The sequence below is a fragment of the Archocentrus centrarchus genome, chromosome 24 (assembly GCF_007364275.1).
Source record: "Archocentrus centrarchus isolate MPI-CPG fArcCen1 chromosome 24, fArcCen1, whole genome shotgun sequence".
Taxonomy (NCBI): Eukaryota; Metazoa; Chordata; class Actinopteri; order Cichliformes; family Cichlidae; genus Archocentrus; species Archocentrus centrarchus.
Window position 1 is genome coordinate 12373786 of NC_044369.1, and position 69014 is coordinate 12442799.

At 40.3% G+C, this 69014-nt stretch overlaps 5 protein-coding genes across 6 annotated transcripts in view; 3 read left to right on the plus strand and 2 right to left on the minus strand.

Moving 5' to 3' along the window:
- The window catches only part of nek2 (NIMA-related kinase 2), a 5279-nt gene extending 765 nt beyond the window's left edge, over window positions 1–4514 (plus strand). The window contains exons 1-9 of one of the 2 annotated variants that reach the window (XM_030721735.1): window positions 689–807; window positions 952–1169; window positions 1279–1519; window positions 1650–1732; window positions 1828–1954; window positions 2394–2628; window positions 3347–3401; window positions 3559–3635; window positions 3941–4514. In XM_030721735.1, coding sequence (XP_030577595.1) covers window positions 985–1169; window positions 1279–1519; window positions 1650–1732; window positions 1828–1954; window positions 2394–2628; window positions 3347–3401; window positions 3559–3635; window positions 3941–4149 — 1212 coding nt within the window. In that variant the 5' untranslated portion in view covers window positions 689–807; window positions 952–984 and the 3' untranslated portion in view covers window positions 4150–4514. Of the gene's footprint in view, window positions 1–688; window positions 808–951; window positions 1170–1278; window positions 1520–1649; window positions 1733–1827; window positions 1955–2393; window positions 2629–3346; window positions 3402–3558; window positions 3636–3940 lie in introns of those variants that run through there. The other variant, XM_030721734.1, reaches the window with a different exon arrangement.
- Window positions 4515–6196: 1682 nt separating this feature from the next.
- slc30a1a (solute carrier family 30 member 1a) lies at window positions 6197–11648 on the plus strand. The gene is made up of 2 exons (XM_030722417.1): window positions 6197–7148; window positions 9068–11648. The coding sequence occupies exons 1-2, from the start codon at window positions 6575–6577 to the stop codon at window positions 9973–9975; spliced, it is 1482 nt and encodes a 493-aa protein (XP_030578277.1). The 5' UTR covers window positions 6197–6574; the 3' UTR covers window positions 9976–11648.
- A 21492-nt stretch (window positions 11649–33140) lies between these two features.
- On the plus strand, window positions 33141–40424 carry rd3 (retinal degeneration 3, GUCY2D regulator). The gene is made up of 3 exons (XM_030721533.1): window positions 33141–33520; window positions 35359–35672; window positions 39410–40424. The coding sequence occupies exons 2-3, from the start codon at window positions 35383–35385 to the stop codon at window positions 39774–39776; spliced, it is 657 nt and encodes a 218-aa protein (XP_030577393.1). The 5' UTR covers window positions 33141–33520; window positions 35359–35382; the 3' UTR covers window positions 39777–40424.
- Window positions 40425–40570: 146 nt separating this feature from the next.
- On the minus strand, window positions 40571–46394 carry LOC115774324 (pinin). Its single transcript, XM_030721534.1, has 7 exons — window positions 46238–46394; window positions 45883–45958; window positions 42446–42616; window positions 42273–42331; window positions 42093–42182; window positions 41624–41713; window positions 40571–41549 (listed from the first exon to the last, which is right to left on the minus strand). Exons 1-7 carry the CDS (start codon window positions 46238–46240, stop codon window positions 41499–41501), a joined length of 540 nt encoding a protein of 179 aa, XP_030577394.1. The 5' UTR covers window positions 46241–46394; the 3' UTR covers window positions 40571–41498.
- Window positions 46395–47448: 1054 nt separating this feature from the next.
- rhag (Rh associated glycoprotein) lies at window positions 47449–55692 on the minus strand. The gene is made up of 10 exons (XM_030721235.1): window positions 55441–55692; window positions 51272–51455; window positions 50849–50999; window positions 50561–50708; window positions 50191–50363; window positions 49962–50099; window positions 49538–49659; window positions 49290–49363; window positions 49099–49172; window positions 47449–48726 (listed from the first exon to the last, which is right to left on the minus strand). Exons 1-10 carry the CDS (start codon window positions 55640–55642, stop codon window positions 48652–48654), a joined length of 1341 nt encoding a protein of 446 aa, XP_030577095.1. The 5' UTR covers window positions 55643–55692; the 3' UTR covers window positions 47449–48651.
- Between the last annotated feature and the right edge of the window lie 13322 nt (window positions 55693–69014).

The following is a 69014-nucleotide window of genomic DNA, read 5'->3' on the forward strand; positions in this document are numbered from 1 at the left end:
GGCCCAGGCACCTCCCTCTCTCTCTGTGTGGAGTTTGCATGTTCTCCCCGTGTCTGCGTGGGTTTTCTCCGGGTATTCCGGTTTCCTCCCACAGTCCAAAGACATGCACTTACTGGGGTTAGGTTAATTGGAAACTCTAAATTGCCCATTGGTGTGAATGTCAGTGTGGAGGTTGTCTGTCTCTCTGTGTGTTGACCCTGCGACAGGCTGGCGACCTGTTCAGGGTGTACCCTGCCTCTTGCCCTATGTCAGCTGGGATAGGCTCCAGCCCCCCCGCGACGCTGGAGCTGGAAAAAAATCATGTTTGAGTGTAAATGCAGTTTTCAATAAATTCCCTGCTCAAAAGTTTTTGTCTCTTGCGCCGATTTCTTCTTTCAGCATTGTGAAGCTCTACTTGGAACCTTCTTAAGATCCAAAAGTGCAAAATACAAATTCTTGCAGTTTAACTGGTCTTAAGATTTTGATCAGGAGTGTATAAGGGTACCAATAATGCTTAGATGTGTTGTTACGCTCCAGAAGCCACCTTTTTTTTTTTTTTTTTTTTTTTTTTTTTTTTTTTTTTTTTTTTTTTTTTTTTTTTAGGCTTGAAAATCCCTGGAATTACACAATGCTCCTCTTGCTCTTCTGTAATCAATTATTGTTAGTGCTGTTTGTGTCTGAGAGTAAAGCCTGTTTTTCCTGTCTTGTAGCCACAGGCAACAGTCACCCATTGTCACTGACACATCTCCATTTTCAGTAGCTTCTGATGCACTGATCATGCTTTAAGGCATTTTTAGAGCACCAGAGTAAAGAGAGATTACCCAAAAGGTAAACGGTGCTTTTCTATAAATTTCACTTGTCTCTTGTCTTCTTACAGTGCTGGTCTTTGTTGAAGGACAGTCTCTGCTGTGTGATTTTAATTAACCACCTTTGTATATCCTTCTGGTGAATTAAAGCCTGTTTGTATTGTAGCTCCTGGTGTGGAAGGAGCTGGATTATGGCACCATGGCTGAGAGTGAGAAGCAGATGCTGGTGTCAGAGGTGAACCTGCTGAGGGAGCTCAAGCACCCAAATATAGTGAGGTACTATGACCGCATCATAGACCGAACTAACACCACCCTGTACATCGTCATGGAGTACTGCGAAGGCGGTGACCTGTCCAGTCTCATCAGCCGTTGTGTCAAGGAGAGGTGAGGTGGAAAACTAAATCCCACTGTTGACTGTGTGTTAGTGTGTCCATCCGTTTCACAGATGTGTGTTTTTGATCTTTTCTTTATATATTTTTTTTCCCCTGGGCAGGCGGTATGTGGAGGAGCAGTTCATTCTGCGAGTCATGGCCCAGCTCACGTTGGCCCTGAAGGAGTGCCACAGGCGGAGTGACGGCAGGGCGACGGTCCTTCATCGGGACCTGAAACCGGCCAATATCTTCCTCGACATCAGGCAGAATGTCAAACTGGGCGACTTTGGTCTGGCGAGGATCCTGAACCACGACACCAGCTTTGCAAAGACGTTTGTCGGGACGCCGTACTACATGTCTCCAGTGAGTGGCTTTCATGCTGTCAGTATTTAAAGTGTTTAACCTGAGCTTATGATCAGGTTTCGTCTCATGATTTAAAAAAAAAAAAAGTTTAATAAGCCACATTTGCTGCTATATTTGTCCCCTTTTTCAGGAACAAATAAACCGGATGTCGTACAACGAGAAGTCCGATATTTGGTCTCTGGGGTGTCTGCTTTATGAACTTTGCGCCTTATCGTAAGTTTTGTTTTAGGTGATTTCCCCATCAAACTGTTTGGCTGCAGATCCTGCAGTTTTCCATGTTTTTTTTTTTTTTTCTCTCTCCTCTTTAGGCCTCCTTTTACTGCTTACAACCAAAAAGAGCTGGCAGAAAAGATCAGAGAGGGGAAGTTCAGAAGAATCCCGTATCGGTACTCTGAGGAGCTGAACACCCTGCTCAGCAAAATGCTCAACTTAAAGGTTGGAAATCAATTATTTTAAAAATGATCTGATTTGGTACCTGAGCTATCAGATCATTTTAGAGTAAAAGATGGACATAAAAAGGAAAACCAGTGCAGAAGTACCTCAAAGGCTGCATTCTTTCTACTGGCCAGCAGAGGGAAACTCCTGGTTTTGTTGAAGTCTAGAGGGAAGACACTTCCCTCGTGACTTTATGGATTCAATGGCTAATCTCAGGTCATATTGAATAAAACTTGAAGTTAATTTTTGTAAATTATAGTCAAGTGAGGACTCAAAGCATGAATTGGCTGATGCAGTCAACAGATTCCTTCCACCATGACTTTTCTCCCTCTGCTGACATAATAATTGGTCCTCAAACTTGTGGAAATGTGAACTGCTTCTCAAAACAGAACCACTGGCACTGCGTTAAAAGGAAAAAATGGGCCCCTTCTCTTGGCAGGACTATCTCAGACCTTCTGTAGAGTCTATTCTCCAGAGCAGCCTGCTGTGCGAGGCGGTTGCTGAGGAGCAGAGGAAGGCACAGGCGCTCCCCCAAAGGAGATCGGCGGACTCTGACGTTCCCCTCCACAAACCCGCTGAGCCGGCAGCCGCCCCTGCTGCAGAGCTCAGACTGAAGGAACAGGCGCTGCGGGACCGAGAACAAGCGCTGAAGGAACGTGAGGAGAGGCTGGAGAGTAAGAATTCAACCCTCCTTTGTCCTACACAGACCTCAAGTCCATGTCTGTCAGTGTCACTGAACTATGGCATGGATTATTATTCAGTTCTACTTATGGTAAAAATAAGAAAAGCTGTGGTTTTTATTTTTGGTATAAATTTTTAATTTGCATTAGTCTAAAGAGGCGACTGAGGATTCGACTGAAACATCCTCGTCTACAAAATGTTGGAGGAATGATCAGCGTTATCTTCTGTTTATAGACTTGGTTTCAGATTAGTAGCAGTACATAAACTTGTGTAATACACTAGAAAGTACCAGTTACATCTTGCTAAGAGGGTGGAAGTGTAGCTGAAGAAATCTGTGTGGATGGAACAGGTTTGATCATGTTGCATGGAGTGTTGCAACCAAACGGTGACCTACGTCTACACCTACGGCTCCAGGTTGACAGAGGAGATTACACACTGCAGTGAGGGAAAAGTGTGTACATGCCTGAAAATATGTGCACATAAAAGATTGTTAGTCACACATAGTCATAGTAAAAATGAAATTCACCTTTTTTTTTTTTTTTTTTTTTTTTAATATCAAAATGTTTTACATATCAAGACATCATAAAAAATATGGACCGGATTGGGTCCTAATATGTAGAATTAAAAGGAGGTGTATTTTCTTTCTTTACCATAACTGTAAGTGATAAATTCCAAAACTAAAACGGTCTCATTTTGTCTTTTTAATGGCAGGAAGGGAGCAGGAGCTGTGTGCTCGTGAGCGACTTTCAAATGAGAAGCTTGCACGGTAAAAAGATCAAACGATTCATACATTTTCATTTTACCCATTTTTGCACAGTCTGCAGTTGCATTCTTTGGGAGTCTTTCTAGCTGATTAATGCCTTTTTAAAAAAAAAAAAAATTAAATGTTTTTTTCCCCCCTTTGTTCAAATCTATTGTTTTAGAGCGGAGAGGTTACTGAAAAATTACAGCCGCCTACAGCACCAGGGGGACCTGACACCGATCTGTGGCAGAGACATAGGTATGGGAATCCAGCAGAGACCTCTGGACTTACTGAGCCGAGACCAGAGCTGAGCAGAGTTATTTTTAAATGTGTTTTAACGCATGTATCTATGATGTGAATGACTTTGAATCAAGTGTATTTATTTATTTATTTTTGATATCATGTAAATATTTTTTCATACAACAATAAAGCAATGATTTTAAAAAGTGCATTTTGGAGGTTTCAAGTTCACACAACACACCTCAGACTGTAATCTGGTATACCCGGTGATAAAAGTCTGAGCTTCTAAATGAGTTACTTGACACTTTGCTGTTTGGCTCTAGATGTGGAGAACCTCTCTCCGGGTAAGAAGAAGGTCCATTTTGCCGGCGAGAGCAAAGAGAACCAGCGGCCCAATAATCGGCAGAGCGTGACATCACAGGAGCTGCTGCTGCTGAGGAGGCTGCAGGCGGCCCCCCAGCGCACCCAGACGCTGTGCGAAGTGGAGAAGATGTGTCAGCTCAAAAGCAGGCAGCTCCTCGGCCTCCGCTGATCACACAGATGTGACCGTGTGATTCGTGAACATGAAAATATTTGAAGGCCTTGAGTCGTGACATCTGGATGAGAATGTTTGTGTGTAGCTGTGTAGGGCCTGTGTGTGCGTTCCTGTTATATTTGAATTTAGTTTGATAAGTGAATGTGTTGATATTGCAGGCAGCTAATGTGATTATCAGTGTACTTTGTATATTTTTGCTATATTTATGGCTGTAGACATGAAAAAAGCTTGTTTATTTCTTTAATGACATGTCTATTAGAAGTGATAGTATATGAGGAATAATCTGTGATCCTATGATGCCAATAAATATGTAATCTTTCAAGAATGATTGTAAACACCACATGCAAAGTAGATATGTTGATGATAAACACTTGTTTTTTTTCCAATATTTGGGTTATTTTTTATTAATTATAGCATTTGAAATGATTATGACATAACTATAACAATATCAGGTAGATGCTTTTCTGCCAGAGAGATACAGGATGTTATATTATATAGGGTGATAATATGAGGTAAGATGCCCTGTATCTGTCCTTATGACAGTGGAACTGGAATCAGCCAGGATTATCCAGGATGGATAAGTTTGTTCAGTGGCCTCCTCCATGACAGCTTCAAAAGTGTCCAATCACAGAGCCAGCCTTCCTGATCAGTTTATTTACCAGCTCCAGTGCTGCTCCCCCAGCAGACCACAGAGAAGTACACTGCGCTTGCCACAGCTGGCTGAAAATCTCCATAATTTTGCTGCACACGTTGAAAGATCTTGGCTTCCTTAGGAACTAAAGCCTGCTCAACCCCTTCGTGTATACAGCCTCCGTGTTGGTCTTCCAGTTCAGCCTGTTGTCTATGTGTTTGCCCAGGTATTTGTACTCTTCTGCTACCTCAACATCCTATCCCAGGATAGACACAGGTCACATAACCGTCCTCCTTCTGAAGTTGATCACTCTCTCTGGTCCTATTCAGAAGTAGATGATTCCTCCCAGACCACTGCACAAAATCATCCACTAATGTTCTGTGCTCCTGTCCATCGCTAATGCATTCAACCACTTCAGAATTGTCAGAGTGCTGAGAACAAGGCCTGAAAGACGAAGTTCTGATGGAGTAGTTTGTGTTTATGTAAAGGATTGAATCATTCTTACTACTTATGGTGGAAATATGTACTCATACTGTAATATGTGCATGTGATACATCTACAAGCTGGTCCACTGGAAACGATTATTGAATGAGGAATTCTATAAAGGAGTGTGCACTCAGTCTTTGAGGACCTGTGGTTAATAGTGGTTGTTTGCTGCTTAGAGACATTATAGCATTTATAGAAATTATAGTTTAAAGCAGAGTCCCATGGCCAAAAGTACTACAGGTTGGGTTGCATTAAGAACAGAAATTCAGTTTGAATTCAGTGTGTGTGTGTGTGTTTCTCTCTCTCTCTTCATATATATATATATATATATATATATATATATTTTTTTTTTTTTAATTTTAATTTTTTTTTCATTTACACTAGTTCCCACAAGGGGTCATCACTTTCCCATGAAAAGAGATTAAACCCCACTTAGCTTTATCAGTTGCAGATTAGATGTAATGAAGATGTACATTATGTTTTTATTAAAGCTGACTAAGATACAACAAAGATGTTTCACTGGCTTAATACTGAAACTTATTTGATATCCAGTATCTCACAGTGTAAGTATTTGAATATTTAAAAAAATACATATATTATAGTGTTTAGGGCAGATGAAATGTCAGTAAATGTGGGTAAATTTGTCTTCCTTTATATTTACAGATATTTTGTGATTGCATTGACTTCCGAATGGAGGCTCGATGTTCGTCATTTCTCGTAGTTACACGGTGGTTTCACCTGAAACGCCAAGATTTACGAGTCAATTACAGACGTCATCGCGATACTAAGACGGCCGTTAGCGTGCGTAGCAACCACTGTCGTTTGGCTTCTTTGCACCGCCTACTTACAACAATTGCAGAACGCGACCAATCACATTACTCCTCTCAGCCCGGTGACCAATGGAAATAGATCTGGGTGTGTCCCCCTCGGCGCCGAGTTCCGTGTGGAAAGTTTACCGGCTCGGGTGCAAAGTTTCAGCCGTCTGCAAACCGGAGCTCGTCGGCAAAACGACCGATGAATGTGCTGGTATTTATACGGTTTCCGAATCTCTTGTCTCGGATTAATTCGGTGTGTGTTTGTGTTCAGATGTAGACAAGTGATGCTCCCGTCTCCGGATAAGAGTGGCGTACACGGACTATATTAGCAGTAATTGTATTGTCTCAGGGAGCCAGCTAGCTTAATCTAGGTCGGAGTTAAACGCGAGAGTCAGCTAGCGGGTGTCCTGGGGATCTCTTAAGGTTTTCTCAAACCTACTGATTTCGTCAACTCAAACTCAAAACTTGAATCAACTGTAAGGAAGGAAAAATGGCTTGCGAGCCCAACCGTGTCCGGCTGCTGTGCATGCTGTCATTGACTTTTGGGTTTTTCATCGTGGAGGTGGTGGTCAGCCGGATCACCTCGTCCCTGTCAATGCTGTCGGACTCCTTTCATATGCTGTCGGACGTCATTGCGCTCGTTGTGGCTCTTGTGGCGGTCCGGTTCGCCGAGAAAACCCAGGCGACCAACAAGAACACTTTCGGATGGATCCGGGCGGAGGTGATGGGGGCTCTGGTCAACGCCGTCTTCCTCACGGCGCTGTGCTTCACCATCGTCCTGGAGGCGATCGAGCGTTTCACCGAGCCCCACGAGATCGAGGCTCCCGTGGTGGTGGCCGGGGTCGGTGCCGCGGGGCTTCTGGTTAACCTGCTGGGCCTCTGTTTGTTCCACGGACACGCCGGCGGAGGCCACGGGCACTCCCACGGAGGTCACTCTCACGGGAGTAAGAACAAACGGGGCAAAACTTGTAAGACCCCGAAGGCTGGGAACGGGTCTTCGGTAGAAGAGACCAACAACTTGGTGGGAAATCATAACAGCCCAGGTGATGGGAGACTAAGAAATGGTGAGCACAGAAAGTTGGTGCTGTTTTAGTGTCTTGACTTCAGTCTGTATTGTTCTCCCCTTTGTTTAAATGAGCAGTACAAACTCTACAAATCCACCCTCACCGTGTCCCACCATTAATCTGGCTACATGTACAGTCTTTATCTTCATTGTTAGCAGTCCAGATTGCATAACAGTAGATCCATTTCTCTCCAGTCTGCCATGAGAACTGCCTAAGTGACTAATCCATATTGTTTTTTTTTGTTTTTTTTTCTTGGCAGCTGTGGTATTTAGGCATATGTGTTTGGTGTCACATGTTTGTCCTATCCTTGGAAACATGGTCTCAGTGTTGGTGACATACCAGGGAAAAGGTTCAGGTTTCACATTTTGTGAGGCTGAATGCTGGCTTCTATCAGCTGGCTTATAAATAAAGATATCCAGAAATTTCTGAAATTCCACACAGTGGCGCTTCCAGCCTCTGGGCCAGTAGTTGAGACTTTTACTGGCTTCTTTGTGTATTTTCCTTTATTTACCTTATTTGCTAAGTAATTAGTAACTAAAGCTTTTCAAATAAGTGCAGTGGAGTAGACCCCCCCCCCCCCCCCTTTCATTCTCCTTTTTTGAATTTAGTTGTTTTGTGTAAAGCCAGTGGTGGATTGGAGCAGCTAAAAAGGTGACTCTTCTTCATGCTTGATGGAAAAACTACAGGGTAGTGGGACAGCAGCTGGCCAATCAGCTTGCTCAGCATACTTTTTTATTTATTGTACTGGCCCCAAGCCTTTGTTATGTTCAACCCAGCTTACCAGACAAGCTGATTGTTTGTGAAGAGCTGATAACCTTATGTTGATGTGTGCAGCTCAGACAAAAATGTATTAACTGCCCCAAGAAGCTGGCCCCTCTGCTGATCAGTCTGTCCCTTCACTCACTCACTGAAGGGTTAAGCATACAGAAGGCCATTTATTCTCCCTCACACTGTTAGGCCCTGCCAGTTTCAATAAATTGGGGGCCAAATCCCCCTCCCCTCTGTACACTGATTGCTGTTACTGGGGCATACATCAGAGTAGCTGTGGAGCCGACAGCCCCAGACACACCATTAGCTGTTGATGAATGGGGCGGCGGTGTCCCTGGGATGAAAACGAGCCGCCATTGCTCAGGTGCCATTGCCCCATCTTAGAGTGTGTTGCCACACTGCCTGCTATTACTAATTGAATTTTCCTAATGTGAATTACTGGGCAGTGTTTTGCTGCATTTAGGTTCCTGCGTGCTGGTAGTTTTCTTTGCTCATCTGGTATGTTGTTTTCCTAAGTGTAGCCGTGGGCAGTTGTATAGCACAGACTCAGTCACAAGATTAAAAGTCTTCCACTTGGACCTAGATTGGCGTGTGTGTGTGTGTGTGTGTGTGTGGGGGGGGCTTCAGGGAGAGACCAGCTTATATTTTTCTCTTTTTTTTCCACTATTCTAATGATTAATATTGTACGTTAAGCTGTTAAAAATTCAATAAAGAAAGTTGGATTAAAAGCTTTCCACAGTGAAACCTGCACCACTATGTAGTTTCACATGGCTTTTTTTTTCTCTTTAATCCTAACTAATGCTACTGTATTTAACAGCTGGCTGCAGCTTTTTTCCTACAAAACAAACAAACAAAAAGAGGTTAACCAGGACTCTGATTTTTGATGAAGATTTGGAAAGTGGGGTTTAATTTATTCAAAGCTGAATAAATTTTCTCATCAAATAGCCAGAAATGGCAGGAAAATCCACAGACTTCTGTTGTCAGGTAACAGATATTTTTGGGGGGTGTGCAGAGCAAATATTTCTATATGTAGGATAAACCCTGGTTTGTATATCTTGTTAAAATGCTGTTAGTACCGCAGTGTCAAAGTCCATTTGAGTATGTAACTGTCCTGTTCCAAACTAACCTCTTATTTTTTTTTTAATCTTTAGAAATCAGCTGCAAAGACGGCACGGAGGTGCAGATGAACGGTAACACCCACTTTGAGGAGATGGATCCTGACCACGACGCATCGTCGCAGCTCAACATGCGCGGGGTCTTCCTGCATGTGTTGGGCGACGCCCTGGGCTCTGTCATTGTGGTGGTCAATGCTATAATATTCACCTTTGTGTGGCAGCCCTGCATAAAGGGTGAAAAGTGTGTGAATCCGTGCGTCAACAGTCACTCCTCTGACCACTACCATGACAACAACACTGTTGTCGATCTGCACGAAGGACCAACTGCACCGACCATGAAGTTCGCCGGCCCCTGCTGGGTTCTTTACCTCGATCCCACGCTGTGCATTATCATGGTGGGCATCCTGCTTTACACTACCTACCCTCTCCTCAAAGAGTCGGCCCTCATCCTGCTGCAGACTGTGCCCAAGCAGATCAACATCCACCGGCTCAACGAGCGGCTCCTGGGCCTGGATGGCGTGCTGGCTATCCACGAGCTGCACATCTGGCAACTGGCCGGAAGCCGCATCATCGCCACAGCGCACATCAAATGTCACGACCCCACATCTTACATGGAGGTGGCCAAACGCATCAAGGACTTCTTCCATGACGAGGGCATCCACGCCACCACCATCCAGCCCGAGTTTGTCACGTTCAGCTCGGAGTCTCGGGACTCCCTGTGCGAGCTCTCCTGTCGGACTCAGTGTGCTCCCAAGCTGTGCTGCGGCTCTGCGGACAAACAGAGCACGGGCTCTGACAAGAAAGTCGGCAGTGACTCCAAGGCTGCAGCCGCTTCAAACCTGGAGATGATCACTGAGACCCCAGAGGCTGCAGCAGCCATTCAGGTGTGCCCTCGGTCTGAGGCTGAGGTTGTCGTCACCAGAGAGGTGGAGTCGTCTCTTTGAGATGAAGGATACAGGGAGGAACAGAGGAGAAGCAGGAAAACCTCTACTTTGGGCAAAAATATCATCATTTGCAGGAAGCCGTAATTTTTGTGACTTTTTTTTTTTTTTTTGGATTATTGCCCATCTTAATGGCTGCACCCCTTCCACCCCCTCCCATGTTCATGCATTTAGTTTGCTTATAGTACTTTCCTTCTCCCCAGTATAAGTATTTCCATCCCCTCTGAGCCTCTCCTCTGCCACTGAGCCCCTCTCTTGTTGTCAGTAACTCTGGCAGTATGGCTGCAATGCATGTTGGGGCGTACTGACCTCATCTCCACCAGGACTGGATCAAGGCCTGCATGAGTGTCCCTCATTAGCACCATGATGTGATGTCTCATCTCGTCCCATGGTGTTTCTGTGCCAAAGCTTCTCAGTGGACTGAAGGGATCGGCGGGACATCCTCTTCTCCAAATGGGCACACAGCATACACATCACTGGGTTATTTATTTAGCCTATGGACCTGCTGGCAGAGAGTCTGCCTTTTTGTGTTTGTGTAGGCTTTGAGCAGATGTATTTTCTTTACCCTCTGGCCCCAGATGGAATAGTATTGTATTGCATAATAATTTATGTATCTAAGTTATTAGAAATGATCTATTCCTCTCTGTAGATGCTGTTTATAATATTTAGTTTTGATGATCGAAACTTTCTTTTTGCATTTTTCTCCTCTTGAAATCTTTTGACAGACCATCTATGCTGTAGTCAGTTTTTTCAGATGTGATGTTTTTATAATGATTTTGTTTCTCAGACTTTTGCTCTGACCTTGACTCAGATTTAATTGCAGTCATTGGTTGAATACAAAAGCCGTATCGACACCTCTCTCACCTTGCCTTTTAATGAAAGAAAACTGCTGTGATATAGCACTAAGCATAGTAGACTCAGTGTAACAGGACTTCTTGCAGTGGCGTGGTCACCTGATTAGTTAAATGTTTATTCATAAATTTGATGCCTTGCAAGCCAGAGGGTTGTTAAGAAGTGAGCACTGTACACCATTTAGTGAAACCTCCATCTGAATCTGTACTGGAAAGCTTTCTGATGATGCCTGTTGGTTGATTTTTTTTTTTTTTTTTTTTTTTTTTTTTTTTTTTTTAAATCCTCATGAATGTGTTCGGCACCTTCTTGTCACAATCCATGCCGAGGGAGTTTTCTAAAAAAAATATTTCCAGGACCTTCTGTGTTGTCTGCATGACCAAACTGAGACCTGGTGTTCGAGTTTTTAACAGCTCCACTAAGAGCTCTATTTGCTGCTTACCAGCGCCTGCTGGTATACTATATTACTCATGACTGTGTGGGGAATGACTCATCATATAGCTTTGTCTGTCCTCTGCTGCGGACAGCTGAGCCGTCTGTTTGCTGAATTGAAGTCCATATAGTGGCCTTTGAATTTGTTTAGATTTTTTCCCTCATCAGCACAGATACCGTGTAAAGTTGACCTGTTGATGAGTTTCTGATTTCCACTCTCGATTTATGTGTATGCAATATAGAAGTATGTGCTGGGAAATGTATTTTTCTCCATTTGTAATGTTCGGTCACTTTTACTCTTTTATGACTTGAGCTCTATGTGCAAATCGAAAACAAGTGTGTGTGTGTGTGTGTGTGTGTGTGTGTGTGTGTGTGTGTGTGTGTGTGTGTGTGTGTGTGTGTGTGTGTTTTTTTTTTTTTTCTTTATTTTTTTTTAAATTAATTTTGAAATGATGAATCAGCTGACGTGTTTTTGACATATATGGTGGCATGCAAAAGTTTGGCCACTGCTGGTCAAAATAATTTACTGTGAGTAGTTAATAAAAATTACCTTATTTCTAAAAGGCAAAAAATGGTTAAGGATGACTTATTTTGCTCATATATTTGTCTACAGAAAGAAGGAAAAAAAAAAAGGGCTCTGTGTTTTGTCACTTTTTTTTTTTATCCAGCTGTGTGATGAGTTTTCTTTTGTCAGTATTTGAGGGTCTTGGAAAACCTTCTGTAGTCTTCTCTTCATCTTCAGGTGTTTTTGTCCAGTATTTTCTGGTGTTTCATTGAATCCACTCTTCCTTCCACCAGTGACTGCACCACTGGCTGGAACAGAGGCCCACAGCATGGTCAAAGCCATCCCCATGCTTAACAGCTGGAGAAGTGTTGTTCTTGTCTTCATCCATTTTTTTTTTTTTTTTCCCCAAACATACCTTTGTTCACTTGGCCAAATGGTTTTCTTCTGCTGCTTTCTGCCAACCTTCCCATGGTCGTGCTTGTACAGGTTTCACTGCACAACTTCTCAAGAGTTTGATAAATCCTCCCGAAGGTCTTTAGCAGTCATAGTTTTCTTTGTCTTTCACACCTCAGCCGGACCTCCACTGTTCCTTAAATGCATCAGACTGCAGAAACGACTATCTGAAAATGCTTTGCCTTCTCCCCGTGTGTGGGCATTAGTTGTTTTAATCTTTAGAGTGCCGTGCAGCTCCTTAGAGGACCAATATCAGAGTTTATGAAGCTTTAAAATATGAAACTCAACCTTCCTTATGATTGCGAACAAGCCATAGACCTGATGAGTGAATTACAGTCTGAGACTAGTAAAATTATGTGGGAGGTCAAACCTTGCTTGAAATTTTGAAAATTGTTATCCATAACTTTATGCCTTTTGGAGATCAGTTCATTTTCTACTCACTTAGCTGTTCACAGTAACCCAGATGATTTTGCAGATTACCCAGACTTTTTCATGCCACTGTATCAACATATATATACCTACAGTACCTGTCCAGTGTGTCATTGTGAAATTAAAGCAACACATGAGTGTTAAAGTTGAAGAACTCAAGTTTGTCTTAGTTCTACTTTTTCCACCCTTTCAGATTTACATGGAGCACTTTTTTTTTTTTTTTTTTTTAATGTAGTGCATTACAGAAAGTGACAAGGGGGAAGTGGAAATTGCAAAAGCCAGAGAACCTTTCAGCCTCTCTGCTCCTGAGAAAGACCAGAGTGGCCAGGAGTACCTTTGCTGCCCCAGATGATCTTACCACAGTCAAGAAATAGTCCACTGACTCTGGGACAGAGCCTCCAAGTTGACTGTTAACATGTCAACCATAAAGGCAAAAAAAGCACTGAGTGATAAAAGCCTGCAAAAGAAGACTAAAATGACCACAAAAAACATTTCCGAGAACTTTCACAAACCCAAAACACCCACAAAGAGGCACAAGATGAAGCAAGATGTGCATGTGGGTTTGCTGCTGAGGTTAACTAACACTTAAGAAAAAAGGTAACAATTTGTCACTGAAAAAATAAAAAGTGTTTTAAGTAAAGATTAGAGAATTTCAAAACTTGTGGTTTGAAATCTAAATCTTCCTGTCTCGCAGATGTCCGGTTAAATCAAATTTTCACATTTACAAGCCTGCTGTGTGTAAAGATGCATACATGTTCACACAGCCTGTAAGGCCACATGGTTATTTGTAGCTTATGTCCACTATCCAGCTCCAAAAACCTCAACTACCTAAACAGTGATAATGGTTACCCATAAATCTCACTGAGTGACTTGTGGAGTGTCATGCAGCAGTTACATAAGTCCATAATTGCACCGTTTCACAACTCTGCTCTGTGGTGTGAAGAAGTGAATCCTGGCTTCCGTCTTCGGCTGTGTTTCTGTGGATGTCTGGAGAGGCCGCCGACTGAATGTGTGGCTGCCGCCGGCCTGAGGGGCCTTATGTAAGAGGGCCCTGGGGCATTCCAAGGGCAATGAGCATGAAGCTCTCACTCGCTCCTTTCACTGGGACAGAAAGCCTCGTGTGTGGAGTGTCTCTCATTATGTGCTCTTGGGTTAAGTCAGGTTTACTCCTGCAGCCCGTCATCCATGCAACAGTCATCCACTCTGTGGCTGCTGTGTGTTGGAAATCTGCAAATAACACAAACTCAGTTAACAGCACCTAAAGCTGTTATGAAATTTTTTCTTCAGGCTTCTTAAAAACTTTTAAACATGTAGATTTAAAGATTTTAAGCGCTGTTATAGTAAAGTCAGTGAAGAAGTGTGTGAAGTTTGATTGGTTTAGCTTGAACAGCATGCATCTATAGTGTGACTTTGAAGATCCTTGGTGAGATCGTTCTGGCATTATCGTGTTCACAAGCTTTTCAGATAGCTTGACCTTTGACCTTTAGCTTGAGGTCAAGGTTGTCAAGATTGGAACTCAGGATTTTTAGTAGATGCATGTGTGGCGTGAATTTGAACATCCTAGGTCACATCGTTCTGGAGTTATGGCCAATGTTAACGTTTTTGTGGCGCAGACGCTGACGGCACGGTCATGACAATAGCGCAACTTTTTCTTTGAAACAGATGCGCTAAAAATCTAAGCATCTTTAAACAAAGTTGTTTTTTTTAAAAGCACGTCCTAAGATGGGTACAGTTAATTTATTTCACAGCATAACACAATAAAGTCACCATTGTTTGACAAAAGTATAAAACACCTAATTGAGCAGAGTTAATTATAAGGGGCCCAAAAGCCAAAAATGTAAAACGTCCCCATGTGAAGATGCAGAGTCTCAGGAGGTTATAGGATCTGTTACACATTTTTAATTATGTAATTTAAGGCGAGAGTATGCAGGCAGTTCCTGGAGGATGAAGGAATTGATACCAGTGACTGACTCTCATGCTCACCTGACCTAAATCTAACAGAACACTTCTGGGACTGTCCAGAAGCTCGGTGATGCCTAGGTCCACATCTGGGAGGAGACCCCCCGGGACACCATCCATTGTCCCATTAGGAGCATGCCCTGATGTTGTCAGGCATCCATACAAGCACGGTGGGGGCCATGCAAACTACAGAGTACCATTTTGAGTAGCTGCAATAAAAGTTTGGCAAAATGGACTAATCTGTTGCATCACTTCTTCACTTTGATTTTTGGGGTGTCTTTCAATTCAGCTCCATGCACATTGATAATTTTAATTTCTATTTAATTTCTATCAAATAATGTGGCATTCTTTCATTCCCAACACATTACCCAGTCCATATCAGTATAGATATCCCCCATTCCCCCCCCCCCATTAAGATCTGATGCATTTTCAAAGTGTTATTTTCCTGAGCCGTGTAGCTTTCAAACATTTTTATGGATAAAAGTTAAAATGCTAGCCTCAAGGCTCTGCAGCAGTAAATCTCAGTACTCTAGGTCCATTAGCCATGGTTCATCTCAAAACATAACAATGGTGTGATTAGAAGCCAATTCCTTGGAAAAAAAAACAAAAAAAACCAAACTAAAACAACCATGGAAAGCTGTGTAAGAAGTAGATTGACACATTCATTGTGAGAACTGTTTTTTTCCATTAAAAATAAAATGGCACATACAGCTGTGGTGATAAATGACCCTGCTCAGTCACTGACAGGTGAGGTGACTAACATCTGGTTACAATAGCACCTGTTTAGGGGTGCAGCAAGTCAACAGTCAGGCCTTGTAGTTGATGTTTTACAAGCAGAAGAATGGGTGAGCATAAGGATCTGAGTGACTTTGACAGGGGTCAAATCCATGGAAAGTCCACAGTCAGAGCTGTTTGGTGACACAAGAGCTGTGCAGACAGGAAGTCATCATAGAGAAACTAACAGTGCTGGATATGAAGTCTCGTGTCAAGGCTTGTGTATGTGTTGTGTGTGGTCACACCAGGCCATCTGGCCCCTCAGCTTTGTCTGTGGGATTTACAGATGGGGTGAGTTCAGACAGGATGAAGGGGGGGTTAACACTGGATTTGGGGGTGAGTAGTCCCTCTGCTGCTGCTAAATAGATTCATCTTTGCCAACACTTGTTGGCAAAGTGACATGCATAAGCTGCAGTCATCCATCAGAGGCGAGAACAGGATACAATAACCTCCAAACAGCATCCTATATATATATATATATATATATATATATATATGTGTACACCTTCTTCATTATGCTCTAAATTATGCTCTAAATTAACTGATTTTATAGCAGGTAGATAGATATGACAGTGGTATTAATCTTCTCTTAGCAAGAAGGTAAGAAGAAGGTGTACATATATATATATATATATATATATATATATATATATATATATATATATATATATATATATATATATATATATATATATATACACACACACACATACAGAAAAAGGGGAATGAAAGTGACAGTGAAAGTTGCTCTTGTTGTTGCTGTCAGTGGCCTCTGATCTTCTTTTGGAGAGAAAGAGTCCACTGTGACACATTTTAAAGATGCTGGGATTTTACTGTTGCCAGGGTCAAGTCAAACTCAATTTAGTCTGTGCAGGAGGTCTAAAAGGAGTCTAAAGGAGTCTAAAGGAGATTAAAACAAAAAAATAGTAGTTTTGATACCCTACAGGATGCAGTGTGAATCATTATTAATTTAGTTCTTCATACCCTACAACCCTCAGTTTGATAAAAGGAGGAAAATGGATGGATGGATGGATGGATGGATGCTGTATATACTGAGTAAACCAGTTCACTAGTGCCCAGTTCATTAGAATGATTTCTCAGAGTGACTCACAGACCTCCCAGGTAGAAAATGAATATGACATGAGATCCAAACTTCTGGCTGAGAGATTTAAAAAAAAAAATCATTTAGGAATCTCCCTGGATTTCACCACCGGACTGTTCTCTCTCACACTTCTCTCGTTAATCTGATCACACGGCAGGTTTGTAGCCACAAAGGCCCTGTCCATCTTAGAGAGAGATTAGAAGTGCTGGAATGTTAACCAGATGCTCTGCAGGCGAAAAAACCCCCAAACCCCAAAACTGATCTCTAGCCGAATGAGCACAATGGTGCAAATCCCCATTAAAAAGTACAGACAAACAATTATTGTGCACTGCAAGCTAACTGTGGATGGACAAATAAATAAGACTGCAGTGTGCTGTCAGGTTATTGTGGACAGAAGAGACATGAGTGGCATATTTTGTCCCTTCAAGGCAACTCTCAAATTAAATGAGTGGAAAATTACTTTAATGAGAAGGAAACAAAAAGATGCCTGCACTTCTGTTGGCAACATGCCTTCCAGGATGTTTCTACAGGAAGAAGTGGGGGCTATCGACGGATCCCTTGGCGATTTGAAAAGGAGTTTTTAACCCACTGAAGTTGAAAGACAGAAAAGAAATGTTTGAACAAGTTTCAAGTTTTGTGAAGTCAGCTGATATTTTCCTGACAAACAACTGCGAGAGATAAGCTGAGGAACCGCTGGATCTTAACACCACAGAGGCAAAGGCAGCAGGACCAGCTTCAAGACATGGTAGGAGTCTTCAAATAACTATAATAATAACTAAGGATGACAAAGGGTGTAATTCCCCTAGAATTAAAAGGAATTTCTATTTATTTTATCTTAAAATATGATGTAATCATATTTACCCACAAATATTCACTAGTAGAAGTTATCCACCACTTAAAATTACTCACAGTATTTGTGTTTCCTTTCCAGTAAAATACCTGAAGTTACACACAACTTTTGATTACTTACAGTATAATTATTTCTTCTTTCCTGTAAAACCTCAAATTGTCCCTCTCTTATCCTAGTGTATTTACCTGTTAGTACTTGTAGGTAAACATAATTACATCATAATTCCAGATAAAATACACTGAAAATTCATTTAATTTGAGTGGAATTACACCTTTAGCCACGGGATGGAGAGTGCTGAGAATCAAACCAAGAAGGCAAGAGGCTGAATAAGGAGAACTCCTCAGATTACAAGTACATTTCAAAAAGCAGCAGGAAAGGGAGGATAGGCCCAGGAATGCCACCATCAAAGTATCAGCCGTGGCTGTCCACTCCTTACTTCACTTCCCACACAGTCTTCCCTCTGGTTCAAGACTAATGACCATCTGATTGTTGAGATATTTGGACACAAGGTTGAAACTAAAGGAGAATGACCAACACATAGACCATAATGAACGCTAACTACTAAAGGAAGGAATCCCTGTATGTGTGTGTCTTTCCCAGTTATCTCAGACTCTGACATTAAGATAAAGGTAAGAAGTGTGCAGGAAGGAGGGGGTGGGGGTGTTACACCAGGCAGAACACAAAGTTATATAATCCCCATAAACAGGACTGAATCACAGCAGGAGCGCACAGCTTGAAAATAATGTCACAACTAAAGGGGGGAGACACGGAAGCTATACTGGAGAAATCGAATTATACACCAAAAAGGAGCCATAAAAACAAAACAGTATCCTTGTGTCAAAAAATAGAATCTCTGAAATACAGTTACTGCACACATGACCTCTGAAACAAGGTTACTGCACATTTAGAAGCAAAAAAAAAACAAATGCATATGTGTTAACTGTGTGTCTTAAAATGTAAACAACAGCAAAAAAGCCAAAACTGTGACTGTATTAGTCTACAGAGAGAAGCTAATCACAGGAGTGTTTTGAGTTTCTTCTTGTTGGTCAAGCAGCTGTTTCAAAGGTCAAAAATTGATTTCTCTCTGAAGTTATCTCCAGTTTATCGCGCTGACACAGTAAGTGTTTTATCAGCGCTGCTGAAATGCTGATGTTATGGAGATGTGGACAGTAGGCAAAAAAAATCAAGACATACTGGTTTATCAAAGGCATGTTTAAGGGATTTATAACTGTTGCTACTTTTTAACTTTTGATTGAATTGATTTTGGATTTTGATTGTGTACTTCAATAAATAACCCACTGAGTACTCCATCTAAGATTATGGTGATGAGGATAGTATTTTGAATTCTTGCTAAATGATTAAAAAAAGGGCAGATCAAATCAAAGCTTGTATTTTTCTCATGGCTGTGAAGAAAGATGAAGGGAAAAGACTCAGTTAATGTTTCACTGACTGCCCGTACTGTACGGCCTTACCTCACTCGCCAGCCTCTCAGACTTTGATCGCAGAGTTGGGGGTTCAACCTGCAGTAACTAATTCCTCACTGATAAACGGCGTGATAGGAAGAGAAAAGTGGAGATTGACACTAAACGCTCTCACTGTCACCCCTTCCTTTATCATTCAATCAGCACACGGGGAAATTTCCTATTTTAATGTCACATGGACTCACATAACATCTGCTCAGCATTTCAGTATGTGGGCACTGCAGCAGCTTATCATCTCTGTAAGATCTGAAGACACATGAAAGTTAAATATTAGCAGACTTATATTTGAGTAAATATCATTATGTCATCACTTCAGTGTAAAATCCTGCTATCCTACTACTAAGTTTACTAAACTGAAACTAGATAAGGGTTTTTATAAACATGGTTAGTTATTGTTCTGTACATCTATGTTTGTAATATTTTAGCTCCTTTTGAACTGTACTCACCCTCATGAAAAGTTTCCTATTATGCAGCTTTATTCAGCTTTAATTCTGGCTTTTGTCAGTTTAACAAAGAATGAAGTATGCATCAGCTGATCTCAGTGCCAGCCCACTTCAGTTGACTGCACAGCTCACACACTTCTACACATGCTACTGGCAAATCTCACATGGACCGTGCTTTTTAAGCTGCTTTAGCCGCCTACAGTTGGGGCTGCCTCTGCAAGGTGCTTTACAACCCACCACCACTCAGGCTCTTCCTTTTTGTGCGCGTTAATCAGTGTCCTGCCATCGATGCCTGGTCTGTTTGGTAGGGAGATTCCAGAAAAGAGCTGTATGGCCAAATATAAAAGGAACGATCAGCTAGTTTCCTCAGCTTGTCTGTGACTGATAAATAAAGTTGTTTTTAATCATGTAACTGTTTGGCGATAATTTATTTAATCAGGCCAAACAGCAACTCCTCTGCATTTTGTCACACGTCACGATGAAGCTGCAAACAGGCCTTTGCTGTTACACAATCTTAGCTGTCCTTCCTTTTCTCCTGACGTTCTCCTCCTCCAGCTCACAGATTTTTGATGAATCAGAAACATTATTTTGGAAACAAACACGCACAGGTACGAGCTGCTGTTGGACAGCGCTTCCCTCCTCCCCCGACCAACACGCTCACGCTATCGTCACCATGTGTGAGAGCAAGCTCACGACTGGAAGGACTATCCCTGACTGAAGAGGCTTTGATATGCTCCCCTCCCACACACACACACACACACACACACACACATACACACGCACACACACAGATTGTGTGTTTTCTAAGCTTGTCAGTCCAATTCAGTGTTTTCCACATTTTGTCATATTTCAGACCCATTTTGAACTTGTTTTAGTTTTTGATACCTCACAGCGACAAAGCAAAACATTTTATTAGAGTGAGATGTACATTTAAAAGTAGAATTTAAATTAAATTAAGGATAAGAATGAGATATCCAGAATTCAGACCCTTCCTACACTGAAAAAGCAATGGCATGGTTGGTAAAATCATTCATATATATTCATATATAAGCATATGTTTTTTGGGGGGATTTTTAGCCTTTATTATTACAGGAAAGGTGGGAGAAGACAAACATCATTGAACCTGGGGCCTGTGCAATAGCCTTACAGCACAGGTCACTGTATGGGTTGCGTATGCAACCTGGTGAGCTATACCAGCACCCCAGCATATTACAGTCTTGTACTATCATTTATTCTTGGAAGGACATTCAGTCTTTTCAATTATTTATGATGAAAGGTGTTCTGAGGGGCAAAGGACATGCAGTGTCCTCCATTTTTTCTCTCTCACTTTGAAAAGTTACTGTGGGTCTGGAGTTCAACTCTTTGATGGTAAGCATAAATTAAAAGCTAAACTATCAGTGAGAAGGGTGTAGACCCTTTATACATGTGAATTTGTACTGAGGGGTTGCTCTTTTTGTGGGTATTTTTATGTACACTGGTTAATGAGCAACATGAAAGGCAAACATAAGGCTTCTGTTAGCTAATGATAACCAGTCATTGTCAAATTATACAATGATCTAATTAATAATAACCAAATTTAATGTGAGCTCAAATTTTTTGAAACATTTTCTCTTAATTCAATTAAATTAAATTTATACAGCGCCAAATCACAGCAACAGTCGCCTCAAAGTGCTTTATATTGTAAGGTAAAGACCCTACAATAATAAAGAGAAAACCCCAACAATCACTCGACCCCCTATGAGCAAGCACTTGGTGACAGTGGAAAGGAAAAACTCCCTTTTAACAGGAAGAAACCTCCACCAGAACCAGGCTCAGGGAGGGGCAGCCATTTGTTGTGGCCGGTTGGGGCTGAGGGGAGGGAGACAGGACAATCATAGACAACCATCAGTGCAATACTCCACCAATCAGACCTTAAAAGGTACATGGCAGTCCACCGGGAGTTAGCCAAAAGGTGCCGAGGACCAAAGGCTGGAACAAAGGTTTGGATTTCAGCAGGTTTTCTCAATCAGAAAATCTTGGAGAGGCCCAGTTAGAGTCAGTATCTGAACATAACAGATTTGAATAATTTCAAATAAACTCACAGAAAAACTTTAACTAATTTGAAAAGAACTATCAGTAGGTTGAATCCATTAACTGTATTTATTCAAAGCACCAGGTACAAATTATTTATGTTTTTCAGTGTTAAAGGCAATTTTAGATAAGCTGGTTTTATTCAATGATCAAAGTCATGGTGATAACAGGAATTAAATCTCTCATTTTTTGCTTCAGTTACGTGAGTAACTGAAGCATCAGTAAAAGGTCTAAAAACATTATTATCAGTCAAGTGTAGATACATTTATTATGCAACTTTAATTGCCTGAAAACAAATACTTTCAGAAATGCCTTTTCCCTGCACTTTTTTCTCCTGCACGTGCTATTTTTAAGTTAGCAAAAGAAATATTGAAGATATTATTTTATCAGTATTCAGTACAAGCCAAATCCTTTCATTTCACTTTCACTTCATTTAAAAAATACAGGACGGTAACTTCAGGTAAAAGAAGACATTATCCTGCGAAGAAGCCTCACGATGATCAGCAGCATCAGTAACAGTGCAGCTGAGACAAACAGGGAATGTGTGCAGTGTTTGGACACACAGACTTTGACTACAGACTAAATCAATTAGCCAATAATTTGCCAATTCCCAGGCTTAAGAGATATCATTCTGCACAGAAGGTGAACTCCAATTTGCAAGGAGGATTTTATTCTTTCATTTCATTACATTTCTAGCCATCTGCCATTGCAATATGGCAGTGACAGGCAGCGAATCACGCCTCAGGGTGTCCATGCCAAGCTGACTACCCGACTTTAAGCTGGCTGGCTGATCTCCCTGCAGTTGAGTGAACAGGGAAAACTGGGATATGTTTTACATAACGTGTTGTTATAAAGTATGGCATCATTTTTCTTGTTCATGTGGTTTTTGGACCTGTTGGTGACAAAGCTGCTTCAAGAGCTCGATGTAATAATTATGTATTAAAGGTGTTGGATTTAGCACACCCACAGCTCTGCGGTTCCCCCCACAGTGTTTTGACGTTTTTCAGCCCACGCTTTTTGCACTTTACATGCCGCACCTTTTTTTTTTGATGTTGTGAAAGACTCAAACAGCAGCTCGACAGTTTACAACTACCAGGTGCAAGAAAAGAAGCTAACAGAGCCAGGTATCTGAGTTGACAGGGACCAAAAGATGAGGACAGAAACTTGAATATTTTGCTTGAATTTGGATGGGAATGGAAAAGGAAATGATTTTATATGTGTGGTACATGTTTCACCGTGTTTACTTTCATACTGCAGTCAGTTAATACAGGTTTAAATAGTTCAGCACTTACAGGTATTTGTGTGTTTGGCAAGAAGCTGTGTTTGTTTCATTTGGAGCATTATTATTGCAGTTATCTGAAAAATGTAACTTGCTGTGTTAATTGCCCTAACAGACCATCCAAGTAGTCAGTCCTCAAGTTTTAATAAGTGATTTTTTTTTCTTACTCAACACTAATTAGCAGGTGTCTGTGTCATGCTGAGATATTGTCATCTCTGGCTTCAAAAATCAACATGGTGGAGGCTGTAGTGCTAAAATGTAGGTTTCAAAACTGGGTTTCACAAACGTAGGTGTGATTTCAATGCAGGTATGTCCATCTTATATATAAAGCACTGTGCAAACTCTTGAGCCATCGCTCATTTCTTTGTATTTTGCTTCCAAGCAGCCAGACTTTATTGTAATTTTTCATAGTGGTCTCGAGCAATAATTATACTATGTAACTCTGATCTATGAACCGTTCAAGCACAACAAATTTGACAGGGAGGCTCTGTCACAGGAGAGGAGCTGTGTCACTTATTTGTTGTCATTTTTGGTCAGATTTTGTCATTGTGGGCAGGGTTCAGGAAGCTTCCTCATATAGCCACAGAGAACCAGGTGAAGTAAAGATAATGTGTTACAAGAGGGAGTGATTGGTGGCTCGAGGCTTTTGCGCAGTAGTGTACAGTCTGTAGTGTTCAGGAGCAGATTAGCTCAGAGTTTCAAAACAGAGGGAAACAACCAAGTTGGCAGTAACAGAATCCAACATCTCTAAAGTTCTGTAACTGACAAATTCATTAGCTGTTATTTTTTCACACAGTGCTGCACAATAGGATTGAGCCAACAGATAAACAGCTGTTCTTTGACCCAATCGCTGCACAACTTGACTTCAAGCATGATAAGTGCTGATTAATGAGTTCTGGAGATGCTGGTAGGTGTAAATTCGAGCCTTAGAGAGGGGTAGGCCATCAGTTTGTGCGCCCTATGCTAAACTAAGTTTTTAGTTTTGAGCCTGATTTTAAAGTTTCTTTCTGGCTACTTTTCCACCAGCTATGAGTGCATTCATCTCCCAGCACAGATTCACCGACCTCTGTACACACTCCACGCACTCCACAGAGGCTTTTCTAGTGGAATGGGCTGCTGGACAAAGGCCAACGAAAATGGGGATGTCAGCAATATTTTTTCTTTCTCTCTACTCACATGTGATCTGCCCCGCACTTCCTTCCTCACTGTCATACCACAGGGCAGCTTGGGACTTTGCTGTCAGGCCAATTTCAGTTCCAGTCACAAGTCAGAGAGCATGTCTTTTCTTTCAAGGCTTTATGGTTACAAAATCAAGTTTGAGTCAAACAAGGAAGACGATGGATTGGATAAAAGAAACAATGAAATGTCATGATAGGAACACCAAGGTTGTGAAAGCCTTCTGAAAAGTGCTTTTTTTTTTTTTTTTTTTTTTGCATCAAGGTCCTTCTGGTTACTTTTCTCTTCTTCTGTTTCCAGGAAGTCCATGTCAGTGCCTTCATTCATTTAAAAATCTTCATTTGTTTCTAGTTCTAAATGGAGAGCAGCTGGTTTTAAGCAGCGGTAAGCAGGGTTTTTTTTTACAATGAAAGACCTGCTTTTAAAATTTACAACCAAAACTTGTATTTTAGTATCAAAAAAATAAATAAAAAAAGGAACAACACATGCTGCAATCCAGATTGAATCTTTTTCATGGGAGGCATTGCTTATTTTAGCAAGACAATAACAAAGCACATTCAGTATGTACTGCGACAACATGGCTGTTAGGGGCGACAATGACCTGCAATTCAAATTTGTCATCATTTAAACAAATACAAACAACCGATGTCCCGAATAGTTAGGACTGAAATCCAATATAAGTGGAAAAATATTTCACTTTCATGCAGCATCCAAACTTTTGGAAGATATGTACTTTCTTTATTTGTGTTTTATTTAACCAGGAAAATAAAATTCTTGAGACAGAAAAATCTCATTTGAGTGTCCTGTCCAAAATAGACAGCAGTTCAGTCCGCAGTGGTTAGATAGATGGCAACCCCCCCCCCCACCCCCCCCACACACACACAAATACACAAAGCAAAACACATAAAATTAATTTACATATATACATAAGATGGATGGGTACATAAGATCAAGACTGAGATGCAAAATATTCCAGATTACAGGCTTCAAAGCTAAGGAAACATAAAACATCGGAACAGATAATTGAAATACACTCACTGGACACTGTATTTTATCGTACACCTTGCTAGGACCAGGTTGGAGCCCCTTTTGCCTTCATGACTGCCTTAATTCTTCACAGCACAGAGTCAACAAGGTGCAGTGATTTTGGTCCATACTACCCTGACAGCATGTTGTTGGCTCCACATCCGTGATGCAGATCTTCCGTTCCACCACATCCCAAAGATGCGCTACTGGATTGAGATCTAGTTACTGCGGAGGCCATTTGAGTACAGTGAACTTCATTTTCAAGAAACCAGATTGAGATGATTTGAGGTTTGTGACATGGTGCGTTATCCTGCTGGAAGCAGCCATGAGAAGATGGGTACACTGTGCTCATAAAGGGATGGTTATGGTCAGCAACAATACTTAACTAGACATTGGCAATGAAATGATGCCCAGTTGGTACTGAGAGGCTCAAAAAAAAAAAAAAAATGCACCATGCCATTAATGCCATTACTCCAGAGGCAGCAGCCTGGATGGATTCACGCTTCCATGTTGTTCCATGGGGACAGGAGTGACTTTAAAGCTCACAACTTATGAGATGTGACATTTCTGTTTGCCTACAGTGAAACAGATGTATATAACGTGTGGATTTGTGAGTATTATGGTTGCTGGTCAGTGGATTTTGTTATCTGTGGACATGAAGCCAAAACAGTAGACAAAACAGTAATAATCTGAAATGCGCTGGAATCAATCTCAAAAATGTTTTATCCACAAAACCAACATTCAAGCTAAAGTTTTGGGGCATTTTCACAATACTCAATAAAGGTCAGGGCTCAAGGTCAGACCATGAGTTCAGAGTCCAGATTATCACTTAAATAAGCTCTTTTTTGAAGATGAGATGTGGAGATATCTATCAAACAGCATTAAGCACAATAATCTTGAAAACTCAAGCTGAGTATCATCACACAATATAGAAAATATCTGAAAAAAAAAAAATAGACAAAAAGTCAGTGTCAGAGGAACAGACCTTTGACGTCAGTGTCAGTGTGCTGTGCTCGGCTCATCATGTGACTGTTACTCAGTTTGCTTTAGTGTGGAGCGCACAAAGCCGTGATACGTGTGTATAAGAGGCTGACAATCAAAACAAAGCTCACATTCAGCAGCCTGTTTTTGTCCCCTGCTCGTTTCTGTTACCTTTTCATGTGCTGCACAGCAAGCTCTAAAGGTCACTTTTCTGCACAGGTTTGTCTAACAGACAATATCTAACAGTGAAGTCTTCCCCCCGCTCCTTTAATGTGTATTCATAGTTCACAGAGGAATGTGTTCATGCATGTGGAATAATGTTTGTTCAGCAGGTGAAGCTGTGTGTTGTTTGTTTGGTCAAACCTCGCAGGCTTTTCATCTCAAGAATGTGACGGATGAGTTCTCAAAACAAAACCGTTTGCTCCCTCTGCGCCCCTTTCTCCACCCAAAGCCTGTGTAACACATCTCACACCACCTGTGATGATTACTGTACCAGCAAACCGCTGTTTTCACAGGGACAGAGGCATAAACGGGCTTATGCAGGTTGCATGAAGCCTGTGGGCAGTTAATGTGGTCAGCTTCTTCCCCCTTGTGGTGTGTTCGAGTATAGCAAACGCATGAAGCTCTGAGAGAAAATTAAATCATCTGATTTCATGGTGAGCTGTAGTAGATTGCATGAAAGCACCTTAGATAGAGGCCAGTTTGTTTGTAGAGCAGCCTTCAAACACAAAGAAAGTTCAAAGTATCACTGAAAGTATTTAAATGTAGATTTTTAACATGGATAAAACTGGGTGAGAATTTGAGTGGATTTATATGTTTTTCTGGAAAAATCTGCCTGTTTGATCCTCTGAGAATTACCAGAGAGTGGACAGCCGCCTCACAGGAGTGTGACTTCCATTGTTGTTCACCTCTTATTAGTGGTTTTGTTCAGGCTTCCTGTGATCAATTCCCCGCTTGAGTCACTCTGACTCACCGTCTACATACAGTGTGTCCTGTTCACCTTGCGGCGGTTAGGAGGTTTGTTAATCATGGTCAGCTGTCAGACACACAGATGAAATCACCTGGTTCACCTTTAGTAACAGAAGAAAAGAAAATGTATTAACACAGCAAAATAGATTCTTGATGCTAAGCTTTTTTGCTGATAAGATGTTGAAATTCATAACTTGCAGCTTAATAAAAGCTTGATGTGATTTTTAAACTTGGTAAGCAGTAGTGAAAGGAGACAACTGTCCCCTGACAGCAAGAAGCTCCAATTGAATCCAGTCTGGGGCCTTTCTGTGTGGAGTTTGCATGTCTTCCCTGTGTCTGTGTGGGTACTTCAGCTTCCACCCACAGTCCAAAAACATGCATGGAGTTAGGTTAATTGGTGATTCTAAATTGACCGGCTCATCCAGCTGAGGCAATGTGGCCATCCTGTGTCCATCTGTCTGCTACTCCTCCTACAGTACTGATCAGATTTTGATGAAACTCGCACACAGTGATCACCTAATATGTCTTTACCCAAATTGTGCTCGAGGTCAAGGTTGTATCTATCTTTTTACATCCATGTTTCCATCTTTGCAGCATAACCTCCATGCACACTACTTAAAATTTCACTAAATTCTTGATCCTGATGTACTGAAAAAAATCTCAGTAGTTTGTGCAATACAGCCAACCGGACAAGAACACTATCACTATCTTTATGCACACATTACAGTGACCTGTGAATTGTGATGGATTGTGAGCTACTGTGTCAATGACGTTCTGGTTGTTTTTAGTTTGTTCTGTACAGACAGAAGAGGACTAACTTAGCATCAAAACAGGATGGACAATTTGCACATCCAAAGGTAGCAAAATTGACCTGCCATAATTTCATAATTTCACATTTTGTACAATTTGTTCAAATTGTACAAAAACTGAAGTGCTAAAACAACAGTTGGTCACCCTCAGTCTGTTTTTCCCTGGATTTTCTGTTTTCCATTTAGAGAGGGATTGTAGAAATTCAACCAACACAATAGGCTACAGACAGCCAAGGGATAGTTTTTTTTTCTTTTTTTGGTTGTTCTGGTTCCCTTGACAATCATTTTCTTGGATTATTTGAAAAGAATATTATATGCTTTGATACGCAAGACAGTTTCCATGAACTCACAGCACTTTTATGATTTTTGAAGCTCAGCTGCAACTAAAACACTAATTTTAGGTTATAAACAGACTACACCACAGCTGCATGACTTCAGTGCCAACACTTGATTACACTGAACATCCCTGGAAACCTCTGCAAGCAATTCCTCTGGAGGTATTTACTTATGTAATTTATTTTGTAGAACAAAATGTGAAAATGCCCAAAACTCATGCTAACCACAGGCCTCGTTTCAGTCATCAAACCAAGAAACAGTAGAGGTTAATCCTAGACATTATAAAAGATATAACCACTGTGATGTCACTCATTTATTTTGTACTCTGCATTTTGAGGCTTCAGTGTAAGCATTTTGGTCGCCATAATTTCAGTTTTTGAAGCCAGAAATGACCTCATGTGGATAAAATGATGGAAAGCTAATTTATCATCTAACACTAGCAAACCTGGCTATCAATCTGCATTCATAAACCGTACAGGTGCAACACACAGACCCAGATATCAGCTAATTAGAGCTCAGTAACAGACGGAAATTTCAGTCACCAAAACTGAAACAAAAACTTCTTGGAAGGCCTTGGAAAGCCATAAAATTAGTCATGTGATCCATTAAATGCCCCAAAAGGTACCAAAAGCGGAGGTCCAGTTTAATGCCTGCATAAGGTCACCTGTCATTCATTGTGGCCATGCCCCTAACTCAATTATCCAGGTGGATATGTTATAAATAAAAACATCTATAGAGACCTAGACTGTGTTTTGTACCAGGCTATGCTTTTTAGTGCTGTAAGGTTGGACATTTTGACATGCGAGTGTATGGGGAGTAACTCCCTCTTGGAAAAGAGTAGTTCACATTAGTGACTCCACAGGTTTTTGACACTGCCCTCTGATAATAATAACAATAACTTTATTTGCATATTTTAAAACGCCCAGTTACAAAGTGCTTCACACACACACACACACACACACACACACACACACACACACACACACACACACACACACACACACACACACACACACACACACACACAGTGTGTTTTGCTATCTTTGTGGGGAATTTCCATTGACTTCCATTCATTTCTACAGCCTAAACCTTACCTTTACCCTTTTCCTAACCCTAACCATCACATACCTAACCCTAACCCTAACCTAAACTCAATTCATACCTTAGCCCTAACTCTGACCCCTGACCCAAAAACAGGGTTTCCCCTTGTGGGGACAAGGTTCCAGTCCCCACAAGGAGCAATTGGTCCCCACAACGTAGTATATGTCAGGAAAATTGTCCCCACAAGGTATTATAAACATACGCACACACACACACACACACACACACACACACACACACACACACACACACACACACACACACACACACACACACACACACACACACACACACAGTCAAACATACACACTTCCATACCCACATTGGAAGAATTAGGGCCAAATGTAATGTGTAAGAGATTATGGAAAAGCTAACCTATAAATGATGACTCTACACAGCTACAGCATGTAGATGCGCAAAGTACCATTTCTTTTTAAATGCACATCCTGAGTGTTTTAGATGCACTCTGGCTGATCGTGTAAAGCATAATACTTTTTGACAGTCACGGAAACCCATTTAAGAGCCTATTCTGACTGCAAAACACCACACTCTCTAACTGCAGCAATTTTCACCCACGTGGTAATTGTTTGTGACTCAGTGCAAATGCAGACAGTGTGATTTGAACCAGTATGCTAACCAAAAGTGAGATGCGTCAGATCACACATCAAATCTGCCAAACCGTCCAAATGAACTCAGCGCCAGTGACGCAATGTCTGAGCCCCCTGGCCACTCGCTCTGTGAGTTTCACATGGGCCGGATGGAAGGAAACACTTTAGAGGATTAAAACTGGTCATCTGGTTGGATTACGGCGAGAGCTTACCTGCCCATCTGTCCCCTTCAAGCTGTGACAGACAGACTTCCTTTTGGACAGAGGAGGCCTAACATGTTTTTGTTTTTTTTAAAAATAAAGACAAAAACTAAACTCATGACACAATGGCTTTGGATGTTTGCAGGTATGCAATGTCTTCATCCTGTGTCATGTGACATCTTTTATCTGTAAAGCAGTGCCTGGAAAAACTCAATGCATGTGCAGCTTTTAGAGCAAAACCCACTTTGTATTCATTTTTAATGTGAACTCAAGAGAAGTAAGGCCGTATGGAGAGCCAGACTGATCAGTATCTCTTAATAATTAGGTACAGGCTACGCAGGGTCTTCAGGTAGTAGATTATCATTCATAAACAGATCATGCCTGTGTACAGAAGGGAAATGATCAAACTGTCCACTGGCAGGGTCTTCATGATTGAAATAAAAGCCACATTAATAATGTTACATTTACATACACACAACCCACAGAAAATAAACCGGTTTATATGTCTTTATCTCCTTGTTGGGACTGTCTTTATCAGTCTTCCAGGAAACTGGTGGGCGGAGCTGACCTGGTTGGAGATGCAGCACTGATCAGGTGGACCCAGGAGACTGTGGCTGAATTCTCATCCATGCCATGTGATTTTCCCCCTACACACTTTCACCTTATCTGCTTGGAAGAATGGGGGCCGTAAAGCAGCTCTAACTCTCTTCAACTGACATGAGAGACCTGCATTATATGATTTATTTACTTAATTGAATACTGCATCATTTAAAGATTGTTTCATACTTCTGAGGCTCGTTGTGACATGCATATAAGTCAGACAAGTGATTCATGAGTTTTATCAAAGACAACAGGCTCACAGTCCCATAGACTCTCGTGTTAAAATGCCAAATTTTCCACAGAAATAAACATGTTTACAGCCTGCTACACAAATGGTTTGGACCTGTATAATTAATTAATGTCTTAACTCACCTGTTTAAATTGTATTAAAGCTTATTGTTAAGGGTATGGCCTCTTTGACTGAGAGGTGGACCCCGATACAGGTGGCTGCAGCTGTTAGCTGTCTGCTATGGTTCACCTCAGCTAACTGGACTGTTTTTGTGCTTTGAGTTCTTTTTGGAGTATTCTTAATGCTTTCATTTTTAATAATATGGGTTGCTGTGGGGTTACTTGTATGCTAATCGATTGTGCTCCAGTTTTGGTGAGTAAAATTCTAAGATTTTATTTGGAATTTTCTAATTAGTAGATATCTGTGACTGAGTGATGCACCCATATGGTCTGTGGATGCAGCTTGCTAAACTATCTCATCTTTAATTTTAAATCTCATGGCATGATAGGAAATGCTGTTCCTTGAGCTGAGAGCTGACTAGCTTGGATGTTGTCTTAAGCCATGATTTATTGCTAGTAGTCTCTCTATGCCCCACAGCCAGCTGCTTTAGATAGCTGCCCCTCCCTAATCCTAGTTCTGCCTGAGGTCTCGTCCTATTAAAAGGAGTTCTTCCTCCCCAGTGTTGCCAAGCGCTTGAGAAGAGGATTATTTGATTGTTGGGGTTCTCTCTAATATTCTAGGCTCTTTACTTTAAAACACCTTGAGACAACTATTATTGTGAACTGACACCATGTAAATGAATTAAACATGATGCTTTGGTTTATAGAAACCTAAAATTTAAGAGATTTTTTATGTTAAACAAGTCCTGCTTTGTTATGAATAAAGTCTGATTTTATAACAGTTTTCATAGCTGCATCACTACAACAGGGATGTACTGGTTAGCACGGTAACCTCATAGGCCCTCTCTATGAGGAGCATGTAGGTAGTCTTATCCTTGTGCCCGTGTATATGTCCTCTGGGTACTCTACCGCTTAATACTCTGAGCATGTAGCTAGTCTTATCTGGATTTAGTATAAACTTAAGTCTGAAAAGGTCATTCTGAATGACTAAAATAAATAAAAGGAATTTAGAAATAAATAAAAAAAGCTGTTACTTTGGCTCCAGCCCAAGCATGACCCTGAGTTGGATGAGTAGAAGAAAATGGATGGATGGATGGATGGATGGATAAAGCTGTTACTAATCAGTGAATAGGATAATCAATGAACAGGTCAGGACCAAGTATTAATCTCTGTGGAACACCTTTTGTGAGTTCAAGAAAACCCAGCTGATGACCAACTGATGATCATCTTCAACTACAACTACAGGTAGTTGTTTTTACTTTACAATATAAAGCACCTTGAGGTGACTGTTGTGATTTGGTGCTATATAAATAAAATTGAATTGAATTGAATTAAGATAACTGCGAAAACAAATACACACTGTGTTATCAGAGACTGAGCACTGTGTTTGTGACTTGCTGCCAGTACTCTGAAGGCTGTATACATGCCCCAAGCTGTAGCCGCCTACTCTTGTTCCCTTTAGAGGCAAGGCAAAACCACCTTTTATACGCTTTTAGCGTCACAGCAGAGTGAGCTCGGGGTTAAATAATGAATTAATGATGGCTGAATTGAATTTGGCTGCTTGAGTTTCCAGGTTGTTTATGCTGGCTCACTGCCACGTCACTGTTAAAAAATAAACAAACCAAAAAAAAAAAAACTTTTCAAGCCTGTTTAAAATGTTTACCGCAGTATTTTTATGAACCACACATTTTTGTCACTCATTTAAAATCCTTTTTATGTGTGTGTGTGTGTTTTGGGATCAATATCGGTGTGACCATTTCATTACTAGAAGGTGCAGCAATGAATGAAAATGTTTCTGTTCTCTTACTTAAAAGCATTCTCAGTAGTGGATTCTTCTGCAGTGACTAAATAGAGTTCACAGTTCACTCAGCATTTTATGTAGCAGCGTATTAGAGAAGAGGAGGAGGAGGTGGATGGTGCTGGGTTGTGGAGGGGTGATTTTAAGGTTACAGTGAAACTGTGCAGAAGGAAACTGTCAGAGGTTAGCTGCTGCAGCTGCTGTTGCTGCTCACACCTACACACAGAATAAGCCAACAAACCTTGATTTCCTCCTACATAACAACCGCACATTCAGTCTGGAATCTCTATTTTGTGCATCACACATACTCACAAACATTTCCTCTTGTAATTAGCACATTTCTTCCCCTCCTATAATTCAGGCCATCCAGTGTAACCCAGTGACTCCCATTGTCTGCGGGAAGCTAATTTACACAGATGACCTCTTGCGGGTGTTGCCAGTGCACCACTGAACTCCCACACGACTAACACTGTCCTCCAAACAACATTCTTTGATTTGTCTTCCTCTTTCCATCTCACTGCTCAACCCACTCTGTCCTCTTTATCTGCCTCTTCATCGCTCTCAGGCTCCCTTTTCAGCTGATGGAGCTTATTGTGGACAAATAGGCTTACAAGTGTCTCTATGGCAACCACAGATCGTAAAGAGCCGCATAAGCACTTCATCAGGGGCCATGATCCAACGGCTCCCATTGGAGATGGTGCCCCCAACCTCCCGCAACAAGTAAAGGCAGGCCAGAGAGGCTCCTGGGAGGAGGAGGAGGGAAAGAGCGAGAGGTGGAGATAATGCTGAGAGAGGATGGGAGAGGAGAAGAGAGAGAAACCATTTCTCCTCTCTCTCTCTCTGATTTTCATTCAGCCAGTGTCTTCAACATCCACCCAGCTCTTCTGCTTTCTGAGGACTTTGACTATTCGGCTCTACTGTGATTTAATTTCTTGTGGGGTCCAAAGAACGCTTCAGAAAAAAAGAAGAGGTAAGTCATTCTTTGGAGCAACAGGCTGGTTTAAAATAAAGGTTCAAAACTAATCAACAGATTTCAGACAAAAAAAATTGACATGTATTTTTTTCCACTTATATTAATGTCTATTATGAAATAAGAAATTACTCAGATTTGGAGTCCTGAAAGAGAGCAGCAGACCAGTCTCCAGTTCACAGCTGAAAGGAGTGGTCAGTTTAAATGGTTGCTACTGACAAAGGCTGGTAAGCGAGAGATTAATGGTCCTCCAATGCATTGTTATTATGATTGTTTTAGTTTATCAAATTTTTAAATTAAATTAAATTAAATTAAATTAAATTTTTTGTTTCTACTTTCTAGCAAATTTAATATTTGTGGAATTTGGACTTATAATTAAAAAGAAAATAAGATGCTATCATATTGTTTTGCTTTCCATTTTCTGATGTTCTATTTAAAATTACTTGATGGCCTGACAAATAATTTAAAGTAATGAAAATCACTGATAGATGCCATCATCCTTCCTGATGTAAAAAATGTACTGATGGTGTGACTGTTTTGCTTGATCCATTTATATGGGTTAAACTGCTGGTCCCTGAGTGTCCAGGTAGGGCTGTAATCTCACTCTGTTGCTCTGTTGTGAAACCTTTTCTCAGCACATGCTGTTAATCTGAGCCACAGCACCAAAACTGCCCAACCTGAAGCAATCTTTACAGCTGCTGTGGGCCCGGAAGACATGTCCAGCAAGTAAATGAAGATGCTGAAAACATCATTTATACAACAACAACAACAACAACAACAACAAAAGGGACTTGGACTTTGTAAGCTTTAAAGCTGTGCTAAGGAAGCAGTATGATTTAAAAAAAAAAAAGCAACAAAGTGAGGAGTCCCATCATATGAATGCAATGCTTTAAAATGCTTTTTCTAAATAATGACTCACAATAGATGAATCAGTGGCCTACATGGCTGTGCTTTTTAATACACGCCAACAAAAGACCCACTATTCATCGGCTTGAATAGAGATTCTGTTGGAGCAGATATGACACCTGCAGAACAAAGAGCTGATGCAGGATGAGATAATGGATGCTCTCTTTTTGAAATATATCCAGATGTCGAACACACGTCAAAGGATGCTTTGTTTTGAATTATGCCAAATCATGGAGAGCAAATCCGTGCGTCCTCATGCACTTTCAAAACTTTGTTGGATGGTGAATTTCAGTAAATGTTCATTAAAACAAGTCCTTGCAGGTCAACCCTGTGCTGTTTGTTTTGTTTTATTGGCATTATATTTCAGGCTCTGCAGACATCCACAGATTCCAGTTCAACTTTTCAAGCACATCTCTTTGTAAACACATAATTTAATTTAGTCAGGACCGGTAGAGTAAAAATAAGATTGTTTTTTTTCCATCTGCTGTAATTCATATTTGGCAGACTGGCTCTATTCTGGATTAGGAGAAGCAAGACTGCACAGAAAACAGAGCAAGCAATGGCATGAAAGACGGTGCTGGGGCGGAGGTGGGTAGCAAAGTGGCTTGCAGATGTGCAGCAACTGACAGGCTAAAGCAGCTTAAATAACACACTCTACTTGAGATTTGCCAGTTGGAAGCATAGAAGAGTGTCACCTGAACCGTCAGCTGATGTTGGCTGACGCTGAGTTCAGCTGATCTGGGATTAGGCTGAATTTGACTTTGTGGCCTGTCTGCATTAATGCCCTGGTTCTGTTCTCCAGTTACAAACAGCCTTTCAGAAATAAATGTGAGCAAACAATTGAACATTTTGACAATAATATTTTGAAGTCCCCTTTTTTTTCTTTTTTTTTTTTAACCTCAGTGTAACATCTTGTGATTCTCCCTCATCAGGGGACGGTGAAGGAGGACACAGCCATGGCCTCCTGGTTCAGCTGGAACGAGCCGTATTACCGGAGCCCCCGTCGGGACCCGGCTGACGTGGTTACCGACACCCTGATGCTGGAGTTCAGCTGGCAGCTGAAGGAGGCTGAGAGGCAGCAAAGAGAGAGGGAGAATGAGTACCGACGCCTGAAGACTGGGGTCGACTACAGCTGGCTGGCCAGCACACCCCGCTCCACCTACGACATCAGCACAGGCGAGAGGCTCTGCCTGGAGGACCTCTGTGCCAAGGTGCCCCCATCCTGCTGTGGGCTGGTCGTACTCAAGTAAGGTGGCATTGAGTAGGAGTGAGATGAAAATCCCTATAGCAGTTTAGGAGCAAATCATATTGTTTCCTGTTGCCAAATATCTATTTTTCTTTTACTAAACGTGAAGCCAATTTGAATACCTTATGAAATAAATGATGACAGAGTGAATGAAAGCCAACGTGTAGCTAAGAAGAAGAAGAAACACCAAGGGGGGAAATAATGACAGCTCACTCACATACAATACTACAATACTATGAACAAATACATAATTTGTGCTTTTTTGCATTTTAAAAACAAAAATCGCCAATGTTTTAATAATATAGTTCTCTAACTGTATTTATTTTTTGTACAATATAATACAATATACAATACAATATAACTCACATGACAGTGCCAACAGGCTAATGTGGTACAATGTTTATCATTTTAGTTGTGTGTTAGCATGCTCCTGTTTGCTAAGTACCACAGCAGAGAAGAAGCTAATGGACTTGTCCATTTTTTCAGATATTTACATATATAACCACTGGCCACTTCATTAGTTACACTTGTTCAGCTACTCATGAATGCAAAAAACTAATCAGCCAATCAAATGGCAGCAACTCATTGCATGTAGGAAGGTAGACATGGTCAAGATGACCTGAAGTTCAAAGCGAGCATCAGAATGGGGAAGAAAGATTTACAGGAGAAAAAGAAGAAAAATGACTAGTTGATGTCAGAGGTCAGAGGAGAATGATCAGACTGCTTCAAGCTGATAGGAAGGCAACAGTAACTCAAATAACCACTTGCTATGTGTAGAGACACAGAGCAGGTGGCATACTGTGGAAAAGGCTTCATCCAAGGCAATGTTTTAATTTATTAGCACATTTACCAAACAAGGTGGAAGGTTTTTGCACCATTTGAACAACACAGCACCATCATGTATGATTGAAAACCCATCTGTGTGCATGTGTTCACGGTCAGTTGTTTTTGACCATGAAAGTATAATCAATAATGGACAATAATCTTGGGGAATTTTATAGCTATAGTATTATAGTAAAATTATCAGTTTAATAGAAGAAAAATCAACCTCAGATCACCACCATCAAAGTCCCAGCACTGGTGTTACAGTTTCTGGTCCTGGCTTGTGTAAATTTTATCATCATGAGGCTTCATGCTGATGTCGAGTGCTCGCAAATTCTTTCGTGATGTTTTGAGACGTAACACTACATTGCGCCAACTAGGCATGCACCATTCAGGTTGACTTTAAATAAGTATGACAGGAACGACTACTTGCCCGTCTGTAACCGAGTATAATCCCTGTTTGTGTTCACATGGTTTCAAGACACGTTTCAGCGTCACCTTTGGCACACAGAAGAAGAAGGTTTTGTGAGGCAAACTGATCAGCTGGCCAACTTCTCCGTCATTTGATTCGTGGCGCTTTAATGCTGGGGTGCATCCAAAACCTTTTAATCTCCAGCAGAACATCCTGAACTCATCTTGGCATCTGCTCATAGAAAGCTGCAGAGGTCTCAGGTGTCTTGTTAGAGTTTCACAGCGTTAATGTGAGTGAGAAGTGAGGTGCTAAATGCTAAGTGGAAGTCACCACAGCAGGGACCAAGAGGAGTGTGTTTTTGTGATCTCAATTTGCCTCATGTGGGTAAAGATCTCAGCTGTCAATACTATAAAGTGTATTTAACTTATTAATAGTAAAAAAAAAAAAAAACCCAAACAAAAACAAAATAAAATGTTTAATTTTTACAAAAATAATTTTAAATAGTCTTTGTTTGGGTTTGTTGTCTATTGTAATTTTTGGTTTAGGGTGTAAAGGTGTAATCTCTAAATTCATATTAAACTTGCACTCAATTTCATGCATAATATTAAACTTATTAAAAATGCACCAATTGAACATGGCATTTGTTTTGTAACCGAAAATCAAAGTTTTGTGACATCAAAACACAATAATGTGTTTTGGAACAGATCATAGTTAAAACACTTATAACTGAGTGAGGTTACTAGGGTTGAAAAGTTAATATGAGGGCCTAAAGATTTATTTTAAAAAATATTTCTTGTCAAACTAAATCGCACCTTAATAAATAGGAATATTTCCCCATATTTATGAGATTATATTTTTCAAATCATAAAAAGAACAGCAGAGATGGTAAATTTAAAAATACACAGTAACTACACAGTAAAAGGATATTTTTTTCTCTTCTGGGCTAGCATGTGTTGATGAAAAGTTCAATTATCAGCCACTTGGAAGCACTTACTGAGCAACAGGTTATTTATTGAAAGGTTTTTAGGGCCTCAGGCACTTCTTGGAGGAGGAGGAGGAGGAGGAGGAACATTTGCCATCATTTGGATGCTCTTCTGTACAAATGCCAGAATTTGTTGTTGAAGTCATAAGCAGGTTAAGAAGGCTGTGAGCATTGAGGAAATGCCACATGAAAGATTTAATCTATCAAACATATTGACACAAGAAACACTGGGTCAGCTAGAAAATAATGTTCATTAAATGACTTGTTCAGCTCCTTAGTTCTGACCAACATTCTTTTAGTAAGAGTGGATCATATGACCAGTCTTTTTCACATATGTACCCCCCCCCCCCCCCCCCCCCCCCCCCCCCCCCCCCCCCCCCCCCATAAAAAAGAGAAGAGATTTATTTTTCTGAGTTTATTAGTAGATACGTGCATTTATAGACAGCCCTGCTTTGAAAAGCTCAAGGATTAAAAGCCAGAAGAGCAAGCAGGAGAATATGAGCAGGTTTCTCATATCTGCTATCACTCCTCTGGACTCATAAAGGACACAAAGAACCTTGTTTTGACCATTTGTTATCTCATGAGGCCGAGATTTAACCTGACAAAAGTGCTTGTGAGGTTATAAATGTGAGACATTAGCTGATCTTTAACCCGCCAGCTCTCTAGTACAAAGTCGGTGTGATGCTGAAATGCAATGATGAGCTAACAGGGAAGCCATAATCCACTGTTAGGAAGCAGGTTTCATGCATGCTGCCTCCTTGCATGCTCTATCCAGACAACTGCCACCAGTAACCCACACCAAGTATTGCAAACTACACGTTAGAAGGAACTGTTGGGAAATATCTCCCTGATTCTTTCAAAATTGTCCCAAGTTCATGTGTGAGAATGACTTACTACTGCATTTTCCTTCACCTCTACTAAGGAGTTTAAAGTTTCTGTCCCATAGTTTAGATTTTTTTGGTAGAGTTCCAGCTGTTACTGTGTTGGTCCCAAAGCGCTCACCAAACTAATGTCCGCAGCCTCCTCAAATCCAAATGAATGACAGTCATAGTTAGAAACTAACATTTAAGCATTTAGTAGCTCAGGTGTTAAATAGAGATGGTTGTGTGGGAAAATCCCAGCAGATCAACAGTTTCTGAAATGCTCAGAGCAGCCCGTCTGGCACCAACAACCATCATTCAAAGTCACTTAATTTTCCTTTCTTAAATTTTGATGCAGTTTGAACTTTGGCAGGTGGTCTCAATCATGTCTGCATTTCTAAATGCACTCAGTTGCTGCCATTTGATTACCTGATTTGATGTTTGTGTTAATGAGTATTTGAACCTAACAAAGTGGTATATTCATCATGAGCCCAGGAATCAATTCTGTTGGATGAGAAGTTTGTAGAAATGTCCAACAGAAGGGTGCACAAAACAAAAAGGAAAGTTGTTATATTGTTTTTATTTCCAGTATAGCACAAAGTAACAAAGTACACTGACAACCACACAGTCACTGTACATGTGTTTTGTTTTCTTTGCACAGGTTCAGGGAGGCCATACAGGCCAATGAGCCCGAGGTGCATGAAGTGTCCAGCCTGTTCCGCTCCGTCCTCATGGAGGCTCTGGACCACCTGAAGGAGGAGCAGGAGGCAGAGCGGCTCGCTCGCCAGTGGAACAGCAAACGTGCCATGAGCGTTTCTCTCATGAACTTTAGATCCCGGATCAAGATCAACCCGTTTGGAAGCACAGTGGGCCTGACCTCTGCTGCGGCCGAAGGGGCGGGTCTAAGTGACCTCAAAACCGTATCAGAGGATGTGGAGAGAGGGATGGGTAAGGATGAGAGGATGCAGAGGGTGTGGAGCATGCCTGACTTCAGATACAAAGGAACCAGCAGCAGTAAGATTGTTTGATGCAGGAGTTCACAGGGTGGAGAAGATGATGGTGGGACATTACAGCAGGACTAATGTTGTGCAGCAGTGTGTCCACTTTGCACCAGACGAGAGGATGAGTCTGTCTATCCTCCTGGTTTTACAGTACAGTACCAACCAGCATTTGATCCTGCTTTACCCTTTTATCTGAAAGTGTCTTTTTTTTTTTCTGGTTTACCTGAAATATTTTTCAGTACTTGAAACGGTTTAAACTTTGCATGAGATTATCACCACTTGCAGTGATGCCTGTTCCATTTTGCAGAGATTTGGTGTGTAAGCACTGAGGGCTTTTCACTGTAGCCCGATAGGGAAATTAACATAATTTTAATGGATTCTTCCATGAGGGAGATGAAAGATGTTTTATGACTATAAATGTTGTACATGCAGTTTTTGTATAGAAGGAAAACAGTTTTAAAACAAATGATTCACTTAAACCAATGAGAGAGAGTGAGTCATGCTTTCCCTCCGAACTGCACAGAAGGAACCAGGAATATAATTCATCATCCAAGGTCGGTGAACTGAACGCTTTCTTCCTGTGCTCTTTATTTGCAAGAGGACGTTGGGGGGAGGCAGAAAAAAATAAATCATCAAAGGCTGTCAGATCAAAGTAAAAGCTTTCACGCAGTTTAATTGCTGTTTCTGCTCCATTTGTCACCCAGCATAATTCAACATTACACAAAAGGCTTGATCCATCATCCATAAAAATCTTTACATTGTCTCACTACAAGAGGAACTGACAGATGTTTTTATATGACAATACAGAAAATAACTGATTTTGAAACACTATTCATGAGAGAATAAATGGTTCTGAATAAGACTTAACAGTAATCATTAAACAACATTGAGTCCATTCGCATTTTTAATATAACATACATATTAAAAACTATCATTTGAATAAACACTGTGACTCCAACAACAATGATTCTTGTCAGTTATCTACAGAAAATAAAAGTACGGGCTTTTCTAAATGTCAAAAGCTTGAGATGAATGACTTGGGGGAAAAAAAGAGAGAAAAGATTAACTAAGACCTGTATTTAAATCTAGGGGGGCGGGGGGGAGTCTGCGAGGTTTAAAATAAAAATAAACAAATTAAAAAAAATCTGAGTGTGTGATTTGATCAATCCTCTGCAGTCCCCTTTGTGCTGCTACACGAGGCTCAAAGCTACATTAGCCATGACTACAACGGCACATGTAAAACTCTGACCAGGCTGCTGAGTTACACTGTGGGTGATGCTGGAACCAGCTTCACACAAGGAAGACACATCTGGATCTAGGACATCTCTTCTCTCCTCTGTACCAATTATTATCTGACTGAATTCAATATTTTCTCAAATGGTATGTTGTGACTCTAAACTGGGAGCTCTCTTTCAAAAGAGATGACATGTTCAAACCACAAGCTAATTTGAGAAGCCAGTGGCCGGCAGGTCAGCAGTTTTTATTTCCATCTAGTTGACCACAGATGAAATTTTTTAACCACACTGCTCAATGTTAACACTGCTTACATCACGAGCCTGTGGTGAGAACGCATCTCGCTTTGCCGATGGAAATATCTCCTCCTGCACTCCAGCCACCACGCTGCTGCCGCTCTGTGGCCAATCAATTCATAGTCATCATTTCTTTCTCGGAAAACTCTGCTTTTTCATTTTTCCTGAGATCTGCTGAAGTGTCTGGGCCCGACCAACAGGACTGGTGTTCACAGTGGCATCACAGGGTAGAGTTCAAGAACTCCAGAAGCTCTGCTCGATTTTTGTCCCGCTATAACAAAACAAGCCACATGTAAGCCAAGGTAATAAGCAATCTGTTCATAAACTATAAAAGGCACATCTTACCTGCTTGTCCTTCTTTGACTTCTTTACTTTCATCTTTATCTTCTTCCCTGAAATCATGCTGTATTTGCCTTTTTTCCTGTCCTTTAAATACTGAAAGAAAAACATATTTCATTTTAAAGGTTGTGATCAGCCTGAGACAATGAGTTCAAAGTCTAACTAACCCCTGAATACACTACACACCGCATAAAAGATACGCCCCCTGGGGAACAGTGTGGATAAATACGGATAAAAACAATTAGAGATGTAATAGACTGGCGGGGAATGTGTCCCATGTGAACTTTAACACACCTATCATATTAACCAGGTTGGAATCAAAACTCCTTAAAAAAAAAAGTAAAAAAAAAAAAAAAAAAAGAACAAAATTACCAAAACTGCAAATGCATGAACACACTTTACATGATATAATGCACTGATATAACATACCAGTCTAACAGAAACATGAATAAGCTGTTGCCGAACGATTTCCTACCTTGGAGATCTGTACAGGCCCCGAGTTTTCCTCTCCACCTTTTGACTTCTTGTCTTTTTTACGTTTATGCCTCTTCTCTTTCTTCCCTTTCTGCGTAGAACACAAAATGAGCACTAGTAAGCTCTTGAGGCTTAAAAAAATTATTTGGCAACACAAGCTGCTAAATGAGTAGAAAGTTACTTTTTTGTGTTTCTCCTTCCCCCTTTTCTTGGACTGTTTTCTGGATTTACTGCGAGAGTCTACAAACAGCCAAACCCAAACAGATATGAGCGCTGTGATGAGAAAGTCCTTACTCAAAAAAAAAAGGAGAAAAAGATTTTTATAGGCATTTCAGACATTTACCGCCTACTTACCACTACTGCTAGAGCTACTCCGACTTTGGCTTGATGAGCGTGAAGAACCTGAAGACGATGACGATGATGAAGACAATGAAGAAGACGATGATGATGATGATGATGATGAGCTGGAAGAGGATGAAGAGGAAGATCTACTACGACTGCGTTTCCGTTTCCTTTTTTCTCTTCCTGGAAAAAAAAAAAAGACAAAATAAACTTAATTTCTCTGAAAATGAATGAAATAATAAATTAACAAAAGCTAGATTTACAAATGCAGCCATTCAGTATTTAACCTGACTGACAGTGTCCAGAAGTGACTTACAGTAAGGTAGTATAATGCACATTTGTCATTAAAGTTTCATTTAGAATATTACATACACACACTGTATTTTGTACTATGACTTTGATTAGACATTTTATATATGTATACTACTGGTCAAAAATTTTAGAACACCCCAATTCTTCCAGTTTTTTATTGAAATTCAAGCAGATCAATGTCTCGTTGCACTCTGAAATGAAAGCATAGAATAGAATAAAGGTATTCTAAACCTTTAGCTGGTCAAAGTAACCACCTTTGGCAGATATAATAGCTGAACACACTTGTGGCATCCTTTCTAGTATGGAAACCAAATATTCTTCAAAAGAAATTTCCCTACTCTGTTGCAGAAGTTCCCATAAATGTGTGGCACTTGCAGGTTGCTTTGGTTTCACTATTCTGTCAAGTTCATCCTAAACCAGCTCGATGAGATTCAAGTCTGAAGACTGTGCTGGCCACTCCAGGTTTTCAAGCTTACCATCTTGTTCTTTTTTCCTAAGGCATAGCTTGGTCTTTTGCTTTGGGTCATTTGGCGGATACCAGAGGGTAGTGATCGGCGCTGCCCAATGCTGTGGTAGTTATTTTAGTTCAGGGTGCCTCTCACTCTGTACAAGTCACCAACCAGCAAAACAGCCCCAGACCATCACACTTCCTTCTCCATGTTTGACAGCTGATGTCACACACTGAGGAACCATCCGTTCGCCTTCGACGGTGTACAAAAATCCTGCGTGATGAACCGAAGATCTCAAATCTTGTTTCATCGGTCCATAACACCTTCTTCCAGCCTTCAGTAGACCATTGGTGGCGTTTCATTGCCCAAACATGCCTCTTTTTCTTATTCTGCGGTCTTAGCAATGGCTTTCTTGCTGCAACCTGACATGCCAACCCTGCAACTGGAAGTCTTCCTTCGCAGTTAAAACTGAGACCTGCTGACCATTATTGAGCTGTAATTGCCTGTCAGGCAAGGTGTTGACTCTCAGAAACTTGTCTGATTCTGTTGTGGCTTTGGGTCTGCTAGACCTCTTCCTGCCAGAGTTTCCTACAGTTTCTGAGTGCCTTTTGATAGTGAAGGAGGCTGTACTCACAGACACCTTGACTTTCTTTGCAATTTCTCTGTAGGAAAGACCTACAGTTTTAAGTGTTATGATGGCCTGTTAATTGTTAATTGCCTTTTCTTGCCATTTTTATAGTTACACACTATTTTCTGCAGTACAGTACTGGGTTGTAAGTAATCAAGAAAAGTTGGAACACCTGTAGAAATTGGTAGCACCAACTTTCAAGGCTTGATCAACTTCTATAGCTACAGAACAGCTTTAAGCTGTTAACCCATTTCTTGTTTCCTTAAAAAAAGGCCTTTCTGTATAATTCTGAAATATTCATTATTTTTTCAGTTTTGGGTAAGTTTAATATTTTAAACTTTTGACCTGTTGTGCATGTATGCACATACATTTTATATATTTGCTTCTAAGTACGAGTTTGTAGCTTATGCTTGACTCCTGTGCTTGCCATGATTGTCTCTGATTCGCCCAATGCAGCCAATCCAGACATCACGTCACTGTATAGACACTTAGAGACACTCAAGCAATGTTAGTGTGTGTAGTTGTGCCTGAACGAGCAGGAGCTGAGGAGGGCTTTAGTGCTAAATTCATCCGACTTATGTGATAACATTTAACTGGAAATGCATTACAACGGGACCAGATTTTTCATCCGAGGTAAGTGAAAATCTGACTTGTATGATCCAATTTAGGTGATTTTCATTTGAATTAATTTTAGGAAAAATCGGGACCTGCAGAAGCCATTCGATTAGAGCGAAAATCCGACTTGTGTGACTTCGACTTGGGCGATTTCTACTTTATGCGTATGTGTAATGAAACAGTAGGTAAAATGTGTTCTACATGTGTGAAACAATTCTGTTTTTATTGGTTTGATGTTTTGTTTTTGTTGTAATGTGAATTTAATCTGTCTATTTATGCATGTTGCTACAGTATCTTGAAAACTGGAAGACTTTCAGTCACATCTTCTGCCCCTATTATCTAGTAAAACAATATATAGTAAACATAACAGGTAGATACTAATTTAATAGTCAGTTCTGCCTTCTTTTCCAGCAACAATCAGTCCACTTTTTGATCACCTGTAACCCAACATAAGACACTGTTTTACACTGTTGGCTGGTTCATCTAAACCAGGGATCCTCAAGTCCAGGCCTCGAGGGCCGGTGTCCTGCAACTTTTAGATGTGTCTCTGCTTCAACACACCTGAGTCAAATATAGAAGTCATTAGCAGGACTCTGGAGAACTTGACTGCATACTGAGGAGGTAATTCAGCCATTTGATTCAGGTGTGTCGGATCAGGGACACATCTTAAACCTGCAGGACACCGGCCCTCGAGACCTGGATGTGAGGACCCCTGATCTAAACTATGCATGATGTACAATGTATTATTTGTATTTGTCTGGGCAGCATGGTGCTGCAGCGGTTTGCACTGTTGCCTCACAGAAAAAAGGTCCTGAGTGTGAATCCAGCTAGCCTTTCTGTGTGGAGGTTGCATGTTATCCCTAGGGCTTCATGGATTCTCTCCAGGTACACGGGCTTCCTCCCAGAGTCCAGAGCATGGGGATAGGTTAATTAGTGATTATAAATTGACCAGAGATATGAACAGCTGTCTATCTCTATGTGTTAGTCCTGCAGGAGATTAGTAACCTGCCCAGGTTGAACCCCACCTCTCACCCCATGAAAGCTGGAATAGACTCCAGCAACCCTGAATCAGATAAGCTGAAGAAAATGGATGGATGTTATAGTTTTATGTGACCTGCTCAGGGACTGTGGATGTAAACCGTCAGTTTCGCCTAAATTTGGCATGTTTACAATATTATATTTTATTACAATTTTTATATTGATATACAGTAGTAATGAAAGTTTTTTTTACTGAGGAAGAAAATAGTACCAATAGTGCCATTATCGGTGCATGCTGCACACCCATAATTGTGAAAATTTTGACTAAAGTCATCGCTGATAAAAATAATTAAGTTATGATGTTTCTGTGACATTAGATTTAATCAAAATCACCTGCAACTTCAGCTTTAACGCTGATCAAAAATATGAAAATGAAAGAGGAACCAGTGACACGGTGGACACCTTACCTCTGCTCCTCGATCTCTTCTGTTCATCCTTTCTGGAGCTGGAGGAGCTGGACACTCTGCAATCCGCTTCTGCAGACTGCAAACGCACAGAAATGATTATTGCTTGCGTTGCGCGCGTGTGAGACGGGAAATGGGTCTCAGTTTGAATCTGATACGAGCACCTGGAAACGCTGACAAAGCTACGGACAACAGAGCTTCAATAAACGGCTTAAAACATGCATACCGAGACATAAAGTCTCTGATTTGTTTGGAAGTGCTTTTTTTAAAGGCACGTTAACGTTGCAGACACTGCTACGTTGACAGAGCTACAGCTAAAAAGCGATTCAAGCCATTAAACCTGGTCTTTTGTACTCACCATAGCGACAACAAGATGCAGTTTATATGATACGAATATTTTCTGACTACAAAGACTTGAATAAGGAGTAAACTGTGAATTTACTATCAGTTATCTCCGGTATATTAGCACTAGTTAGCAACCTTAGGAAACATTTTGTATCCCATGATGCACCGGTGCCAGCTACTTTCAAAACAAAGGCGCGAGAGCGACAGAAAGCTAACACAGCGCCCCCAGTGGCGAAAGAGATATAAAACACTGTGGAGTATCTGTTCTGCTGGTGTTTGCTTGATGAAAACATTTTAATCCAGTAATTTAAAGGTGTACACTTCACGATATTATTATATTTAATTAACAATTAGGACTTCTGAATATAATTTTAACCATTAGCTGGCTTAGAGTGACCATATAGGTTGCAAAGGGAGGACGCTTCATGAGGAAATCAGGAGTGGCACGTGGTGCAGGGCCATTATCGGTGAAGGTGAAGGTCAGCCTGTCTAATGATATGCCCATTAGAGAAAGTTAGAAGTTACCAAAAAGTCACAAGCTTTGCAGATTTTGGTGAACATCATAGAAACTACCACAAAAAAATAAATAAAAATAAAGCAGCAGTTTATACTGAGAAAGAGCGATTTTGTCTTTTTCTTTTTGCTTGTTATACTTCTTTTTCAGTTCTGCACAGAAGAAAATATGGTGCAAAGCAACACAGTATGCCTGTGTCATAGTTATAGCTAAAGATAGATGAGATATTGCCTCAAAAAATGTATGCTAATCTGCATGTAACCCTAGTGAAAACCAAAGAGTGTTACCAGGCAGAACAGTAGCTATATGGGAGTATATAAACAATCACATGAGACACATAAGAAGAAACTTCAGCTTTCTTTTAGACTTACTTTATTTACTTAGCAAGAGAGTTGGAAAACTTGCAGTAGTGAGGTGTGTGGCAGGACTGACAGATGGGTTTAAGGTGGGGGTTTGCAGTGTTGTTGGACAGGCAAACAGATGAGGTCAGGTAGGATCATTTAACACACTCATATTGTGTAGAATTAAAATTGCACTCTGCCTTCAGTAGCCATGCAGGGGGAAAAACATTTCCTGAGCACGTGAAATTCAACTGCATCTAAATCATGATATGCAAAAAATAAACCTATGAAAAATTAATATATACATACAATTTTTACTGATTTGATGTTATTATTGAAACATGGTTTAAAAAATACCACAAACTCAAATATTGTACAAAAACATGTTTATTATGACAGTAATAGTAAATCATACAAGTAAGAGCCCATGTCAGCTGTATAAAAATACAAAATCCTAATGCATTTAAGTGTTGGCATCAAAGATCACTTGAGAAAATCAGAATATGATTAATTAAGTCTGTGTGTAGTCAGTTTTATCTAGCTCCCAGTCCTGTGTTTTGACCTGTCCTTTGGCACTTTGCTGTAATGCTGCTTAAATCTATACTAAGAGCAGCACACAGTGCACAAATTTCACAGCAATAGAGAAAACAAAACTGGTGCATATTACGATTACAGATTTGTTGCCATATTTGCAGTACATATCAGTAGGTAAATTCCTCTTAAATTGTTTGAAATATATCTAAAAAATATTGAGTACCAGTTGCAGTTTTTTATAGCTCTGATAAAACTGACCGTGTCAATATCTAAACTGTATGTACATGTAGGAATAGATTTGCTCTAAATAGAAACCAGAGAAGGAGAAACAAACCCCAGCTCGCCCGGAGTGACAGCCAATCAAATGCTAAATTTTGTACAGCTGCCCTCAGAAAGATAGAAAATGCTAGGAATGTTTAATAGTTAATCAGAAGTAAATGGATGGATGGGTTTACTAGTTGCAGGCTATGCGGCTTATGCAGCATAGCCACACTGCTGGTTTCTATAAAGCCTGACCCTTGACCCTTTACATGTGGACTAGACTCCAGTGAGGTAATGCGAAGCAGTGGATCAAAGCATAGTTTTCCTGCTTGAGCTTCAAAAGTTTAAGGAAATGTATAAGAAAAATAGGCACTGTAATCATACACTAAACATACTTTCATGTTTTATATCATATAAAATGAATTTAAAAAAAGCTTATACAAGTGTTTCAGCAGTGAAGCTGTGGAGTGGTTCGTAAATGTTGTTGAATATAAATCGAAACCATGTAAAGTGTAAAAAAAATCCCTGAAGTTTTAACCAAATCTTAAATTTTATCATGCATTTTTTAGCTTTAATATGTAAATATTTAAGTGCTCTTTCCGATACAAATTCAAAATTTACTATGATGGAAAATAATAATAAATGGAATAAGCACCACGTCTAAGCAAATCCTGCTTTTTTTTTAATTAAATCATATGAATATAGCAGAACAATTTCTATTTGCACTTGTGGTGCAGCTAAATGATCATCTTTTACTCCTTATAAGTGGGCAGATGTTTAAACATCTGCTTTGTTCTTTGATTGATCTGCATGAGCCAGGCTCTCCTCGTTATCTTCCTCCTCGTTAGGAACCTGGAAAACAAGTGATGCACATTATTTGTCTGTGGCATGCTTAAATCGTCCTGAATGATGGCAGGCGTGCAGAAGAGAGTTCAAATAAATACACAGTTTTTCTTGTTAATTAAAGCCTGTATCAAATCACATCCTTATACATTCTTTGGCTCCAGTTTAATACTTTAATTCTTAAAACATGATCTTTGTCAGTTGTGTGTAGTTTGTTTTGTTTGTGCCTGGATGTGCTCACTTGCTCTGTTTCTCTAGTTATACTGATATATGAGCCACGTCTATCTGAGTTAATAACTTGAACAAACATCTGGCTTCTGCCACTTGTGCCTGACAGTCAGAAACCTGGAGATGATATTTATGAGGAATGGGATTTCTTACCTCCCAGTAAATAGAGTCATCAAAGCAGTTCTGGTCTGGAGGTTGTCCCCAGATAGGCAACTTCATTATTAAACCTTAAAGAAGAAAAAATTAATGTTTGATATCCCCTTTTCTAAACCTTAAGGTCTTTCCATTGAGTAATTTAGCCTTTAGGTGTAACATTTATGGTTTTATTTGTCTCCTCCGCCCACCTGTGATAGCACCTCCAACCAAAGCAAACCCGATGGATGAACCCAAGGCAGCAACTTGCATGGCAGCACTACCTCTGAGGAGCAGAGAAAGAGGAAACAGGATGATGAAAGATGACTTTTAAATGAAGTAGATCACATCAGAGCTATATTTGCTTTTATATGTGTGTGTGTGTGTGTGTGTGTGTGTGTGTGTGTATGTGTTATTATAATACTGTGGTGAGATTTGCAATGAGTGAGGTGACTGTTACTTCTTTGATTTCCCCATAGCTACAGCCACAACTCCAGCCAGCCCGCCCAGGATGCCAGGCATGCCATGCAGATTGTGGACACCACAGGTATCCTGGATACCCAGGCTGGATGCCAGAATAGGCTGCAGAGAAGGGAAAAAGGTGATTTTTTTTTTTAGTACTCAACAGAAAGACACATTTTAAATTCAGATTTAGGCTGAGGTTCAGCCTCAAAATGTGAAAGATCTTGATACTTTTTAGGTGATAAAGGGGTTTTGGGGCTTTTTTTTCTTAAGATTATGAACAATTCCTGAAAACTGGCAATTTTTTGATGCTTGCCAGTTTGATTTAAGAGACAAACTGAGTGTGGCACTGTAGTACTACTATGAGTAAAATGGCTGCATCATTATTGTAATAATAATTCAAATCTTTTTTTTTGACTCACACTTAGGTACTTGAAGCCTAGCGTAGAGACGATGCCGGCTATGAGTCCAATCAGCATGGCTCCAAATGGCCCGATGTTCATGTCAGCACATGTTCCCACTGCAACACCACCAGCCAAGGTGGCATTCTGAATGTGCACCTACAGATAGAAAAACAACGCCATGACTGAATTTCTGCGTTTAACTTTGTGAAGTATTGCCATTGTAATTATTAGAGGAAAGGTGCCAGACCATGTCCAGTTTTCCTTTGTGCTCCACCAGGCTGGAGATGGCGTAGGCAGAGAGCACACAGGTGGCCAGGGAGAGGTAGGTGTTGATCACTGCAGTGAGCTGAGTGAGGCTCATAGGTGGCTCAGCGATGGCTGAGTTAAAGCTTGGCCAGAACATCCACAAGAAGATGGTTCCTGTAGAACAGGATGATAAAAAAAAATTAAATATCAAGCTCCATGCTGCACAGCTGCTTGTGTCCACTAGATGGCATAAGTCATACTTTTACTGGAGGTCAGTGATGCACCAGGGAGGGAAAATTACAGGCAAGAAGGACAAATTATCTCTGTAAACACATGAGAAAGACATATAATTATTTTCAGTTCTCTCTTACCAATCATAGCAAACATATCGGAGTGATAAACAGATCCATCATTCTCGTGTCCATTTCTTAAACCTGGTCGGTAAAGTACTCGAGCCACTGCCAAGCCAAAGTAGGCCCCATAAGCATGGATGATCATAGATGCTCCAACATCTTGAGCCTGTTGAAGAAAAAAAAAGCAACACAGGCCCACAGTAGTGTTTAATAGAACTGAATACTCCCTGTTGTAATGAAGGGATTTATTTTTGATATTTTGCTCACATAGTTAATATATACATGTGCATGCTATGCTGGACTCACTGCAAAGACGTCAACCACAAGATGCTCATTGATAGAAAATATGGTGATCTCTAGTAAGGTCATGATGAGGAGCTGCACAGGGCTGGTTTTACCCAGAACAGCACCGAATGAAATCAAGACTGTAGCCGTGCTGAAATCTGCGTTGATTATTCTGCAGGAGTGGGGATAAAAGTCAGTAGATAAATCAAAATAATCCCAATCCAACCTCAACAGACATCATCTATGAATTATTATTTCTCAGAGCTACTCCGGAGCAGGTTTTGGCCCCAAACGTCTAGCCAGCCTCATAAAGTACTTGTTTATTCATGATATTTCTTTTGAAACCATTCATGTCAAAAGCTTGTGCACAGTTCTGTATATTCTGCATCATTTTTTATTCCAGTTGTTTTTGAAAACCAATATTTACAGCGAATAAATTCATACTTCAAAATGCTGACTTTAATCTTGCCCCCGCCTGTGTGCCAGAGTCCCTGCATGAGGAGGCCCCACTGCAGGCCGAAGGCAGCCAGGAGCAAGTTGATGCCCACGCTGCTGAACCCGTATCTCTTGAGGAAAGTCATCAGGAACCCGAAGCCGATGAAAATCATGACGTGGACATCCTGAAACACTGGAGACATGAGAAGAGAGGTCAGTTGCTGCTCTGTTGGGCACTTTAACCCATTTTAGCCTCAGTTAAATGTGGTCATATAATCGAATCAGATAAAACACTTTTATGAAATGTCGCCTTCAGATCAGTCAATTATTTGCTGTTCACAGTGGTATTTTTTGACTTTCTGGTTTATGGAGAAGTAGCTGGACTTCCCGGGAATCATTTCCTTCCACAGTGGCTGCATTGTCAGCCGTGACCTGTCAGGTGGAAAAGAAATTCAATCACACTACGAATGGCATGCTGGGAAACTGCCCCTGCTGCCCCTGTCGGGGTTGTGGCCTTGTGATGTTTTTTCTATTAAGTGCATATGATCTTAATAAGTCTAAACTTGAGCTGTCTCAGGGAGAGGGGATGTTTTGTGCACTCTTATCTCCTTGTGTCAGCTGTTAGACTGAAGAAGGCAGCAGGGTTCGGAATTTGCTTGGTTTATATCAACTGTTTGATTATCCATATGTGGTGTTTTTACTATATTTTCATCAGTAAGAATGCACTAATAATTTTTTAAGTGAAATTAATTGAGTCTGGATTAATGCCAGGTACATTTTATGGGGTAGACGAGTCATCGGCATAGCAGGAAGTGAGACTGTTTCCCTAAAGCCTTTGAGCTTGCTATGATGAGCTTCTCAGGTGGAAAATATATTAAGTTGTATATATATGTGTAGGCTGGGGAACAATAGACCCATTTCCTTAGTTCAAAGTGCGCATGGTTGTGTCTGTTATTGTCTAAACAGGACAGGTTTTAAATAAATATGTTTACAGCTGAAAAAAAAAATCGGTTTATTCACTATCTTTTTTTTTTCTGAGTTAGATGAGAGTCAACTGTATGCTCCAAAAACTGTAATAATAACTCTAATGGCTGAGCGAGTCTTCAGAGACTCCAATTTTAAAATGCTGGACTTTAGTAATAGTCTGACATAAAATGTGTTAACTTTTGGGATTGTTGTTGCCTCGGAAAAAAGAGTCACATTAGCTTTTTTTCCACAGCTAGGAAAACTCAGTCAAGCGGTGTCGTCATGATCTTCATGGTAAGTTGTAGTGCAGTTTATATTTACAAACTAGCTTATGTATTGGTGGAAATTAATGCAGAATTAAGGCATCCATCATTTCCTCTTTACAGTTTAACTTAAATGTGTCAAACTTTTACTGCCTAAAAATATGCATCAGCCCCTAAAATCTGTTGCTATTTGCTTCACATTTTATATACAGATATGTATGTTAAAAGTATCGGGGAGAATTGTATTTATTATTATTTTCCATTTGGGAGAGAATGGGGTGGACAGGATTGGTAATGAGTACATCAGAGGGACAGCTCAGATTGAGCAGTCTGGAAAAGTTAGAGAGGCAAAGCTGAGATGGTTTGCACATGTGCAGAGGAGGGATAGCGGATACATGTTGAATATGGAGCTGCCAGGCAGGAGGAAAAGAGGAAGACCTCGGAGGAGGTTTGTGGATGTAGTGAAGGAGGACATGCAGAGGGTTGTGCGACAGAAGAGGATGCTAGGGATAGGGTAAGACGGTGACAGATGATTTGCTAAAAGGAAGAAGAAGAACATAGAAAGAAATAGAGGTTGAAATGTGAACTTTATTCTCAACATTTTGATTTTAATCTTAGAATGCTAAATAACAGCAAAAAAAAAAAGAAAAAAAAAAAAGAAAGAAAATCACCATCCTCTTATTTTTAGCTTAATGTGGCCCCAGTGCTCCTTTGTAGAGGTGCTAATGGAATCAAGATTCTTATCTAACTCCCAAAATGTTGAAGTATTTTAACATCAAAGAACTCATTATGGCACAACATTACATTATTATTAGAAGGATACATTTACTCTTTTTTTTTAAAAGCCCAAAATCAGACTGTAGTACATTTGAGCTGTTTTCATCAGACTACATTCCCATAATACACAGAAAATATTTTAAGCAGCAGCTGTCAAAGCTAATGAATGAATAAATTTGACTGCATCTATTTCCATAAACTAGTTTTGCATATAGAATGTCAGCAAAATTTTGAGACATCCTTAGAGATTTGGCAAACATACAAACTCACTCACAACTGCTTTAATCAGGAGTCTGTACATGTGCTTAAAAGCCAGGATACTCCAAAAGCTGACTACTGTACGATCTGTGATATTCAAAACTATCCAGGTTCTGGCAACAAAACACCAAAATAAAAGTCACATCTCATCCTTTCGGTCTTTTATTAATTAGTGATAACAGTTAAATGAGCCTTTTGAAGATCTGCACACCTGTGAGTTGATTTCTGGATGCCTGACTAATCTTATATCCATGAAACTGTTTTGAAGCACATCTTTTTGCTCTTTGACCCCTCTCTGTTTCTCAGATGGGTGACTCAGAATTGCTGTCTTTGTAGTAGTGAACAGTAGATTGTGGATGGGGGGTGAGATAAATCTGGAAAGCAGCCACAGTGACTGGCACCACTCCCAGATGTTAGGTAACACAAATTTTCTGAAGAACTGAGTGAACCAAGATAAGAGAGAATCACCTCAGCTGCTACTGTGCAGCTTTTTGTTGCAACTTGTACAAAAAAAAAGAGAATAATTCTTTAATTTTTCAAACTCTTAAACAACACGTTTCCTTTACTTTGATGTGCATATTAACACCGCTTTGAAGATAAAATTAATCAAAAGAGTCATAATTAGAAAATTCTGTGGTATTTTTTTTAACCAGATGATGATAATTTGCTTCTCGAGTTTACATATTTTTCATTTTTTTAACCGACCTGCTCTGCAGTGACAAAAAATTAAAAGTTTTAAGTCTCTCTTGTCCACATTTTTGCTTATTTGTTTTGCTTTGAGCCTGTAATTAGATCTCTGGGATGTGTGAGATAGTGGATCTCTTTCTGCATGCAACCCAAAGCCTCATGCTTTCTAACATCATGTAGTCCTAGTTTAAATGGTAATGGTTTTAGATTATAAAGCATATTTAAAATTTTACGAAAGCTTTGGCTCCAATCCTGTTGTTCCAAAAACAAGTGGCACTTCTGGACTTTGAGCATTTGAAGATATATCACTGCATAATCTTTGCTCCTATATGACTAACTGTGAATTTACAAAGTGTTACAAAGTTAACGAGTTCACAGCAGAGTGTACCATTAAACGTAAACTCTAAAGTAGCATCAAAATTGACTTCTTGAAAGTCATGCATGTGGCTAAAGCATCCCATCTAAAGTGGAAGATATGGTCAGCCTCAGTGCTGAGCTAATCTCTTGGGGGTCACAACTGCCCCACCCAATCGTAAGCAGACATTCACAGTAAAACAGCAGCTATCTCAATGCAGATAAGCACTTAAGATGCAAAAAAAAAAAAAGCCGCTTAACTGTAGAAACCGCTCAGTGCTCACAAAAGTTACTGAAGCTAATGCAAAGCAACTTGAAAAATATTTATTTAAATGCAGCACAAAACTGCATTTTACCTTTCGGCTTCCACCTGACTGTCCTTTATTCTCCTTTTTTGACACACTAATGCAAATCACATGTAACCTTCACCTTTCCCAACAGGATTCACTTGTCTTCTCAGCTGCATGTGTTTGATTAGACCTTGTGACAGATTCAACCCTGTGACTCCTCTTATTGCATTTAGATGACCTGTTCTGGAAACATCCTCAGTTTGTGTTTGCAAGAAACTGATTGATTAACTAGACCCCTCAAATAGAATTTGCATTAATCAAGAAAGCAAAAATATAAGGAAATGTGTATATTGTATCATTTTTAAATATAATTTTTGTCACATTTTTTTGAAAACGTCAGTGTGACAGATATTTTCTGCTTTTAGTCTAAATTTTTGCCAGTGAATGAGATGCAAGAACATTAATGTGCTATGACTGAAATACAAACACTTTAAATCTATTCAGAAAAAGCATGGTGACCAAACCTCCAGGCATCTAGCAGAAGAGCGTCCCTAAGCAAGCATGCAACCCCAAGTAGACTTACTGGGGTAGAGGTCCATAGGCCCCACAGTGTTATTGTGGGAGCCGGGGGGGTCATGGTGGTCTTGGGTGTTTTGGGGGTCGTGGGTCCCTTTTTCCCCATCATCATAGTCCACAAATATTGCAAATAGGATGATTGTGATAATCTCCAAAACCAAGGCTATGATGGGGAACTTAATCCTCATGTTGGTGGCGTACGCAGGCATCCTGACACCAACTCTGTTTATCTCTCACGCAGTCTGTCTTTTTTAGGGGTTGTGCTGTGTGAAGGGAGGGAAGAAAGTGGTGTCTGGTTTTAAACTGATGCAGGTTTCGTTTTGACCAATGACAGGGCAGAAGACCGGGGCCTCGTGGTGAACACCCCCCGCCATGCACTTTGCTCACAAGGGACGGGTTTCCTCTGTGGATACCGGAGGGGGCAAAGCAAAACACAAATGTAATGACACCCAGCCAGTGAGCAGAGATGAAAGACTTAATGACTGCTCCTTCCCGCTCATTTTTCACTGTCAGAGTCACTGCATGTTTGTTGACTTCGCCTTGCACTGATCCTTTGATGTCTTGAAATATAGTAGCAGAAAATGCAAATCTAAACAGGTATAAATAAGCCATATATTTCTAGAAGGGGATATTCATTGTTTATCTCTCCTAATATGTAACAGCTTTCAGACTGCTAATCTTTTATCTACTTTGCTGAATATCGTTCCTCTTCAAAACAACACTGTAAGAGATATTATATTACAAGCACAAGTTCTGCCTTAAAAGTACTGTTGATATAGGTTAAACTACAAAAGTATTATCCCAAAATGCATAAAAAGTAGAGGTTGTGATGGAGTTTTAGTAGTTTGTTCATATTTAAACAGCGTTGTGGTAAATCTAGAATAAACAATTTATTTTCCATGTTATGCAAAGCGGTTATATTGTTGAATCTCTCAAAGTGTCACTAAAATAAACTACAAAAATCAAATTGCACAAATCCTTTTATTTAATACAAGAAAACAGTGATTGAACTTGTATAACATGTTATAAACAAAACTAAATGCCGTGGCTGAGCTGTTCCACATTTTCTCTAAATTAGATAAGATTAGATGAGATTAGAGCCAGGAACAGTTTGTTGTCAAACCTCCCCATTTAGCATTGTGTAAACATTTAGTAAGCACTTTATTGTGCATTCTAATGTAGTTGTAAACACATGTAAGCGTAGATCAGTGTATTTGTTAACAGTAGCTGGTCCTGTGGTCAGTGTCTCCCACCCCGAAGCTGTGGTTGGTACATAAAAAGATTTTCAGTAACAATGCAAAAAAAACAGGTGTTATAATATAAATATCTCAGCACTGACGATGTTGTAATTCTTAACCAAAATACTTAATAATAACATATATATATCTCTAGCATCTAATCAGTGCAGGTAAGACAGTTACAGTTTCTTTACACAATGAAACAGTTATAGACAATCAGAAATACAAGTACAGAGGTAACACCACAAGTATTTCATATACACCCTGGTATTTGAGCTTTATGACATGGTGCACTATCCTTGCTGGAAGCAGCCATCAGAAGATGGGTACACTGTGGTCATAAAGGGATGGATAGGTGTCGTGATGTAACAAGTACGCTGTGGCATTTAAATTAGTTACCAAAGGGCCAAAGTGTGCCAACCACTACTCCACCACCACCAGCCTGAACCACTGATACAAGGCAGGAGGGATTCATACTTTCAAATTTTTTTTTTTTTTTTTTTTTTTGTTACACCAAATTCTGACCTTACCATCCAAATATTGCAGCATAAATTTAGACTCATCAGACCAGGCAATGTTTTTCCAATCTTGTCCAATTTTGTTGAGCTCATGCAAATTGTAGCCTCAGTTTTCTGTTCTTTAGTTGACAGGAGTGGCAGTTGGTGTGGTCTTCTGGCGCAGTAGCCCATCTGTTTCAAGGTTTTACATGCCGTGCGCTGAGAGATGCTCTTCTACATACCTCAGCTGTGGTTATTTGAGTTACTGTTGCCTTGTTATCAGCTTGAAGCAGTCTGGTCATTCTCCTTCGACCTCTGACATCAATAAAGTATTTTCACCTGACAACTGCCACTGATATTTTCTCTTTTTGAGACCACTGTCTATAAACCCTAGAGATGGTTGTGTGGGAAAATTCCAGTAGAACAGCAGTTTCTGAAATACTCAGTCCATATGGGTCAATGCCATCTGGATGTCCTTCATGAACTTTATAGTTCTTGATAACAGTACATGCTCTCAATCTCACATTTCACTGTGGGTATAACAACATCTATCAGTCCATTTGGGTCAATGTCATCTGGATGTCCTTCATGAACTTTCTAGTTCTTGATAAAATGATTTTCTGTATATTTTTTATTTGATCAATTAGACAAAACAATTCTGGTAGTATTCATGGCATTGCATTTTTAGTGTGAGGGCACGGTTACTGCTGACATTGAAAGAGCAGTAAGACGATTGCTATTTAATCCAGATAGTCACTGTTACATACAGCATACATTGCCCTTGCTTGCTTTGCCACTGAAAACCATTCAGGTTTACGCTGGCTCAGATTGGTCTGCAGGCTCTGATCCCTTAAATGGCTCCCACTGGGAGTGTGGTGACAATCTGAGATTCCTCACCAAATTACCTGAGGCCAGAGGCCCTTCAAATGTGCCAGGAGCTTTATGAATGAGAATAATCACTGCCAGCAACACATTTCTACTCCTTTTGGAAATGAGAGCACTTTTGTCTCCTCTGGGAAATCACTTCCAAATGTTGATCGATAGAAACCCTGCAGCACTGTTGAGACTGACTTATTATTCAATCACTGTGCACTGTACAATTTTGCTTCGGTTTTTTTGGCTTGCTATAACAAGGTTGTTTTGAGTAGGAAGAGCTATAGTGAGCTAATTGGCAAATTTGACAAAACATGGGGGGATCCAACTGCCAGCGTCATTCATTCAGGACAGTGACAGGTACCCCCTCACATCGGCTGCCTATTTTTCAATTTTTTTAAAAAAAAATTTTGGGCAGATTTTAGTTATTTTATTAAAAAAGAAGAAACTGGAGCTGTTCGGCTCCATTTTACTTACAAATTTTTCCCACTGTAGCTCTGGACCTGGGAAAAATGAAACTTTAATCTGAAACCATTATTATATCTTAATTTGGCTGTCTTGAGTTTTGAGGGTAATGTTTTCCTCACTTAGCTGTAGTCCTTTGGCATTTTCAAAGAGTGTGAGAACTGTTTACATTTGCCAAGACTGTTCAAGAACAGTACATGCTCTCAATCTCACATTTCACTGCGGGTATACCCAAGAGTCTTTAATGTAGTGCCAGTATTTGATCCAGTGATTAGACAGAGGTTGAGGCCTTATGGGTAATGGTGATATCACGCTTATCTACTCTGCATATCTAAATAAATAAGCTTTAGAAAATACACAATTTGCTCACATTTAAAAAAATCACATCAGAATATCTATCATTCCGTCTGGGTCAATGTCATCTGGATGTCCTTCAAGAACTTTATAGTTCTTGATAACAGTACATGGTGCGGATATACCCAAGAGTCTTTAATGTAGTGCCAGTGTTTGATCCAGTGATTAGACAGAGGTTGAGGCCTTATGGGTAATGGTGATATCGTGCTTATCTGCTTTGCATATCTAAATAAGCTTTAGAAAATACACAATTTGCTTTCTTTTGAAAAATCACATCAGAACATCTATAAAACTTAAATGTCTTCTTTGAGAAAGCCGCTAAAGCCAGGAGATGATTAGCCTTCAGCTGTGGTCAGAAGTTTGCATACTGTCATCATGGGTATGTCGTGGTAATTTGGGATTTTTAATGATTTCTTTGAACTGTGCTGATTGTACAGCATATATATTTAATGACTTTAAAAAAAAACAAGAACTGGATGCACAAGTTTGAGTTTATTTGGGATTTTCTTGAATCCACACGCTCAGTAATATTTGTTTACTTGCCTTAGTGAGTTGCACCTTGATCAGATGTTTCTGGTAACCATCAACAAGCTTCAGGCATAATTCTAGCTGGATATTTGACCACTCTTCTTTGCAGAATTGGTAGAGTTCAAAGAAATCATTAAAATCCCCAAATTACATTCATGCCCATGATGAGTGTATGCAAACTTCTGACAACTGTATAGGTATGATAACCTGTCTGTTCATGGACCTCTAAAGTTTACTAAATAATACACACACACACACACACACACACACACACACACACACACACACACACACACACACACACACTCTATTTGTGGGCAAAAATAGAGCATAATGTAACTTAACAAAATAATACACGATTATGCCAGATTATTATGAGCCTAATGGTTAATGCTATAGAATCCGGGATTAATTATGAGGTGTTTTCTTTCGCATATCTGTGGGTCTAAAAATGCCACAATACCCAGGTACGTGACTGTTGATACACAGAAGTAGGCAGTATTGCAGTTGTTGAGATATGGCACCATAGCTGACTGTTTTTTGGTTGTTGTTTTGAGGGTTTTTTGGCATCAAACTGACACTGAATTTACAAAGTGAACTGTTTAACTGTCCTCTGAAAATAAAAGTTTTCACAGAACTCTAAGCTGTCCCATAAAAAACTAAGTACACCTCATGATTCAATAGCTAGTAGAATACTCTTTAGCAGCAATAACTTGAAGTAATTATTTTCTATATAACTTTATCAGTCTCTCACATCAATATGGAAGAATTTTGGGCCACTCTTTGTTACAACGTTGCTTCAGTTCATTGAAGTTTGTGGGCATTTGTTCATAGGTGACCCCTTTAAGGTCCTGCCACAGCATATTATTTGGTTGACTGGGACATTGCAACACCTTGATTCTTTTTCAGCAATTCTGTTATAGATTTGCTGCTGTGCTTGGGATTGTTGTCCTGTTGCTTATCCCAGTTTTGCCCAGGCTTTAGCTGTCGTCTACATGGCCTCAGTACTTTGGTTTACAGAGGAATTCATGGTCAACTCAATGATTGCAAGGTGCCCAGGTCCTGTTGCTGCAAAAACAAGCCCAAATTTTCACCCCTCCAGCCCCATGTTTGATGGTTGATGTGCAGTGTTTGTGCTGATACGCTGATTCTCCAAATGTGGTGCTGTACATAATGGCTAAACATCTCCACTTTGGTCTCATCTGACCAAAGGACCTTCTGTCACGGTGGGGGCTGTGTGCAGGAAGGGGTGGACCCAAATGCAGGAAGCACGCAGACTTAACTAAAACTACTTTATTTTCAGGTACTCGAATAATACAAAACACAAAAAAACTCGAAATCTCAACCGAGGCATAAACAAACTAGAAACCTGGCAGAAAAGTGAAAAACAAAACTCTAAACTAGAAAAACACACAGCAAGAGGGGAAACACTGGGGGAAACAATGACAACAGAGAAAAACTAAGGGCTTAAATACACACAAGGAAATCAGGGCGAGTGGAAACAACAGGAAACAACAGGTGAAACAAATGAACCTAATGACAAAGGGGAAGCAAAACTAAACACAAAGCACAGGGAACACAAGACTGTCAAAATAAAACAGGAAGTAACTCAAGGAAACAGAGACACGGACCTGACACTGAACACAGGGAAACAAGGAACTAGAAAATCAAACATAACAAAACCCCACAACAAAAGAAAAAACCCAGAACAGACAACTTAAGACCAAACCAAAAACACACAGGGTCCAACGGACCCCGGACCATGACAACTTCTTCCAGGAGTCTTGTGGTTTGTTCAGATGTAGCTGTACAAACGTAATCTGTGCTGCCATGTTCTTTTTAGAGAGAACAGGCTTTTTCTTGGAAACCCTTCCAAACAAACCATATATATATATATATATATATATATATATATATATATATATATATATATATATATATAAACAAAGAATAAAAACATGCAAATGCCTTTGAGTGAAATCAGTTACTCGCAGTGAATTTGTTTACAACATCATTAATTTTAATACAAATTTGTTGTGACCCATGAAGTGTTGATGACCTTTGAAGGAGAAGAATAACCATAATTGAGGCACAGTATGTGAAATAGAAGCTGATGTTAAAAACACATCTTTAACCATGTCTCTTTATTAAACAAGCAAAGTGACAGCTATCAACAGAAAAATAGAAGCAAGTTTTGAGAGCATTTTCATGGTTAGGAAAGATGTTATCTTTCCAAGTATAGGCCAGCAACTTTCAGTGTAATTAGTCTGAATAAAAGCTTGACCATTGTTTATTTCTCTCTGTTCATGTTGTGAACCCTGCATGAAAAGTAGTTGTAGTTATTAAGGCAGATTAATATTTTATCTGTATCACCAAATCTGTGAAAAATTCAAGATAGCTTCTTTTCCACTTTGTAATACACTCAGTTTTATATGGAATATGTTGGAGATTTCATCACTCAGATGCTGTTGTTCTTACTCAAAAGGAATGTGTTGGCTTGTTTAGGCACGCAAAAAACTGACAAGCTTTGAACTTTGAAGTAGAAAGCAAGGGAAAGCATTCTTGTATCTGCTGAAATCAGTTTTAATCTAGCCTTCCTGTGAACTTCGCATTCCAGGAAAGCCATTAAGCAATTTATCTTTCCTCAGCCACAACCCCACCGTAAAATGCAGATTTATGGAAAATCAACAAGACATCAGGGCTAAATTGTCTCCTTTTGTCTTGGATCTTCATGTGCTGTTATTCAACATAAATTACTTCACAGACCTCTGTCTTGCTTTCAAACTCTGTTCTTTTGGTCCATCTGTCAGAGACAGTTTTTTTGCTGTAATGGCACATGAGTCAGTAAGCGTAGGGGATCAAAGCAGGAAAGAGTTGGATGATTGATTACTACTTCAGTTTGCTTTAGTTTAGTATCAGGACATGCTTGGAAAAGCCCACATGTAAAAGTCTAACTGAGGTTTGGAGGTTCATTCCCACATATTCACTTTTTTCTTCTGTTTTGATGAATAAATGTTCACTTCAAATAAAAATAAACCATAAAATTAACAGCACACTAGTACAGCAGTTGCTTGATGTGCAGTGTTCAGAGCAGGTAGAGAGTCACATTTAATGGCTACAGCAGTTCAGGAGACTGAACAGGAGGTCAACAGCTGAAATGGAGCAACTCTGGAGGCAGGCCAGGAGGCCAGCGATGGAAACAGAACAGTTCTTGGGACTTGCCGCATGGGCAGCAGTGGAGACGAATCCGTTCTGGAGTCTGGGCGTGTGTCCAGCGGCTAAGATGAAGAAGCTCTGGAGTTCGTCTGGGTGGCCAGTGGGAGAGATGAGGAAGCTCTGGAGGCTGGCTGGGTGGCCAGTGGCAGGGATGCAGATATTTAGATGGCCAGCCATGACAAAGGGGCACCTCTGGTGGCTTGACAGGTGGCTGATAATGGCAAAGAAATCCATCAGGTGGTTTGGCAAGTGGCCGACATCTAAGGAGGTGCTGGGACACCTCTGGTGGAGGCCACCAGGCCACAGAGACCCTTGGGTTGTTTGGCTGGTTGTTCTACAAGCTCCTGAATCATGGGGTATACTTAGTTTTTCCCACACTGCCTCTGCATTTTGATTTAATTTTAGTTAAATAAATAATGAAATAATCTAATGTGTTGTTCATCTGAAATTGTATATAAATTTTGTTGGATGATGTCATTGTGAACTGAAACTATATAAATAAAACTGAGCTGTGGTGAACTGACACTTTTATTTAGCTATCTCATGCAAAGATCAGCTCTCCATGCATTGTTATTTTAAAGTGAACTTCTTATCCAGTTTAGACCTCTATGTAATCATGAGGATTACTCTCCTTACACAGACTGTGTGCAAGGTCGCATACTTTGTTTGACAGTCAGGGGAGCGACACCACATTCCTGCATATAGAAGACTCCTCCATGTAAAGATATGCATGTGGCTGATTAGAAACAGAAATCAGTTAGTGTGACAGACAAAATCCAGGTCTTTTCTCCTCATAAATTGAAACTGTAATGCAATCAATCTTTTGTTGGGTGGGTGTTGCGTGTATTCAACATCACATTCAAGCTTTCCACAAAAATGTGCGTGAGATCCAAAGAGATTTGCATGTGCAATATCTTTAGCAATCCAGCTGGATTTATGAGGCCTGATAAAGAAAACGAGGAGAATTTCTGAAGTCAGTGCTGACCTTTACACACTGTGAGGCAGTGGGGATACTTGTAAGTTTTTTTTTAAGCTAGTGCATCCATTGGGACACATTTGTACTGTTTCTGTTTTTAATCTGTTTCATGGTAAGAGCAGCGCTGCAGGTCTGTTCTGCCTGTAGAGCAGTGGTCCCCAACCTTTTTTGAGCCGCGGACCGGTTTAGTGTTAGAAAATATTTCCACGGACCGGCTTTTAAGGTGTGGCGAATAAATACGTCAAAATAAATGATACGACCATAACCAAGTGTGATATTTTCTACGTATAATAATAAAAAACGGGAATCCACTTTGTATTCGTATGCAACTCTATCAGCAGCGTTCTCGTAACATCCCGCCTCAACATGAATAACAGGCTCTCTGCCCACAGCGCTCCCTGGTCAGCTGTTAGAGCCATGGTAAAACATGCCTTCAAAATAAGATACACCGCAAAAACAAATACAGTAGAAATCACCTCAGTCGGATTCAAATGGCCCAGTTTGGGGTCTATTATCGAATTTCGCTGCAATGGCTTCTGCTTCATCTATGAATTTGCTTCTGCAAATTTTATAATCTGAAATTTTACTCGTAAGTGCAAGTTTGTAGCTTACACTTGCCACGATTGTCCCCGGTGAATGGAACTGATATAAACACTAAAACAATTTCCAGGCGTTGTTAGTGTGTGTAGTTGTGCACGAACGAGCCGATGCATGGAAGTGGGCGGACAGGAGCTGAGGAGGGTTTTAGCGCTAAACTCATCCAGTTTATGCGATCACATTTAACTGGAAATTTATTACAATGGGACCAGATTTTTCATCCGAGGTAGGTGAATATCCGACGGATTTATGTGATGATTTTATTGGAATTAATGTTAGGAAAATCAGGACCTGCAGATGCCATCCAACTAGAGCGAAAACCCGATTTGTGCGACTTCGACTTAGGTGATTTTTACTGTATAAAGCGCATGAAAAATACAACTCACCATAACACTGAATCAGTGTAAGCCCCCTGAGCTTGTTTCTCTGATACTCATTTTTGCTGGCTTCTGGTTTGACTGGGTTCGGCCGATTTCACATGGAGCGTGGCTGCAGAGCCGCGGTGTCAAGCGCTGGAGAGTCAGTTTGATGGCTGGGTCTCCCTCACTGCTATCCCCGGTGTTGATAAATAAAAATGGTAAATGGACTAGTTCTTACATAGCGCTTTTCTACTCTTGTTGAGCACTCAAAAATTTAAACAAGCGTTATGTAGGTCAACCAACCGATTTCGTTAGACAGGCCTGAAGCTTCTGCGTTTAATTTTAGCGGTGACGTATCATGTGAGCAGAAACGTCTTGACACGTCAAGAGGAAGTCATGGAGGGAAGTAACGGAGCGAATCCGCCCATTTTTCAAAATAAAATATAGTTTAGGCGCAGATAATAAGTAAAACGGAAATAATTTAAGTTATTTATTCTTTATGTGCGGCCCGGTACCAAATGTCCCACGGCCCGGTACCGGTCCACGGCCCGGGGGTTGGGGACCTCTGCTGTAGAGCCCAGAATATCAGATACAGGAAGGTAAAAATATTACTGAATATTGAATAAAAAGAACAGTCTGTAAATGTAGCTGAAGTAGATAATTGGGGTAATCCATTAGATTATATGAAGGAGACTGGGTGATTAGAATTTTTAGTTCATATTATGAATTGGATAAGCAGAGGAAAATGGTTGGATGGATCTTACAATAGTCTAATAAGAAGACTCAGAAGACAAAACAGTGTTTGGAGATAAGCTAAATTATTATTTTTACTGTTTGCAACAAACTTGCAGTCTTGTTACCTTTGAAACAGTTGCTTTGAAGATGGGTACCAGATCTGCAACCTCCTGCAGTTGTTGTGTCTTCAAAACGATTTTGGTGTTTTGATAAATGCTCATCAGTCTACAAATAAACTGCTATTGAATGCCAAGTAGGCAATTACATGCAATCTGTTTGTGATAATACAACAATTAACTGTGATAAATCAGCAAAAATTGCAAATGTGTTGCAAATCTGTTGATGCCTGCATACGCAGGCATTCACATTAACTACTTAAGTTCAGAGCTCAGCCAGAGCCTCATAGGTTTGAAACTAATTCCTCCACAAATAGCGATGTAGTTGCTACACAATGGCAATTTAACTGCTAAATGTCATAGGCGCTCAGCAACCTTGCTTTTATATAGGAATTTAAGCAGAACACAACCAGCTGGCAACCAGTTGAGTTGAGATCCTTATTGCAAAGAGACTTGTTGCAGATGAGTTGCGCTCATCAGCGCAGACTGACTCAGATTGTAATGTGTTGCTAATTTGTCTGTGTTTATAAATTAGATGCAAATGATTTGCAAACCTTCAACAATCTGTCAGAGTGACTGCAGTCAGTTTGGGTTTGTAGGCGGGTTGCCTCCACCAGGTGACCTGTGCAATTGCCTTGCAATAGAAAGTTTTTCATTTTCTCTCAGCTTCACAGTTGCTTGTTTTTCACCCATAGACAGCTCTCTGGTTTTCATGTTGGTTACTCCTCAAACTACAAATGCACAGTCTGCACAGGCAAAATCCAAATTTGAAACTGAGTGTAGACATTCAGCTCTTTTTATTGTTTTATCAGTGTATGAGGACACACCTGTATGTCAGACATTCATAGTCAGTATTTTGGCTCACAAGAAAAATGGGTAAGTTCAGACAAAAGGGGCTAATTGTCTATCAGAGCCAGGTGTAAATACCTGGAAATAAAAGTTGAAATGTTGCTCTTTTGTGATATATTCATTTTTTAATATTAAACCCAAATATTTTCAGTCTACAGCAAAAATAATGGGATTGGCCTCACTGTTCCAGTACTTTTGGAGGGGAGTGTATGTATGGTGCATTTGACATGGCTGAGACTGTATTCATATGTGCTGCAGAATTTCTTTGAACCAGCATGTAGTTCACTGGAATGTGTTGAAAATCCTGTCCAGATATAGAGTTAATATTATAAAGCAACTTTCTTTCTAAAACCTGAAAGTGTTGCTTGCAGTCTTGCGCTTTCTACTCTATATTTGTCATTAGTTCTTTGCGCAACTGCAGCCATTTAATGCTGAAGTGATGTGACAACAGTAGCAGGGGGCACTGCGATGAGGTGGGTTAAAGAAGTGGTTCACTTCAGATGCTCAGTGGGTGCCTGTTGAAGCTAAAGATGAGAGGACCGGAGGAGAGGGGATCTGATCTCTTCTCATTTCAAAGAACTAAGACTAAATAGAAAGATGAAACATACAGGAGAAAAAAACAATGATGTTACATTTCCCAAATACACAATTTTACAGTTCTGCGCTCTTTCTTCAAATTCATTTTTAAATTAATTGCTTTCCAAGGCTAGCTGATGATTTCACTTGTCAAAAAAAGCATTTAAACCAGTTGTTATAATCTAGTTAGTGTAATCATGCTTTTATAGTATTTTTAAAATGTTTAGATTTGAAAGAACAAAGTGAGTCTTAAGCTTTGGTTTAATCACCAGACACTTTATTAGGTCCCTGTTTTGCCTTAATTCTTCATGGCATGGATTCAACAATCTGCTGAAACATTCCTCACAGATTTTGGTCCATATTGACATGACATCATTTCACAGTTGCTGCAGATTTGACGGCCGCACATTGATGATGAGACTCTCCTGTTCCACCACATCTCAAAGGTGCTGTTCTGGATTGAGATCTGGTGGCTGTAGAGGCCATCTGAGTTTGAGATGATTTGAGTTTTGTGACATGGTGCATTATCCTGAAGATCATCAGAAGATGCGTACACTGTGGTCATAAAGGGATGGACATGGCCAGCAACAATACTCAGGTAGGCTGTTCCTAATTCCTAAAGATCAGCAGTTTCTGAAATAGACCAGGCCGTCTGGCACGAACAACCAAGCCATGTTCAAAGACACTTGAATCTCCTTTCTTCCCCATTCTGATGGTGGGTTTGAACTTCACAGGTCACCTTGACCATGCCTATATGCATAAATGAGTTGCTGTTATGTGATTGGCTGATTGGTTATTTGTCTTAACAAAACAATGAATAGGTGTACCTAACAAAGTTGCTGGTGGGTGTATAATTTTGCTTAGTATTGGTTATTACTCCTTTTGTTGCCTACAAAGAAAATAAAATGAGCTCTTCATCAGACTACCTTTGAACATCTAGCAAGTGCAAAATAATTGATGTCAGGTTAATGAGGTTTTGCAGACACATTAATTTATCCACTATTTTGGACATGTGATAACCACGGTGACAGTGGGATCAAGTGAATAAGGTCCCAGTCACACGGGCCTAGAGACCTTCTGGCAACGACCAATAATGAGGGAGAAATGAATATTTCCTGACTGGTTGTGAGTGGTTGCTGGAGGCTGATGAGAGTTGCAGTGAAAGTGATTGCTGAAGTCCCAGTCACAAAGTCCTACAGACGGGTTAGTGACTCACTGGCAACCACCTGTCACTAGGGAGAATGCGTAATCCCCAACCAGTTGACAGAAACCTCCTTGTGATTGCTTTGGTTGCTAGCATATTGCTGTGTTTGTAGTTTGAATGGAAATGACAGACTTGTCTACAAACACTGTCCAGTTGCTCTCAAAGGTGCAGTGAAACGAATACATGCAACACAAACCATAAATGGAAACCATTTGCCTTGAAAGTAAAAGTTATGCCTTTTGAAACATGTTGGCTGCAGCGCTGAGGCACAATTTTTAATTTGAAGGAGAACCATGTCTATTTCTGGTTTGGGTCATACTTGATCAGATTGCTCTTGAGGAACATGAGCATGACATCACGTGAGAAACCTCAACAGCTGTAGCTAGCCAAGTAGTTAAAAAGAAAAATTGCCTTTCTTAATCCCGCCTATAATTCTCTGACACAAGACTGGAGTGAAATATCTTGAGAAACCTCACCATGCTTTTGCATGGTCATCTAAACTGAAGTCCTTGGTCTTAACATTTAATTCCCAACACTATTTGGATATGAACCAGAATGCTTAGGATGATAGTAATGGATGCTCCTCGTCTCCATCTTGAACTTCGCTCTCACCACAACCCCATCTGTACCTCACCGCTCATTTCCTGTGGCTGGGGCTTAAGCGCAACAGTTGTGTACCCTGATAAGCCCACTCGGAGGGAAGCTTATGCAGGCGGGTAATCAGCATGTTGGATGCTAGCAATCAAGAACAATCATGAATGCTCATCACGTTTATGTTGCGGTGGCACTAAACGTTATTTAACTAAAGAGCAGCTATGTCCATAAAAAACATCCCTACGGTGTTGAGTGAATTTATAACCATAAAGAAACTGGGGTCACCCAGAAAACTATAGCATAAGGCCAAAAGGCATTTTCTGATAAGGTGTTGATAAGAAAAATACCTTGATGTTAGTCAGTTGTGGCCTCTTCATCATAATTAAAATACAGTACTTCAAAGA

Excerpts from the sequence above, each read along its gene's own strand:
- rd3 (XM_030721533.1), top strand. The coding sequence starts at position 35,383 with ATGGCCTCCTGGTTCAGCTGGAACGAGCCGTATTACCGGAGCCCCCGT. Across the intron at positions 35,673-39,409 it reads TGTGGGCTGGTCGTACTCAA|GTTCAGGGAGGCCATACAGG; the intron begins GTAAGGTGGCAT and ends TTCTTTGCACAG.
- LOC115774324 (XM_030721534.1), bottom strand. Across the intron at positions 42,332-42,445 it reads GAGTAGCTCTAGCAGTAGTG|ACTCTCGCAGTAAATCCAGA; the intron begins GTAAGTAGGCGG and ends GGCTGTTTGTAG. Across the intron at positions 41,714-42,092 it reads GGCCTGTACAGATCTCCAAG|TATTTAAAGGACAGGAAAAA; the intron begins GTAGGAAATCGT and ends TTTTTCTTTCAG.
- slc30a1a (XM_030722417.1), top strand. The coding sequence starts at position 6,575 with ATGGCTTGCGAGCCCAACCGTGTCCGGCTGCTGTGCATGCTGTCATTG. Across the intron at positions 7,149-9,067 it reads TGATGGGAGACTAAGAAATG|AAATCAGCTGCAAAGACGGC; the intron begins GTGAGCACAGAA and ends TTTAATCTTTAG.
- rhag (XM_030721235.1), bottom strand. The coding sequence starts at position 55,642 with ATGCCTGCGTACGCCACCAACATGAGGATTAAGTTCCCCATCATAGCC. Across the intron at positions 50,709-50,848 it reads TTGTGGTTGACGTCTTTGCA|GCTCAAGATGTTGGAGCATC; the intron begins GTGAGTCCAGCA and ends TTTCTTCAACAG. Across the intron at positions 48,727-49,098 it reads ATGACTCTATTTACTGGGAG|GTTCCTAACGAGGAGGAAGA; the intron begins GTAAGAAATCCC and ends CTTGTTTTCCAG.